We start from the raw sequence: 69,268 nt of genomic DNA on the forward strand, positions 1-69,268 counted from the left end.
GGTGCTGGAGGGGTGGTGTCCCATGTTGTCTGGAGATGTGGTTGTTCTGCACCAGGAGGAAATTATTTTCAAACATGATTTTATTTTTTTGTTTTTAATCACTCAGGGAATGTGAGCCAACATGTTCAAGGAAACTGCTTGCATGTGAAATATGCCTGATCAGCAGGAAATCCCAGCCAGGCATCAAAAACAACCCCGTGGAGACTCTCACGTTGTCTCTGCTCATCTGTGTCCATCCCGACCAGCACAACTTCTATCACTGCCCCTCCACAGGAAAATTACTGACTCCTCCTCAGCCACTCCCCTGTGGAAGAATCACTTCTGCTCTGCTGCTCCAAAACACTGACACCTTTTTTGCTTGTGTGTTTTTGTTAAAGTCATGCACTTTTTATTTAAAAAAAAAAAAGCAGGAGGTGAGACTCAGTTATGGAAAACTGTTTTACCTGGGACATCTAAACCACTGATGCTCAGACCTGTTACTGACCCCACCTGCTCTCCAAGGCTCTTTGCTACCACCATCCCAAACAGCCTGTGCTGGTCATAGAATCATAGAATGGATTGGGTTGGAAAAGCCCTCCAAGATCATCAAGTCCAACCCTTGGTCCAACTCCAGTCCCTTTACCAGATCATGGCACTCAGTGCCACGGCCAAGCTCAGCTGAAAAACCTCCAGGGATGGGGAATCCACCCCCTCTCTGGGCAGCCCATTCCAATGCCTGAGCACTCTCTCTGCAAAGAATTTCTTTCTGATCTCCAACTTCAATTTCCCCTGGCAGAGCTTGAGCCCATCGTGCCCCCTTGTCCTATTGCTGAGTGCCTGGGAGAAGAGACCAACCCCCACCTGGCCAGAACTTCCCTCCAGGGAGTTCCAGACAGTGCTGAGGTCACCTCTGAGCCTCCTCTTCTCCAGGCTGAACACCCCCAGCTCCCTCAGCCTCTCCCCACAGGGCTTGTGCTCCAGTCCCTTCTCCAGCCTCGTTGCTCTTCTCAGCTGGGTTGGAAAAGACCTCTGAGATCACCAAGTCCAACCCTTGGTCCAACTCCAGTCCCTTTTCCAGATCATGGCACTCAGTGCCACGGCCAAGCTCAGGTTAAAAATCTCCAGGGATGGGGAATCCACCCCCTCTCTGGGAGGGCACTGAGGAGGAGAAGAACTGGCCTTGGTGCCTCCAGCAAGAATAGAATCACAGAATCAGTTGGGTTGGGAGAGAGCTCTGAGATCGTCAAGTCCAACCCTTGATTCAACCCCACGGTGATCACCAGGGCACAGAGTGGGGCACAGAGTGCCCTGGGCTGGTGATCACAGTGGGGTTGGATCAAGACATGGTGGATTCTCACTCAGTGCCCTGGGCTGGTGATCACAGTGGGGTTGGATCAAGATGTGGTGGATTCTCACTCAGTGCCCTGGGCTGGTGATCACAGTGGGGTTGGATCAAGATGTGGTGGATTCTCACAGTGGGATTGGATCAAGATGTGGTGGACTCTCACTCAGTGCCACATCCAGTGTCACCTTAAACACCTCCAGGGATGGGGAATCCACCCCCTCTCTGGGCAGCCCATTCCAATGCCTGAGCACTCCCTTGTGTGTGCAGCCCTCAACTCATTTCCTCGGACTTGCCACCCCCATCAGCCCCAGGCTGGTCCCACAACAAGGACAAGACCCTCAGATTGTGTTTTTTGGGTGCTGGGATGGAGTCCATGGCTGTGTTGTCCACCCACTGCCAATCAGAACAGGAATCATTTGCTCTCTCTCAGACATTTTTAGGCAGGAGGAATGTGAAGCTTGTGCAAATGTTTAAACACTTGTCTCTGCTGAATTATTCAGTGTACTCTGCCTGCTTCTGGAGTTAATTAAAATGGAGGGCAGTCGATACTGAGCTCTGGCTGAGCAGGCAGCTCTGAGAACCACCTGCCAAGGAGCAACCCCAGCAGCCTCTCCTCTTTCTCCCCTGTTTTCTGCTGTGACTGAAAGAGATTTTCCCACTCCCTGTGCACCAAACCCCCCAGAATAAACACAGCTCTTGTCCTCTGGAAGTCAATGGGGAACATGACATTGGGATCTGAATGTCACCTTTGAGATGAAGTTCAAGTGTGAGCCAAGGCCCTTGGGAGTCAGGAGGGCTCCTTCCTCTGGCCCAGAAAGGTTGGAACGTTTGCCCAACAATAAATGATCTTCTATAAATGTTTGTTAATCCACACACAGATCCATGCTCTGCTCCTGCTCCTGTGAAAGGTTGGACCCTGAGGTCAGCTCAGTTGGTTCAAACTTGGCTGTAACAATGCCAAGGTCATGGGTTCAATCCCCTCTGTGGGCCTTTGACTTGAGAGTTGGACTCGATGATCCTTGTGGGTCCTTCCAGCTCAGAACAGTCTGTGAGTCTGTGAATGGGTTGGGAGGAACCTTAAAGCTCACCCAGTACCACCTCCTGCCATGGACAGGGACACCTCAGTTGGTTCAAACTTGGTTGTAACAATGCCAAGGTCATGGGTTCAATCCCCTGTGTGGGCCATTGACTTGAGAGTTGGACTCGATGATCCTTGTGGGTCCTTCCAGCTCAGAATAGTCTGTGAGTCTGTGAATGGGTTGGGAGGAACCTTAAAGCTCATCCAGTACCACCTCCTGCCATGGACAGGGACACCTCAGTTGGTTCAAACTTGGCTGTAACAATGCCAAGGTCATGGGTTCAATCCCCTGTGTGGGCCATTGACTTGAGAGTTGGACTCGATCCTTGTGGGTCCCTTCCAGCTCAGAACAGTCTGGGATTCTATGAAATGTTATGAAAAGCAGATTATGGACCAAGTTTGTGCAATCTTGACTTTCTCATCTGCCCATATGATTGCAGAAACTTTGATCCTGCAGCACAGTGAAACACTCAGCCCCTCGTGAGTCCCTCTGCCCCCAATCCCACCCCAAATGCAGTCACAGCTTCCCTTGGCTGAATCAAGCTCATGACAACAGCACAGGATTCATGTAAAATCCAGCAACTCAGCACGTCTGAGACAGGGGCAGAAGGGCTGAGTGCAGAAAGGGGAAGGGATTGTGCCATGCTCTGTTCCCACAGCACTCCTGGGCACTACTTTTGGGTATATTTGTAATAAATGACTAACACTGAATTCTCATTAAGCTCATGGAATTGTGCAAAGTGCCCCAACTGAGCAGGTTTAGGAGCTGGCACACCAAAAATACACCTGGAGGAAATAATGTCCAGTGGCTGAGCTGGGCACATTTCTGACTACACAGACTTCACCAGAGTCTTTATTTCACTTTGTCCAACATCTCCAGGCTCACCTTGAGAAACTGCTTAACCTGACCCAAACCTAAGTTACATTCTGGTACATCCAATATTTGCACAAGTGGGGCTGCTTGTTTTGTAAAGATGTTTAACCACGAAGGTCTGAGAGCAAGTTCAAGTGTCTGCACTAAGCTGGAGGCTCTTCAAATGAGCAGCAATTAAAGCACTGTGTGATTTATATGAGGCACTGCTGGACTTTGAAACGACGAGTGAGTGCTTGAAGCTCTGTTGGGAAGGATTCTTTTTATTTTAGTACATCTAAAATGAGGCACTTTTTTAAGAAAAAAAAAAGAAAAAAGCATTTTGGGGAAAGGCAACATCTTCACCTGCTTTCAAGGCTGAGTGCTGGCAGACAATGGATGCCTTTTATCCTGCTGTTGTCAGAAGCTGATAGTGGCTGGCCAGCTCTGCTCTGAGCACAAACTTCACCCCTTAAAAGGCAGATTCGTGGCTGGGAGCCAGGACTGAACAGCCATTCCTGTCTGCAGCCCCGAGGAGATGTCACAGGGGCACAACTGCTGCAGGACGTGGGTGGGAAGGCGATGCCTCCACATGGGAAAAGGGACTTTCCTGCTGAAACAGCCTGAGAACTGCTGGGTTAGAACAAACCCATGTGGAATGACAGCTGAGACGTTCCCCAAGAAACCTGCCTTGCCTTGGGATCAAGCCCATAAATTACAGAGTTTTATCAGCAAGGGGATGGTCCTCAGGGACCTTATTTCTGAGCCTGGCTGCAGGTTGTTTACATCCTGCTTGAACACGTTTGTGGGAGGAAGTGCTGCTGCCAGAGCACCCTGTGAGAGCTGCACTTGTTCCTGTGCAGCAATACTGACACCCAGCAAACCCACCAGTCTGGCCCATTCCCACATCAGAAGGAAGCTACAGGAAAAAGAGATGGAATCACAGAGTCCTAGAATGGATTGGGTTGGAAGAGAACTCCGAGATCATCAAGTCCAACCCTTGATCCAACCCTACTGTGATCACCAGCCCAGGGCACTCTGTGCCCTGGACTGGTGATCACAGTGGGGTTGGATCAAGACATGGTGGATTCTCACTCTGTGCCCTGGGCTGGTGATCACAGTGGGGTTGGATCAAGACATGGTGGATTCTCACTCAGTGCCCTGGGCTGGTGATCACAGTGGGGTTGGATCAAGACATGGTGGATTCTCACTCAGTGCCCTGGGCTGGTGATCACAGTGGGGCTGGATCAAGACATGGTGGATTCTCACTCAGTGCCCTGGGCTGGTGATCACAGTGGGGTTGGATCAAGACATGGTGGATTCTCACTCACTGCCATATCCATAGAATCACAGAATCATAGAATGGATTGGGTTGGAAAAGCCCTCCAAGATCATCAAGTCCAACCCTTGGGCCAACTCCAGTCCCTTTACCAGATCATGGCACTCAGTGCCACGGCCAAGCTCAGCTGAAAAACCTCCAGGGATGGGGAATCCACCCCCTCTCTGGGCAGCCCATTCCAAAACCTCATTACTCTCTCTGTAAAGAAATTCTTTTTTTTTTTGTCCACTGTGCTAGAGAGGGACATAATCCCCCAGTAAACCCGAGCAGGGAGTTGTTGTTTGCAGGCACAGACAAGGTTTCAGTTCCTGCCCCTTGCCAGAGCTCGAGGCTGTGCTTGTTGTGACAGGAAACGAGAACCACAGTCTGCAGCCAGGGGCATATGCCAGCCCAGCAGGCTCTGTGCCCTCCCTCAGCAGCACCAGGGTGTGCCCAGTGCACAGAGGGCAGCTGTGCCACACGTCCCTCCAACCCACACGGGTTGGTCATTAACCTCAAACCTGACCCACAGCCTGGCAGGTGAGGAACCCTATTCCTTGGACCTGGGCCAGAACAAACGTTCTCTCTGCCTCCAGGCAGTTATCTTGCTTGCCATGGCAAGGAACAGGACTCTTTGGTTTCTAGCACGAGTCAACATCCAGAGTATTTCATCAGTGAACACCTGGAGCTGTCCCTGGGGCAGCAGCACAAGCACCTGACTGGATGTCCCGCTGCTTCCAGCTCCAAACCCCAGGGCTCCTGCTGTTCTTCCAGAAAAGGGGATGCACATCCATAGAATCATCATAGATTTGATTGGGTTGGAAAAGACCTCCGAGATCATCAAGTCCAACCCTTGGGCCAACCCTAGTCCATTTACTCAGTGCTACGTCCAGTCTCAGTTGAAAAACCTCCAGGGATGGAGAATCCACCCCCTCTCTGGGCAGCCCATTCCAATCCCTGAGCACTCTCTCTGCAAAGAATTTCTTTCTGATCTCCAACTTCAATTTCCCCTGGCAGAGCTTGAGCCCATCGTGCCCCCTTGTCCTATTGCTGAGTGCCTGGGAGAAGAGACCAACCCCCACCTGGCCAGAACTTCCCTTCAGGGAGTTCCAGACAGTGCTGAGGTCACCTCTGAGCCTCCTCTTCTCCAGGCTGAACACCCCCAGCTCCCTCAGCCTCTCCCCACAGGGCTTGTGCTCCAGTCCCTTCTCCAGCCTCGTTGCTCTTCTCAGTTGGGTTGGAAGAGACCTCTGAGATCATCAAGTCCAACCTTTTGTCCAACCCTAGTCCATTTACTCAGTGCCACATCCAGTCTCAGTTGAAAAACCTCCAGGGATGGGGAATCCACCCCCTCTCTGGGCAGCCCATTCCAATCCCTGAGCACTCTCTCTGCAAACAAGTTTTTTCTGCTCTCCAATTTCCCCTGGCAGAGCTTGAGCCCATCGTGCCCCCTTGTCCTATTGCTGAGTGCCTGGGAGAAGAGACCAACCCCCACCTGGCCAGAACTATTCCCTGAGTGCCTGCTGGATCCAAAGCCAGCAGCAGAAACAGGTAAGAGATGAGATGAAACTCAGCCTGTGAGTTTACAAACACTCCCACCTCTGAGATCCCACAGCTCCTCATCCTTCCCATTTTCCCTGGAACTGGAATGGGAGCACAGCACGTGGAGGAAGAGCACAGGCGTGTTGCTGTTGTACAGCCAGACGTGGAGATGACCAGCTTTAATTTTTGGGCTAAGCACATTCCTGCCCTGGTCAAAGGGTGCCTGCAGCCTTCAGAAGAAGGAAGCTGAGGGTTGACTGTGCTCAGATTTTAATCTGGAACTTAAACTCTTAGTAGCAGGATGTGTCTTTTGTCATTTGCAGTTTCTAGTGTGACAGAGCCCTCCTCCAGAACCAGACTCGAGTCGTTGTTGTAACACGATGAGTATTTTCCCCCATCCAAGTGACGCACGTTGGCAAAATGTTCCACCACAGCCCCGACCCCACAGGCACAGCCCCAGCAGGGGCTGACCCAACACCTTCCAGGGAAGAGCAGAGACATGACAAAGCAGCTCACTCCATCCAGCTGGCGGCCAGTCACCAGTGGTGTTCCCCAGGGGTCTGTATTGGGGCCAGTCCTGTTTAATTAACATCTTTATTGATGATTTAGATGAGGGGATTGAGTCCATCAGCAGCAAATTTGCTGATGACACCAAGTTGGGAGGGAGTGTCGACCTGCTGGAGGGCAGGAGGGCTCTGCAGAGGGATCTGGACAGGCTGGAGGGATGGGCTGATTCCAATGGGATGAAGTTCAACAAGGCCAAGTGCAGGTCCTGCCCTTTGGCCACCCCAAGCCCTGCAGCGCTCCAGGCTGGGCAGAGAGTGGCTGGAGAGCAGCCAGGCAGAGGGACCTGGGGGGACTGAGGGACAGGAAGCTCAACAGGAGCCACCAGTGTGCCCAGGTGGCCAAGAAGGCCAAGTGGATCCTGGCCTGGATCCAAACTAGCGTGGCCAGCAGGGCCAGGGCAGTGACCCTTCCCCTGGACTCTGCCTTGGGGAGGCCACACCTTGAGTGTTGTGTTCAGTTCTGGGCCCCTCAGCTCAGGAAGGACATTGAGGGGCTGGAGCGGGGCCAGAGAAGAGCAACGAGGCTGGAGAAGGGACTGGAGCACAAGCCCTGTGGGGAGAGGCTGAGGGAGCTGGGGGTGTTCAGCCTGGAGAAGAGGAGGCTCAGAGGTGACCTCAGCACTGTCTGGAACTCCCTGAAGGTAAGTTCTGCCCAGGTGGGGGTTGGTCTCTTCTCCCAGGCACTCAGCAATAGGACAAGGGGGCACGATGGGCTCAAGCTCTGCAAGGGGAAATTTAACTTGGAGATCAGAAAAAACTCTTTTACAGAGAGAGTGCTCAGGGATTGGAATGGGCTGCCCAGAGAGGGGGTGGATTCCCCATCCCTGGAGGTTTTTAACCTGAGCTTGGCCGTGGCACTGAGTGCCATGATCTGGTAAAGGGACTGGAGTTGGACTCGATGATCTTGGAGGTCTTTTCCAACCCAATCGATTCTATGATTCTATGATTCTATCCTGGAGCAGCAGCTGGGGCTGCACAGGGCAAAGCCCTGGACGGTGGTGAATCATCCAGCCCACAAGGAAGAGTTTTCCAACCACCACTGGGTCAATGACCACACCAAAGGTCGGGATGGAGAATAAATTGTGACCTCTGGAAATTGCAGCACCAGCCTCGGCAGCGTGAGGGGCACCAGCTCCTCGGGGAGGGGTGGGAAGCTGAAAAACCGGCCCCACATTAACATTTCCGCAGGGCTCTTGATTATTTTATGCAAAAATCTTGGCATTTCACACTCCCAGCACAACCCAACCCAGCCCGCGGGGCCCCTCTGCTGTCGTGTCCCAGCACTGCAGAGTTCACTCCCAGCACAGGAACCAGTGGGCAGCACAGGCAGCCTGGAGAACCCCTCCTTTCCAGGGATTTGGATGACATCGCTCCAGAAATGACCTGGGAAATTCCCAGTTTCCCACCACAGAGGCTGAGAAGCCCCGAGGAAACCCTGCAAGGGACTGTCCCATCTCCAGCACAGAGTGTGAAACAACCCTTGTCCCACCAGGCAGAGACATGAGAGTCACAGTACCCAGCCAAGACCGTGGTATCTTTAACAAGAACCAGAACTACAGAATCACAGATTGTTCTGAGTTGGAAGGACCCACAAGGATCATCGTTCCCTTGGAAGGGACCCACCAAGATCATTGTTCCCTTGGAAGGGACCCACCAAGATCACTGTTCCCTTGGAAGGGACCCACCAGGATCATTGTTCCCTTGGAAGGGACCCACCAAGATCACTGTTCCCTTGGAAGGGACCCACCAGGATCATCGTTCCCTTGGAAGGGACCCCCAAGGATCATCGTTCCCTTGGAAGGGACCCCCAAGGATCATCGTTCCCTTGGAAGGGACCCCCAAGGACCATCGTTCCCTTGGAAGGGACCTACAAAGATCACCGAGTCCAACTCTTAAGTCAATGGCCCACACAGGGGATTGAACTCATGACCTTGCCATTATTCCAACCTTTAACCAACTGAGCTAATCAAAGTATTAATAAGTCCCTAAATGGATTCAATTTTCTGTATTGATACAGAGTGATTCTTTCTGCTACCAAGTGTCACCCACTGAGCCACCCTCTGTCTTCAATACCCCCCACAGCACAGGGCTCTACTTTGGGCACCATTTCTCCAGACTTCCAAAGCTCAGCATTTCTGGCAGACCTCCCAAGACAAAGCAGTCAATAAAGAGGCAAAGTGGGTAATGTTTTATTCAGACAAAGTGGGTTCCGTGCCCAGGGATGCAGCGAGAGGAGCCCAGTCCAGGCGGGCAGGACCCTGGTGGTGTCCCCAGAAGCTCAGATGGCTGCCATCCTTCAGTTATCACAGTATGGTGGTGTCCCCAGAAGCTCAGATGGCTGCCATCCTTGTTACCACAGGATGGTGGTGTCCCCAGAAGCTCAGATGGCTGCCATCCTTCAGTTACCACAGTATGGTGGTGTCCCCAGAAGCTCAGATGGCTGCCATCCTTGTTACCACAGTATGGTGGTGTCCCCAGAAGCTCAGATGGCTGCCATCCTTCAGTTACCACAGGATGGTGGTGTCCCCAGAAGCTCAGATGGCTGCCATCCTTCAGTTATCACAGTACTGTACCTTTACAAGAGACAGCATCAGCACTGTGATAACTGAGCCAGGGCAGCCTGGCAGTCACTGCAGCCCCTCCGTGGCACTGCCAAGCCCGGTGGGCACGTCCTCCATCTCCTCCTCCTCCTCCTTCCCGTGTCCCAACACCCCACAGCCCCCCACCGGTGACAGCAGCTGAGGTTTACCCTGGAAAATTACCCAGATAATTAGTGTTATCTTAATGACCATGGTGCACTCAGCAACGGAGCTCAAAGTGGTTTTTAGCAGCAGCTTCTTCTGGCCAAATCCACCCATGGTGGATTAATGGAGAAAGAGCAACCAACCCTTCCCCAAGACAAGGGGGGCACCTCTCTCTGCCACCTTAAATCCACAATTGAGAGAGAGGCTTTTGGCTCAGGCTGCTCAAGGATTGAATGTCATGGGCCTGCCAGGCTGTGGTGCCAGGGCTGCCAGCCAGGGGAGGTGGCACCTTCAGGTCATGGGATCCACATACAAAATTGGGAAATACACAATCCCACTGCAAACTAGTTAAATTATAAGCTTCCCTCAACCTGTTCTTCACCCCAGCCTGTCTCTGTTCTTCCCTAACAGGCATTGCTGAAAACATCATGGAACTATTTCTACAATTTTACCCCTTTCTTTCTTTTTTTCCCCTAAAATCAGGCATTGCTGAAAATATCATGGAACTATTTCTACAATTTTACCCCCTTGTTTCTTCTTTTCCCCTTTTTTCCCCTTAAATCAGGCATTGCTGAAAACATCACAGAATTATTTCTACAATTTTACCCCTTTTTTGTTTCTTTTTTCCCCTAAAATCAGGCATTGCTGAAAACATCACAGAATTATTTCTACAATTTTACCCCTTTTTTGTTTTTTTTTCTTTTCCTTAAAACAGGAATTGCTGAAAACATCATGGAATTATTTCTACAATTTTACCCTTTTTTTTGTTTTTTTTTCCCCCAAAAACAGACATTGCTGAAAACATCATGGAATTATTTCTACAATTTTACCCTTTTTTTTGTTTCTTTTTTTCCCCCTAAAAACAGACATTGCTGAAAACATCATGGAATTATTTCTACAATTTTACCCTTTTTTCTGTTTCTTTTTTTCCCCCTAACAACAGACATTGCTGAAAACATCATGGAATTATTTCTACAACTTTACCCCCTTCTTTGTTTCTTTTTTCCCCCCAAATCAGGCATTGCTGAAAACATCATGGAATTATTTCTACAATTTTACCCTTTTTTTTGTTTCTTTTTTTCCCCCTAACAACAGACATTGCTGAAAACATCATGGAATTATTTCTACAATTTTACCCTTTTTTTTGTTTCTTTTTTTCCCCCTAAAACCAGACATTGCTGAAAACATCATGGAATTATTTCTACAATTTTACCCCCTTCTTTGTTTCTTTTTTTCCTCTAAAAACAAACATTGCTGAAAACATCATGGAATTATTTCTACAATTTTACCCTTTTTTTTTTGGTTTTTTTTTCCCCAAAAACAGACATTGCTGAAAACATCATGGAATTATTTCTACAATTTTACCCTTTTTTTTTTTGTTTCTTTTTTTCCCCCCAACACAGACATTGCTGAAAACATCATGGAATTATTTCTACAATTTTACCCTTTTTTTTTGTTTTTTTTCCCCAAAAACAGACATTGCTGAAAACATCATGGAATTATTTCTACAATTTTCCCCTTGTTTCTTTTCTTCCCCTAAAAACAGGCATTGCTGGAACTCCCCCTACACCCCCCTCTGCCTCAGGGAATCAGACACATTAAGAACTGAAATGAATTTATAAAAAAAAAACCCCAACAGTTTTACACTGTAAAAGTTAATGTGTTACTAATTGTCTTACAAAAGTTCATTTCTGATGTGGAGGGACTTGACCAGCACTTTTGGGCTTCCACCAGGAGGGAGGAGAAACTCCAGAATGAGTTTCTTTAACCCCCTAAATAACTTACCTGCTAAAAGCACCTCCTGAGACCTCACAGGGCCTGTTTTGAAGAGAGAAACACTCAACACTTGGCTCCCTCCAGCCACCAACATTGTGCCTTACAAGTTTGGAACTCCAGAGGGCAATGGAGAGGCAAACATGGAATATCTGAGGAGCAGCAGGAAAAGGGGGAAAAAAATATTTGTACATTTTAAACCAAACTCCAAACATACATTACATAAAAAGGGGGACAGTCAACAGATTATGCAACCCTGACGTAAGATGACACAGATGACTCAAACGTGCCTCCCAAAACCTGCAGGTTTGCCACAGTTTGTGGATTAATCATTAAGGAATTGGCTGCTGGGAGGGGAAAAAAGCCAACCAAAAACTTGCTAAAAATGTTAATAAATTCTGGGCATACAACGGTGACTTCTGCAAGGGAAAGGAGCTGCATAACTAATGAACCATTTGCTCTCACTCTGGGGTGTTTGACACCCTCATTAGTATTCCAGGTGAAAAATTCTACTGATTTCAGGAGAATGGCACAAGTGGAGGATTGCAAAGCCTCCATTTCCCAGGCTGAAGTGATGAGAGAAGAATCCCTTTCCCACAATTTACCTGTATCCAGATTTTCCTCCCTGCTCCAGCAGTTCCCATCCCACTATTCCAAAGGAGGTGAACAATTCCCAGCCCCCTCTGGCACAACTGCTGGAGTTCCAAGGGCTGATGCCATTTTCTCTGGAGGGTCCAGCTCTCACTCCAACACAAACACAGTTTGTTGTCTTGCATTTAACACACACACACTGATTTTTGTTTTGCTTCAGCCAGACTAAACTACTCAGCCCTAATGCAAAAAGCTTATGGAAGTTCTCTATTATCTGGAAAAAAAATCACCTTTTCCAGCAAAACCCACATTAGTTTTGGAGTCCAGCACACATTTTTGTTCTTGTTTTTGCTAAGGCACTGCATATTTCCATATGCTTTTTAAAAACACCCTCTAGTTTCCAGTGTCTGCTGCCAGTTCTTGCCTTTGAAACCTTTCTAAGTTGTCCTGGCTGGTTTCTAAACTCCAGTTCCCCCTCCTGCCCCTTTGGGGGGGTGATTCTACCTGTTTCTCTCACTTGTTTCACAGGACCCCGAATTCCTTCAGCAGCTCATGGGACGTTCCCTGGCTGGCACAGCTCGGCCCTGTCCCTGCCCACCCCTCGTGGCTCCTCGACTGCTCCAACACCCGAGTCCACCGACCTGAGCGGGGCTGCGGAGGAGAGAAACAAACACCGCGTTACGAGGGCGCTGGCGGGGCCGGGACCGGGGCCGGGGCCGGGGCCGGGAGGGGATGGGAGTCGGGAGGGGATGGGAGTCGGGAGGGGATGGGAGTCGGGAGGGGATGGGAGTCGGGGCCGGGAAGGGATCGGACCCTGGGCTGGGAGCGAATGGGAGCCGGAGCCGGGAGGGGATGGGAGTCGGGAGGGGATGGGACACGGGGCGGGGAAGGGATCGGACCGTGGGCTGGGAGCGAATGGGAGCCGGAGCCGGGAGGGGATGGGAGTCGGGAGGGGATGGGAGTCGGGGCCGGGAAGGGATCGGACCCTGGGCTGGGAGCGAATGGGAGCCGGAGCCGGAGCCGGGAGGGGATGGGAGTCGGGAGGGGATGGGAGCGGGGCCGGGAGGGGATCGGACCCTGGGCTGGGAGCGAATGGGAGCCGGAGCCGGGAGGGGATGGGAGTCGGGAGGGGATGGGAGTCGGGAGGGGATGGGAGTCGGGAGGGGATGGGAGTCGGGAGGGGATGGGAGTCGGGAGGGGATGGGAGTCGGGAGGGGATGGGACACGGGGCGGGGAAGGGATCGGACCCTGGGCTGGGAGCGAATCGGAGCCGGAGTCGGGAGGGGATGGGAGTCGGGCCTGGAAGGGGATCGGAGCCGGAGCCGGGAGGGGATCTGAGCCAGGAGGGGATGGGAGTCGGGGCTGGAAGGGGATCGGAGCCGAGGCCGGGAGGGAATGGGACCCGGGAGGGGGTCGGACATGGGGCCAGGAAGGGATGGGAGTCGGGAGGGGATCGGACTCTGGTTTGGGAGGGGATGGAAGCCGGAGCCGGGAGGGGGTCGGACCCGGGGCCAGGAGGGGATGGGAGTCGGGAGGGGATCGAACCCCGGGCTGGGAGAGGATCGGACCTGGGAGGGGATCGAATCCCGGGCTGGGAGAGGATCGGACCTGGGAGGGGATCGAATCCCGGGCTGAGAGAGGATCGGACCTGGGAGGGGGTTAGACCCGGGGCCGGGAGGGGATGGGAGTCGGGAGGGGATCGAATCCCGGGCTGGGAGAGGATCGGACCTGGGAGGGGGTTAGACCCGGGGCCGGGAGGGGCTGGGACCCGGGGCTGGGACCCGGGGCCGGGAGAGGGTCGGACCCGGGGCCGGGAGGGGATGGGATCCGGGGCCGGGAGGGGATGGGACCCGGGGCCGGGACCCGGGGCCGGGAGAGGGTCGGACGCGGGGCCGGGAGGGGGTCGGACGCGGGGCCGGGAGTCGGGGCCGCCACCGCCGCTCCCACCCAACTTTCCCTCGATGGCGCTTCCCGGCGTTACCTGGAGCCTCGGAAAGGCCGCGGAACTAACCGAGGCAGGCTGGGCCACGGAGAGAGCCGGGCCAGGGAGCGGGACGGCCGCGGCTCCCTCGCCCCGCTCGCCCCTGGGCAGCGCCGGGACCCACCCGGGGCAGGGGGGGCGGCGGCCCCGCCCGCGCCCTCAGCGAGCGCGCGGGGCAGCGGCGCGGCCCGGCCCCGGTGTCCCCGCAGCCCCGCGCAGCCCCCCGGCCCCGCACCGCGCTCGGGTGCGCCGGGCCCGACCCACCTGCGGGCGCGGCGGGGCCGCGGCGGGACATGACGCAGCACGGGCGGCGGGCGGCGTGAGCGCCGCCATCTTGCCGTGTTTATGGCAGCGCCGCGCGCGCACGTGACCCGCGCCCGCTTCCGGGGGCGGCGCGGGGGCGCGCGCGGGCAGCGCGGGAACGGGGGCGCGCGGGAACGGGGGCGCGCGGGAACGGGGGCGCGCGGGAACGGGGGCGCGCGGGCACAGCGCGGGAGCGCGGACGGAGACGGGAGCGGGAGCAGGGACGGGAATGGGGACGGGAGCCGGGACAGGGACAGGGAGAAGGCGGGAGCGCGGGAGCGGGGACACCTGGGGGCGCGGGGACACCGCGGGCACGGGGACACTGCCGTATCACCGGCACAGCCCCGGTACAGCGCCGGTCCAACCCCGACACGGCCCCCGCCATGTCACCAGCACGGCCCCGGTACATCCCCAGCGGTGTCACCGGCACGGCCCCGGTACAGCCCCAGCGGTGTCACCGGCACGGCCCCGGTACAGCTCCGGTCCAACCTCGACACGGTCCCCGCCATGTCACCAGCACGGCCCCGGTACAGCCCCAGCGATGTCACCGGAACAGCCCCGGTACAGCCCCAGCGGTGTCACCGGAACAGCCCCGGTACAGCCCCAGCGATGTCACCGGCACGGCCCCGGTACAGCCCCAGCGGTGTCACCGGAACAGCCCCGGTACAGCCCCAGCGATGTCACCGGAACAGCCCCGGTACAGCGCCGGTCCAACCCCGACACGGCCACCGCCATGTCAATAGCACGGCCCCGGTACAGCCCCAGCGGTGTCACCGGAACAGACCCGGTACAGCCCCAGCGGTGTCACCGGCACGGCCCCGGTACAGCTCCGGTCCAACCCCGACACGGCCACCGCCATGTCAGTAGCACGGCCCCGGTACAGCCCCAGCGGTGTCACCGGAACAGACCCGGTACAGCCCCAGCGGTGTCACCGGCACGGCCGTGCACACACACAGGGGAGCGCCCGCCGGGAGTGACACACTCTGGGAGTGACACACAACACAGAGTGACACGCGCACACACTCAGAGGTGGTGACACACACACGCAGGGCTGGGGCTCTCCGGGGGCATCCACAGGTTGTGCCAGAGCAGGGGCTGTTTGCAGGCTGTGCATCCACAGGGTGTACCCGTGCAGGGGCTGTGTTTGCAGGCTGTGCATCCACAGGGTGTGCCCGTGCAGGGGCTGTGCTTGCAGGCTGTGCATCCACAGGTTGTGTCTGAGCAGGGGCTGTGCTTGCAGGCTGTGCATCCACAGGGTGTACCCGTGCAGGGGCTGTTTGCAGGCTGTGCATCCACAGGTTGTGCCTGTGCGGACTCTGTGTTTGCAGGCTGTGCATCCTCAGGTTGTGCCTGAGCAGGGGCTGTTTGCAGGCTGTGCATCCACAGGGTGTGCCTGTGCGGGCTCTGTGTTTGCAGGCTGTGCATCCACAGGGTGTGCCTGTGCGGGCTCTGTGTTTGCAGGCTGTGCATCCACAGGTTGTACCCATGCAGGGGGCTGTGCTTGCAGGCTGTGCATCCACAGGTTGTGCCTGTGCGGGCTCTGTGTTTGCAGGCTGTGCATCCACAGGTTGTACCTGTGCAGGGGCTGTGCTTGCAGGCTGTGCATCCACAGGTTGTACCCGTGCAGGGGCTGTGCTTGCAGGCTGTGCATCCACAGGTTTTGCCCGTGCAGGGACTGTGTTTGCAGGCTGTGCATCCACAGGTTGTACCCGTGCAGGGGCTGTTTGCAGGCTGTGCATCCACAGGCTGTACCCGTGCAGGGGCTGTTTGCAGGCTGTGCATCCACAGGTTGTGCCTGTGCGGGCTCTGTGTTTGCAGGTTGTGCCACCACCGGCTGCACTCCCCGTCCCGCTGTGTCCGCCCCGGTGCTTGCGGTCTCCGGGGCGCCGCCGGTTCGCTGCGGGCACGGCCGTGACGGGCGTGCGGAACGTGCCCCGGGATCCCGCGGATCCGCTTCCATGGGCGGTGCGGCCCCGGCACCTCCCGCCGCCGTGCCCGCCCCGCGCCGAGCCGGGACGTGCCGAGCAAAGCCGAGCCAAGCCGGGCAGAGCCGAGCCGAGCCGAGCCAAGCGGAGCCGGGCAGAGCCGCGGGGGCCCCGTCGGGCCGCGGGGCTGCGGGGCGGCCGCAGGACTACAAGTCCCAGGGTGCCGCGGCCCGAGGGGGCGGGCGGCGCGGAGCGGAGCGGCCGCGGGGCTCCCCCCGCCCTGCTGATGTGTACGGGCGGTGCGGGGGGAGCGGCGGGCGCGGGGGCCGGGGCGGCTGACGCGTGTCCTGCCCCGCAGGGCTCCGGTGCCCGCAGCCGGCCATGGCCTCCAAGCTGCTGCGCGCTGTGGTGCTGGGACCGCCCGGCTCGGGCAAGGGGACGGTGTGCGAGAGGATCGCCCGCAGCTTCGGGCTCCAGCACCTCTCCAGCGGGCAATTCCTGCGGGAGAGCCTCGGCGGCGCCGACGGTGAGTGCCCGTCGGGGGGCACGGAGAGACTGGGGGGGGTCCCTGCCCCGCGCATCTTCGGCGAGACAGCCATGGGATGGGGATGAGGACAGGGTAGGGATGGGAATAGAGATGAGGGTGGGATGGAGATGGGGATGGAGATGGGATGGGATCCACACCCCCCCCCACCCGGGATGCACCACAGGTTGTTTTCTTTCCGTGGATTTGGCACAGCTCATTCATCGCCTCCTCCGTCCAGTCTGAGCTGACAGAGCTGCGCGATAAAAGCGGGGTCTGATGCCGCGGGTGTGCGGTAGTTTATCCCCGGGCCAGGTGATTACGGCTCTGGAGAGGCCGATAGGAAGAACCCACCTGGCCGGGCACCGATGGTGAACGGCGGCGCCGGTGTGTTAGTTATTAATAACTTCATCCTGCCTCAGGTGGCTGTTCAGGGATGGGGGGCAAACCTAAAGCGGGGGATGGCAGATGGCTGGAATGCTGGTGCACGCTGTGCCCGCACAACACCCACGGTGGGAGGCGTGGATCGGGAACACGCGTCCGTCCGTCCGCAGGGGAAACCCTGCTGGCGATATTGCTGCGTGGCACGGGCTGCTGGGGCAGGGGGCTGGCTTGGAGCTGGAGGAGGTGGGTGGCAGCACCCACCCTGCACGGGTCACCCACCCCCTGGAGACGCGGCTGGCAGCAGCGCTGCCCAGCCCGTGCCTGGCATCCAGGCGCGATCCCCGCGGGAGATGGGAAAATGGGATGCCCTGTGCCCGCATCCCGGGCAGTGCCAGCTGCCCCCGGTCCCAGCGAGGCTCCGGAGCGGCCGTGCTGCCCCAGCTCCTGCTCGGCTTCCTCTGCAGCTGCCATTAGGCAATCCCAGCGTATTTCTTTTTCCAACAGTTCCTTCTCTCCCTTGCTAATGTGTGAAAGCCCGAGCCGGGGGGGGGTGAGCTGACTCACCGGCCAGAGGGACGGGGAAACGGCAAAACAAGCCGCGAGAACGTAGAAGTGATTTCCCTTTTTAGAAGGGTGATGAAAACAGGGAGAAAAATTAGGGAGGGTGAAGTTCTGGAGAGGTGTGTGGTCCAGCAAGGGCGTTGCACACAGCCCTGTGCTGGTCACTCCTGTAAAAATATCCAGATTTCCTTTGGTAAATAAAAAGGACAATAATATTTCCTTTGGAGAGAGGCTGAAACGTTGGAAAATCTGATGAGGGCTCTGGCTGAAGGACAGAAAGCTGAGGTGAAAGGCAGCAGAGGTGCAGCGTGTGGAGAGGGGCAGCGCAGTGAGACTGTGCCCACCTGGGAACTTTCCCAAAGTTCTGAGCGAGGCACTGTCTTGTATTTTATATTTCAGTTCATGCTCTTGCTGTAGAGCTTCTCTGGGGACACTGGGGAAGGAAGAAGGGGCTGGGAACGGAGTTAGCTGAAGGTGTTTCCCAAAACGTCTCAGGTACATTCGGTTTCCCAAAGGAAACGTGGAGAAGTACAGGGAAAATTACTCAGAGGGAAACCAGGCGTAGTTTGGTACAGCTGCTGTGATGTTTGGGTCCCACCTTTGACTCAGCCTCTTCTTACAGCTCTCAGTAAGCTCCAGCTATTTGCTATTTTTTTCTTTGCTATTTGTTTTGGACAAGCTGTTACATGACTGTGCTGCTGTGCCAGCTCCGGGGGAAACCAGGTGGAAGGAGATTTTCTTCCCAAGTTTATCAGCTGCGCCACTGCCTCTGCATTTTTGGGGGAGCTGGGGCTCTGCAAGACCAACAAGAATCATTACAGGCTCATCATCCCCAAGGGAACCATCAATCCAGTGTTTATAGACTGCCAATGGACCAGGGATGTTCCTGCTTACCAGTGCCAGATGTAAAGTGGCTGTGGCTGGAGGGGCACAGAGTCCACATGGAGAGCATTCCAGACCCACTGCCAGTGTCTGTGCTGGCATTCTCAGGGCACAAGGACTTCCCTTTGCAGCCAGGGAAAGCCACTGAACGCGTGGCTGCTCCTGGAGGGCTCCAAGTTGTGCCACAGCAACACTGAAGTGCATCCGCTCCCGCCCGCTTGGCTCTTAATTAGTGTCGCTCAGTGAGTGGCTGCTCTGCTGGGGGAAAAGGCCTTTTAACATCTTGGAAGACTTAGAGGCTGTGCTTTTGGTGCTAGGCAGGGGTGCTGGAGGGTGGTGAGCCATTTCCTTGGCCAGGACTTGCCCCGGAGCCCAGGTGGTCCTCTTGGTGCTGGCAGCATCCCAAGGTCCAGGACTCTGCAGTTCATTTGCAAAACAACTTAATTGGCTTTGGCTGAGGGTCTGTGGGTCTTGTGTCTGCCCCACTGCTCCTTTTCAGGTGCTTTGTTGGAAACAGAAGTGGTTCCTGTCCCTTCCTCGTGATGGATTTCATTTGTTAGACTCCACCAAAATACACACAAAACAGAATTCCCAGGAGGAATTTCCCAGGTCAAGCGTGGCCAAACCCCATGTCCTTCTCCCCACCTTTCCCACAGGTGACAGTCTTTGCTGGCAGGGCCACACTGGCCTGGTTGGTGGTCACAGCTGAGCCCAGGGGATGCAGCCTGTCAGCCTTCTGCTTTTCCTGCATGCAACATCCATGCCAGGAAAAAGGTCTTGGAGTCCCAAAACTGGGGTGACACCTGCTGTGGCTCAACTGTGGTGGGGCACAGACAGATGTGTTGGTGCCCTGTTCACACCCAGGGTTTCTTCTCTCTTTTAGACCAGATCATATTGCTGTAGCCTAAATATTAGGAAAAATAACATGTAAAAGGTTTTGCCATGGGGCAGAAAGTCTGGAGTTATGCCAGGTCTGGAGGCTGCCAAGTGCTGTGTTTGGGAACAGCCCCTCCTCCTGTCCTGCCTGGCCCTGGGAGGCTGCTGTGGATCGTGGCCTTGGGACAGGGACACGTCCCTCGGGGCTGTGGCTGTGCTGCTTTGATAAAGAGGGACACATCAGGGTCGTGTGGGGGAAACCACTGAGAGCTGCAAGTCCTGTGTGTTAAAGGGCAAAGTAAACCACGGTCATTGGATTAATGGGATTAAACCCACGGGTCAAAAGGCTGGGGTTGAGCTCAGCACAAGCAGCACCTCAGGAGTCCTTTTGCCTGGAGTCATTGCAGAGTATAGAATCATAGAATCAACTGGGTTGGAGTAATGCCTGCACCTCCTCTCTGCACCTATAGCAGTGGGGATTTGATGCTTGCACAGGGGCCATGGGGCTGAGTCCCAGCTCCTCATGTGGGGGCACTGGGATCTTCCACCCTGCCCGGGAGGGACTGCCCAGACCCTGCTCCCCTTTGGCTTGCGGTCTGGGAGGGCTGCACTGGGTTGGGGGTGACAGCTGGTGGGCTGGGAAGGGGATGGCAAAGTTAACTTTGGAGTTAAAGGCTGCCTGGAAGAGCCCCCAAGGGCTGTGGCTGTTGGGATAATGCACTCCAGAACATCCTGGGGGTCAGGGTGCCAGGCAGCTCTGTGCTGTGAAATCCATGCCCGTTCCTCCTCGGGCAGGGAAGGGGTGGCAGTGCTGCCTGTGCTTTGGAGCAGGGAGGAGCTGCAGGAGCTTTCTGGAGGCAGCCGGCACTCTCTGCTGGTGTGTGGCCCCCGGGGCAGTGCATTCCGTGTCCCCCGCCGTGGTGTGTCCTTCGTGGTGGTGTGTCCCCCGTGGCAGTGCATTCCGTGTCCCCTGTGGCGCTGTGTCCCCCGTGGCAGAGCATTCCGTGTCCCCCGCCTTGGTGTGTCCCCCGTGGCAGCGCATTCTGTGTCCCCCGTGGTGGTGTGTCCCCCGTGGCAGCACATTCTGTGTCCCCCGTGGTGGTGTGTCCCCCGTGGCAGCGCATTCCGTGTCCCCCGCCGTGGTGTGTCCCCCGTGGCAGCGCATCCGTGTCTCCCGCCGTGGTGTGTCCCCTGTGGCAGCGCATTCCGTGTCCCCCGCCTTGGTGTGTCCCCCGTGGCAGCGCATTCCGTGTCCCCCGCCTTGGTGTGTCCCCCGTGACAGCACATTCCGTGTCCTCTGTGGTGGTCTGTCCCCCGTGGCAGAGCATTCCGTGTCCCCTGCCTTGGTGTGTCCCCCGTGGCAGAGCATTCTGTGTCCCCGCCGTGGTGTGTCCCCCGTGGCAGCGCATTCCGTGTGCCCCGCCGTGGTGTGTCCCCTGTGGCAGCGCATTCCATGTCCCCTGCCTTGGTGCGTCCCCCGTGGCAGCACATTCCGTGTCCCCCGCCTTGGTGTGTCCCCCGTGGCAGCACATTCCGTGTCCCCCGCCTTGGTGTGTCCCCCGTGGCAGCACATTCCGTGTCCCCCGCCGTGGTGTGTTCCCCGTGGCAGCACATTCCGTGTCCCCCGCCGTGGTGTGTCCCGCCGGCACGCACAGCGGGCGCAGAGGAGCAGCATTCCCAGCAGCAGGAATTGTCCCTGTCGGAGTGCTGGAGAGCTGTCCACCCGCGTGGGGGCCGTGGGAAAGCTGCAGCCTCTGGGATGCAGGGCTGTGGGCCTGTATTCCCAGACTGTATTCCCAGCCCCGACTGGGGCTCGGTGTATTTTTGGTTTGCAGCTCCAGGCCTGGCTCGAGCAGCCCCGCGAGGTCACAGCCGGTCCCTCGGATGGCCAGCCCTCCTCGGGGGGACAGCCGGACCTTCGGTGGCAGCTCCAGCCTCCGTGGCCACCGGCTGTGCCCCGGGGGCATCCGTGTCCAGGGAATATCCATGCCCCGGGAACGTTCGTGCCCCGGGAACAGCCCTGCCCTGGGAACAGCCCTGCCCGGGGAACAGCCCTGCCCGGGAAACATCCCTGCCCCGGGATCATTCCTGCCCCGGGAGCAGCCCTGCCCCGTGAATATCCCTGCTCAGGGAAGATCCCTGCCCGGGGAACAGCCCTGCCCTGGGAACATCCCTGCCCGGAGAACAGCCCTGCCCCAGGAGCAGCCCTGCCCCGGGAACAGCCCTGCCCCGGGAACATCCCTGCCCTGGGAACAGCCCTGCCCGGGGAACAGCCCTGCCCCGGGATCATTCCTGCCCCGGAAACATCCCTGCCCCGGGATCATTCCTGCCCTGGGAATGTCCCTGCCCGGAGAACAGCCCTGCCCCGGGAATAGCCCTGCCCAGGGAACAGCCCTGCCCGGGAAACATCCCCTGCCCCGGGATCATTCCTGCCCCGGAAACATCTCTGACCCGGGATTCATTCCTGCCCTGGGAATGTCCCTGCCCGGGGAACAGCCCTGCCCTGGGAATGTCCCTGCCCCGAAAACATCCCTGACCCGGGATCATTCCTGCCCTGGGAACAGCCCTGCCCTGGGATCATTCCTGTCCCGGGAACAGCCTTGCCCCGGGATCATTCCTGTCCCGGGAACATCCCTGCCCGGGGAGCAGCCCTGCCCCGGGAGCAGCCTTTTCCCCGGGATCGGCGCTGCCCTGCGCCGGATCGCACGCCCTGTGAGCCTGTGGCCCTTGCAGGGCGTGTGAATAACCATGAGACACGGAGGCAGATGCAACACCAGCTGTGCCCTCGCTCTCCCTCCCTGTGTCCTGCGCTCTCCCGAGCAGGATTTGCCGCCAGCAGCGCCGGCGACGTCTGGGCAGAGACAGGGAACTGGTCATTGGCAAAAGGAGCTTTCTGCTCTGGTTCCTGGCAGTCACTGCGGCCCTGAGCAAAGAGCAGAGCTGGAATAGCTTGGGTTCAGAGCTGGAATGGCTTGGGGGATCAGAGCTGGAATGGCTTGAGAGAGCAGAGCTGGAATGGCTTGGGGAGCAGAGCTGGAATGTCTTTGGGGATCAGAGCTGGAATGGCTTGGGGGAGCAGAGCTGGAAACCTTTGGGGAGCAGAGCTGGAATGTCTTTGGGGATCAGAGCTGGAATGGCTTGGGGATCAGAGCTGGAATGGCTTGGGGGATCAGAGCTGGAATGGCTTGGGGAGCAGAGCTGGAATGGCTTGGGGGAGCAGAACTGGAATGTCTTTGGGGATCAGAGCTGGAATGGCTCGGGGAGCAGAGCTGGAATGGTTTGGGGAGCAGAGCTGGAATGGCTTGGGGAGCAGAGCTGGAATGGCTTGGGGATCAGAGCTGGAATGGCTTGGGGGATCAGAGCTGGAATGGCTTGGGAGAGCAGAGCTGGAATGGCTTGGGGAGCAGAGCTGGAATGTCTTTGGGGATCAGAGCTGGAATGGCTTGGGGAGCAGAGCTGGAAACCTTTGGGGAGCAGAGCTGGAATGGCTTGGGGGAGCAGAGCTGGAAACCTTTGGGGAGCAGAGCTGGAATGTCTTTGGGGAGCAGAGCTGGAATGGCTTGGGGAGCAGAGCTGGAATGGCTTTGGGGAGCAGAACTGGAGGAAAGAGTCTGGATTCCTTCTGGTGTCACACACAGAATATTTGCATTTTCCCAGCAGTTCCTTTGGGTTCTGGATTCCATCCAGAAGCCCCACCTGCCCTGTTTGCAGCCAGGCAGCCACTGCAGATCATTGTGGGAGCTCCCAAGGTTTCCTGTGCACATCCAACCCCACGCTCCCAGGGGGATCTGGTCAGGCTGGTTTCTCCCTTAGATCAGATGAATTCTCTCCAAGAACTGTATCTTGCAACCCTCCCTCCTCCTGCAGCTCAGGAATTCATCCCACAGCCAGGTGCTCGTGCTGCCCGCTTTGACATCTTGCTGCAGGCTGGAAAACCAGAGTGTGCCTCAAATGCAGGATCCTGGGGCTTATTTTTAGAGAGGACTCATGCTTGGAGAGGCCTAAAATGTGCTGTCCTCACCAGAAATCCTGCAAAAAATAGCTTGCAAAATTGCTCATTTCTGGTGACAAATGCTCTGTCAGCTGCTGTGGGAAGAGAGCACGAGAGGTGTCCATTGGGTCCTGGTCCAAGAGGAAAGATGCTGGAACTCTCCTGGTGGCAGAGGAAGGACCTGCTACACATGGGGGCAAAGAATATTCACATTTTCCAAACAGTTTCCCTTTGTCTCTGAGTGGCTTAAAGTAAATCACAGGCAAACTGTAATTATGGAATGGTTTGGATTGAGAAATAAAATAACAGAAACCCACATAAAATGGGATGCAGAGAAGAGGAGGCTCAGAGGTGACCTCATCATTGTCTATATCTCCCTGAAGGGAAGTTCTGGCCAGGTGGGGGTTGGTCTCTTCTCCCAGGCACTCAGCAATAGGACAAGGGGGCATGATGGGCTCAAGCTCTGCCAGGGGAAATTGGAGATCAGGAAGAAATTCTTTGCAGAGAGAGTGCTCAGGGATTGGAATGGGCTGCCCAGAGAGGGGGTGCATTCCCCATCCCTGGAGGTTTTTAACCTGGTCGTGGCACTGAGTGCCATGATCTGGTAAAGGGACTGGAGTTGGACCAAGGGTTGGACTTGATGATCTTGGAGGGCTTTTCCAACCCAATCCATTCTGTGATTCTATGGATGTGGCACTGAATGAGAATCCACCATATCTTGATCCAACCCTGTTGTGATCACCAGCCCAGGGCACTGAATGAGAATCCACCATGTCTTGATCCAACCCTACTGTGATCACCAGCCCAGGGCACTGAGTGAGAATCCACCATGTCTTGATCCAACCCTGCTGTGATCACCAGCCCAGGGCACTGAGTGAGAATCCACCACGTCTTGATCCAACCCCACTGTGATCACCAGCCCAGGGCACTCTGTGCCCTGGGCTGGTGATCACAGTGGGGTTGGATCAAGGGTTGGACTTGATGATCTCAGAGGGCTTTTCCAACCCAATCACAGTGGGGTTGGACCAAGGGTTGGACTTGATGATCTCAGAGGGCTTTTCCAACCCAATCACAGTGGGGTTGGACCAAGGGTTGGACTTGATGATCTCAGAGGGCTTTTCTAACCCAATCCATTCTATGATTCTGTGATTTATTTAACAGTAGGAGTTGAAGCCCCTGAAAAGCCCCTAAAAGGCTCGATTGAAAACTGTGTCTTTGGAGATCAGACATCGGGACAGAGAGGGAGTGATGCTTTTTAAGCAGAAATGTCGTGGGGGTTTTTTTATTGCTCTTGGTTTTTTTTCCTCTTCTCTTGAGCAGAAGTTGGTGTGTTGGCAAAGCAGTACCTGGAGCGAGGCCTCCTGGTGCCCGACCACGTCATCACCCGCGTGATGCTGACGGAGCTGGAGAAGCGGCGGGAGCAGCACTGGCTGCTGGATGGTGAGTCCCCTCTGGGTGGGAACATCCCAAGCCTCATCCTGGGACAGTTGAGGGACACCAGATCCTGGGAATTAGCCCGTTCTCTGCCAGGAATGTGCTCCCCTTTTGTCCCCTGCCAGGAGAGACACACAGAGACCACCAGTGAGGAACCAGAGAGAGTTTTATTACCGTGGGTAAAGGTATTTGAAGGTTTTGGTGGGATTCAAGTTACAACCAATAAGAAAACAGGGATTACCACCAATGGGAGAGGGTGAAACAGGAAGGAATAAGGAAAACTTATACAAACTTTTCAAGGCCAGCTCAGGCTGTCCTGGGTGGTGAGATAAGGGTCTCTAAGAGGATTTTGGGAAGGAGACACTGACTCAGGGAAAAAAGAGCAAAGATCCCATTTTGTAAGATATATTTACACAACTGTAAAACCTTCTGGGTTTAGGGCATTTGGGGTTGCTGCTTCATCATCTTCATGAGCCCATTTCTTACAATATTCTTCCATTTTTGATACTGCATGTCCTCTGCCACAACTTCCCAACATCATCTTGCTGCTCATGCTTTGGCAGCTCCAGGAGGAGGAAAAGGCAGCAGGTGCCCTTGCTGGTGGTGGGAGGGGAGGCAGGAGCTGAGTTGCTGGCAGGGACACCTCCCTCTGGGTGTTTCTGCCCTGGGCAGTGCCCAGCCGAGCCCTTGGCATGTGGACAGGAAGAGAAGGGCAAGGAAAGGAGCTGGGGTGGTTCATGAGGCACAGCCAGAGAGCAGAACATGGCTGGAGGAAGCCAAGAGAAACCTCTGACTGCCCCCACATGTGGGTGAGGAGGCTCCTCAAAGCCAAAGCTGCCCAAGGTGGAGGGGGAGGAGATGCTGTGGGCAAACAGGCATGGCCAGGTGGCCCTGTCCATGGCAGGGATTGGAACTGGGATCCAGCAATCACAGATCCCAGACTGGTTTGGGTTGGAAGGGACCTTAAAGCTCAGTCAGTGCCACCCCTGCCATGGGCAGGGACACCTTCCATTAGACCAAGACCAGGTTGCTCCAAGCCCCATCCAACCTGGCCCTGGACACTCCCAGGGATGGGCCAGCCACAGCTCCTCTGCCCAACCTGTGCCAGGGCCTGCCCATCCTCCCAGCCAGGAATTCCTTCCCCATATCCCACCTAACCCTTCCCTCTGGCAGTGGGAAGCCATTCCCTGTGTCCTGTCCCTCCATGCCCTTGTGAAAGGTCTCTCTTCGTTTTTCTTGTCAGCTCCTTCGTGTCTTTAATGTCTGTTCCAACCCAAACCATCCTGGCACTCTGGGATTCTCTGCTCCCAGCTCTTTGCTGGCCTTTCCAAACCAAAGGTACCACCCACCAGAGGACCATTTCCTCACAGTATCCTTGATGCTCTCCATGTAAATCAGCAGCATGTCCCTCATCTGTGCACTTTGTTTCCTTCAGGTTTTTCCCTGCAATCCCAGCATTTATCCCTGTTCTTCTGTTGCCTGCACCTTCCTGCTTGTCCCCAGCCCCCGTGCAGGGACACCAGACACGTCTTTGCAGGCAAACCTGAGCCCACAGCGACCCATGTGTCATATTTCAGGGGCTGGTGCTGTTGGAGCTATTTTTTATTGCAGCCATATGGTGGGTGTCTGCCTTTCACACCACTTGTGCTACAGCACAGGGAGGAGCTGGGCTGGCTTTGCAGCTCTGGAGCTGCCTGAGGGATGGGCCTGACTCCATCCTTGCTGCTCTCCTGCCTCCAATTCCAGCTCCTTTCCCTTGTGGTGCCTGCACAGGTTTCCCTCGGACACTGGGCCAAGCCCAGGCCCTGGACAGGATCTGTGAGCTGGACCTGGTGATCAGCTTGAACATCCCCTTTGAGACGCTGAAGGATCGGCTGAGCGCCCGCTGGGTCCACCCTGGCAGTGGAAGGGTCTACAACATGGACTTCAACCCCCCCCAAGTCCAGGTGAGAGCCTGTGGCACCTCCCTGGAGCCACCTGGGAACCATCATAGAATCATAGAAACACAGAATCATAGAATTAGGTGGGCTGGAAGAGACCTCTGAGATCATCAAGTCCAACCCTTGATCCAACCCCACTGGGATCACCAGCCCAGGGCACTCAGTGCCCTGGGCTGGTGATCCCAGTGGGGCTGGATCAAGACATGGTGGATTCTCACTCAGTGCCCTGGGCTGATGATCCCAGTGGGGTTGAATCAAGACATGGTGGATTCTCACTCAGTGCCACATCCAGTCTCACCTTAAACACCTCCAGGGATGGGGAATCCACCCCCTGTCTGGGCAGCCCATTCCAATCCCTGAGCACTCTCTCTGCAAAGAATTTCTTTCTCATCTCCAACTTCAATTTCCCCTGGCAGAGCTTGAGCCCATCGTGCCCCCTTGTCCTATTGCTGAGTGCCTGGGAGAAGAGACCAACCCCCACCTGGCCAGAACTTCCCTTCAGGGAGTTCCAGACAGTGCTGAGGTCACCTCTGAGCCTCCTCTTCTCCAGGCTGAACACCCCCAGCTCCCTCAGCCTCTCCCCACAGGGCTTGTGCTCCAGTCCCTTCTCCAGCCTTGTTGCTCTTCTCTGGCTCCGCTCCAGCCCCTCAATGTCCTTCCTGAGCTGAGGGGCCCAGAACTGAACTCAACACTCGAGGTGTGGCCTCACCAGTGCAAGAGGAAAAGATCAGAGAAGCTTTTCTTTGCCTGAATAGGAATCCTAAAAGTGCACTGGGGAGGCAATCTCAGGAGTAGGTGCCGAGCACTGGCTTTGCCTGGAGATGTTGTGCTCAGTGGGGTTTTCTCCTAAAGGCTGCCCAGGATGCTGGATGGGTGCAGAGCAGGGTGAGGAGTTGCAGGTGGGTGATGGAGCCACCCCTGATGGTGTTTGTGCTGCTCAGGATGCTGGATGAGTGCAGAGCAGGGTGAGGGAGCTGCAGGTGGGTGATGGGGCTGTCCCTGATGGTGTTTGCCCTGCCCAGGATGCTGGATGGGTGCAGAGCAGGATGGGGGAGCTACAGGTGGGTGATGGAGCCACCCCTGATGGTGTTTGTGCTGCTCAGGATGCTGGATGGGTGCAGAGCAGGGTGAGGAGCTACAGGTGGGTGATGGGGCTGTCCCTGATGGTATTTGTGCTGCCCAGGATGCTGAATGGGTGCAGAGCAGGGTGAGGAGCTACAGGTGGGTGATGGAGCCACCCCTGATGGTGTTTGCCCTGCCCAGGATGCTGGATGGGTGCAGAGCAGGGTGAGGGAGCTGCAGGTGGGTGATGGAGCCACCCCTGATGGTGTTGCCTCCTCAGGGCATCGATGACCTGACGGGAGAGCCGCTGGTGCAGCGCGAGGACGACCGGCCCGAGGCCGTGGCTGCCCGGCTCAGGAAGTACAAAGATGCTGCCAAGCCTGTGATAGAACTGTACAAGTGAGTTGGACCACGGGGGTAAATCACAACGTGCCTGTGAGAACAGGCCTGGGTGCTGTTTCACCAGCCCAGCCCTGTGCCCACATCCTGCCAGCCCAAGGAGCCCCCGACGTGGCCCCAGCAGAGTTTTGGGTGCAGATCTCTGTGCTCAGCAGCACAAAGCCCAGCCCTGCGTTGCAGCCAAGCCCTGGCCCTGGAGGGGCCTCCCTTGGGGGTCTTCCTGATCCAAAGGCATTCCCAGCTCCTGTTTGCCTTGCTGGGCTCCCCAAAGGGCTCTGCAGGGCTGGGCTGTGGCAGAAGGGGCAGATCCAGGGTGGCAATGCCATGCAAAATCACTGCAGGGTCCTGGGGGGTTTGGGTGGGGCATGGGGTGGTGGCCAAGAGGGCAGGACAAGGGTGAGACCCCCATACTGGGAGAACAGGAATGTTTCAGGGCTTGTCCCCTGGTGGTTTGGGGCAGTGGTTCCTTGGCCAACTTGGGAATGGATGGATTGATATAGGCTTGTCCCCTGGTGGTTTGGGGCAGTGGTTCCTTGGCCAACTTGGGAATGGATGGATTGATATAGGCTTGTCCCCTGGTGGTTTGGGGCAGTGGTTCCTTGGCCAACTTGGGAATGGATGGATTGATATAGGCTTGTCCTCTGGTGGTTTGGGGCAGTGGTTCCTTGGCCAACTTGGGAATGGATGGATTGATATAGGCTTGTCCCCTGGTGGTTTGGGGCAGTGGTTCCTTGGCCAACTTGGGAATGGATGGATTGATATAGGCTTGTCCCCTGGTGGTTTAGGGCAGTGGTTTCCTGGCCAACTTGGGAATAGATGGGTTGATACAGAATGAAAATCCACCGCTGAAAGGGAGCCAGAGCCTGGGAGCATTAAGGGCCTAAGTCCTCCATGGGGGGCAGAACTGGGGAGAATCACAGAATCCTGGAGTGGTTTGGGTTGGAGGGGACCTTAAAGACCATCTCATCCCATCCCCTGCCATGGGCAGGGACACCTTCCACACCCCTGCCCATGGATAACCTCAGGAGGGGCTGGTGCTGACCTCTCCCCTCTCTTCCAGGAGCAGGGGGATCCTTCACTCCTTCTCTGGCACTGAGACCAACAAGATCTGGCCCTACGTGTACACCCTCCTGTCCAGCAGGATCCCACCCATCCTCTCAGCTGAGGACAACTAAGCACCTGTGCCAAGGGGCAGGAGTTCATCCACATGGGTTTGGTTCCTCTGGGCAGGACCAGGGCTGTGCCCAATGAGGTGATCCCGTACTGGGTGCCATCGGTGGGCACCAGTGTGGGCAGTGTCAGGGTGAAAAGATCTTTGTTTATAAGGTCAGGTTTGCTAGATAAGGGGTTTTTTTCCTCTTTGGAGGCTATAAATTATTCCTGCCTGTGGTCCCTCACGGATCAGTGATGCAGACCCAGGTGATGACCATTCCAGGTTTACACAGCTTGCCATGGTGTCCTTGCCACCCTCTTCCAAGCCTCAATCCCTGTCTGAGCCTACAATGTGCTATCCTGTTGCTCCACAGGACCATTTACTGCTGAGTACTCTCTAGGTTGAGTTTTCCTTCCTATAAATTATTTTATATTAAATTTATTTCTCAGAGAAATAAAGCTCTAGAAAGCAACACTTACTTAGCCCAGTGGGAATTGGGGAGCAACGTGGAAAATGAGTATGAGGAGCTCAGAGATGTGAAGATCACATTTCCAGCATTAATACACATAAAAGAGGGAAAACAGGGGAGGAAAAACACACACTTGTATTTCTTCCATAGAGAGAGATGAACTCCCTGTTCCAAAAGCTGCTGCACAGTCTGGATTTTATGGAATGCTGTGACTCTGAGCAGGATCTGGGCTGGGGAGGAGTTGCACTCCTTTGTGCTTACCTTGTTTATAGCTTTCAATACTGCAAGATAATCATCTTATATCAGTTTCTCCCAAAGATTTACCTTAATATGTGCTTCAGTTTTGGTGAGAAATCAACTCATTCCACCTTCTGTGCTGCCTTTGTCCCTGAGGGCCCCTGGCCATGGGGGTTCCCTGAGCTGTTCCTGCTGTGGCTGCAGCATCCCTGACAAAGTGACTCCTCTCCATGAAATCCCAGAGGTCCTTCCTTCCTTCCTTGGGACACATCCAGGGGCTGCTGAGCTCCATGCCCAGGTGTTTCCCCATGATCCCAGCGTGTTGGGGCTGGGCAGAGCCACTTTTCTCAACTGGAATTCCCTCTCTGGTGAGGGGATGCAGTACCTGAACAGTGGGGACACTCCCCTTGTCTCCTCGAGTTGCCTTATTTTATAGACTATATATTTAAAAAAAAACAGAAAGCAAGATGTGTATTTTTAAATGTTCAAACAAACAAACAAACAGAGTGCTGAGTTTTAGCCTTGCCTTTTGGGATCTCTGCAGGATGTGCAGGGCATGCCCTGTGCCAGGGGTGCCCACAAATGACCAACCTGTCATTCTCTGACACCTCTTTGATTATTTCAGAGCAGCCTGGGCACGTTTCTGCTGCTGGACTGGCACAGGGTTTTGTGTGGGCCAGGAGAGGGGCAGTGGCTGTTGGAGGGATGCACAGGCTCTGTGTGTGAAACTCCAGCACATTCCAGGGTTTATTTATCCCAGCTGAGCCACCTCCATCCTGCCTGGAGAGCTCCTGATGTTTCCCCTCTGTCCAGACAGCTTTGTCCTGGTGCCCTCCCAATAATGGAACTGCCAAACACCATCACTGCCCTCGTGCCACCTGCTCCTCACCTGCCAGGGGGTGAGGGCAGTGCCAGGGGAGTGCCCCCACCCTGCTCTGGCTGGGAATTTTCCAGGTGGGAGCAAAAGGATTGTCAGGTTTCCCTGCAGACCCCAGGGACCTTTTTTTTCCCCCTGGAGCTCCCGTGCTGGGAGGCCACAAATCTTCCACCCTGCAATGAAATCCTGTTTAAGAAAGATTTTAGATTTTCCCACGACCCTCAGCCAAAGGTCTGGGCTGGTTTTAAAACCCAAATCTTCAAACAGCCAAAACGTGTGTGCTGTTTTCTTTCTAACAGCGTTGGGCACGAGGGGAGGAGATGATGTGGGAGGGTTTTTTGGGCTGTAAAAGCATCCTGGCCATGGTGGGCAGCTCTGCCAGGGCTGTGCCAGGCAGAGGGGCTGCTCCTTGCTTTGCCTTGCCCAGCTCTCGTGTCTCATCCTTCCCTCCTCCAAAACTGCTCCTGAGGAGACACTTCTCCCTTGCAGTGCCCAGCGGCAGGACAGGCTTTGAGCTGCCTTTGGCCCAGGAGAGCCCCCTGGGTGCTTCTTTTCCAGGCTTTGTGCCCCGTGGTAGGTGTAGAAATCCCCTGGTCATGCATGTCCAGCCCTCGGGATGGATTTTTCTACCAGACTTGTCGTATGGTGCATTTTCATAGACCAAATTCCAGCAGGGATGGGGTCCCATCCCTCCCATCTTCCCCCCAACCTCTCCTTTGGTACTTTACTGTGAATCTCAGACCTTTTGTAAAGCCACAGCAATTTTGTACCGACCTGAGATACTGTGTGCTGGGAGGAGGGGCTGCCCCTGGCATGGCATTCCCAGTTGGCTTCCTGGAGTTTCTTCCTGGGGAATTGCTGCAGCTGTGCTACTGCTCAAAAAAATGTCAATAAAGATTTTCTCCTGCTGCTCCCTGGGCTGGCAGTGTCTGTGTGGGAGTTACACCTTGCCAAGGCTGCCAAGGTGCCAGGTCAGGCTGGACCTGGAGCTTCTTTGTAGGAGCTGCTGAATAGGAGGAGGTGATGGGGAGAAGAGAAGGCAGAACATCCCCACCTGAACGTGGAAAATCCCTCAGGTATCCCTCAGGATTTGGGCTTGGGAACAATGCTGCTGTTTGGGTCCTGTCATAGAGGCAGGACACATTATTTGATAGAATTTGGTGCACATTATTTGATATAATTTGATATACATTATTCCATATAATTGATACACATTATTTGATAGAATTTGAGATACATTATTCAATAGAATTTGGTACACATTATTTGATAGAATTTGGTGCACATTATTTGATATAATTTGATATACATTATTCGATATAATTTGATACACATTATTTGATAGAATTTGGTACACATTATTTGATAGAATTTGGTGCACATTATTTGATAGAATTTGGTGCACATTATTTGATATAATTTGGTACACATTATTTGATATAATTTGATATACATTATTCGATATAATTTGATACACATTATTTGATAGAATTTGGTACACATTATTTGATATAATTTGGTACACATTATTTAATAGAATTTGATATACATTATTCGATATAATTGATACACATTATTTGATATAATTTGATATACATTATTTGATATAATTTGATATACATTATTCGATATAATTTGATATACATTATTCAATAGAATTTGGTACACATTCTTTGATATAATTTGGCACACATTATTTGATAGAATTTGATATACATTATTCGATATAATTGATACACATTATTTGATATAATCCAAAGTGTTGGTTGAAAATCCAACTCTGACAGGGCAGATTCCACTTCCTCCTGCCCTCCCATCCTTATCCCAGAATCGTGGAATCCCCGAATGGCTTGGCCTGGGAGGGACCTCAAAGCCCATCTCCTTCCACCTCCTGCTGTTGGCAGGGACACTTCGTTGCACACAAAGGTTTTATTTCTCACCTAATTCCCCGGATAAAAGTCCTGGAGAGCAGCAGGGGAGGCTGTGGCTGTTGCCTGTGTCCCGTGTGATCCATCACGTGTGGCTGGTGCCGGGAATTAGACACCCAAAGCTGCGGTGCCACCAGTTTGCAGATCCCAGCGCTTCGGGCTCTTTTGTTTCATTCCCAAAAAGCAGCTCAGGGCTCTCAGTGCCTTGTTTGGAGCAAACAGAGACTCAGGAATGGTTAGGAGAGTGAAAAACAAGGTGATAAGCAGCAAAGCCGCTGCCTGGGGGATGAGAGGGCAGAGGCACAGCCGAGGAGCAGCCTTGGTGTCCCTGGGGGGAGGAGGCAGAGCTGCCAGGAGGGATGTGGGTGATGCCAGGGTTAAGGATCGTGGCAATCCGGAGGCAGAGGAGGGATGTGTTGCCTCAGTGCAGGCAGATAAATACAAGGAGAGAAAAGCTACATAAGCTGGAAAATGAACTCAGCCTCAACCCAGAAGTTTGGAGGTCAAAAAAGCAGAGGAATACGTGCAGAGTGCCAAAATCCAAAGCCTTGCTGTCAGAGGAGCTGGGAGGGCACAAGGACCGTGTCCCCAGCCCTGCCTGGCCTGCACAGTCATCACCACCAATTGCTGCAGGGCAGCTTGAAGTTGGATATTAGGGAAAATTTATTCATGGAAAGGGTTATCCTGCCCAGGGCAGTGATGGAGTCGCCAGCCCTGGAGGGATTTAAAAGCCACGTGGATGTGCCACTTGGGAGGGTCAGTGGTGGCCTTGGCAGTGCTGGGGGAACGGTTGGACTGGTGTGATCTTAAAGAGCCTTTCCAACCTAAATAATTCCATGATTCTATTCCCAGTCCTATGTTTGCAGCATCGTTTGGTGCCCTCCTGCCTGGCACCCAGGGAAGTGCCTCGGGTGTGCCTGGATCAGCACCCTGCCCTTTGCCCAGCTCTGCAAAGCTCTGACACGCCACATCCCTGCCGAATCCATCCAGCGTTTGACCTTCTCCAAAACCCGAAAATAAAAAAAAAAAAAAAAAAAAAAGCTCCCCGAGGTTTGCAGACTCCAGATCCGACTCCAGGCCACATTTTCGACGATGTGATATGTCTGCCTCCATCCTCATCCTTTCCTGAGTCCCTGTAATCCCCAAAATAACCCGGCAGGGCCCCGTAGCGTCGCGCAGTTCCCAGGCAGCGGCAGGAGCAGCGACCCGGGCTCGCCGCTGGGTGACGAGCGGCGTGCGGGGCACGGCGGGGCTGCCCAGCGGCGTGCGGGGCACCGTCACACTGCCCAGCGGCGTGCGGGGCACGGTCAGACTGCCCAGCGGCGTGCGGGGCACGGCGGGGCTGCCCAGCGGCGTGCGGGGCACCGTCAGACTGCCCAGCGGCGTGCGGGGCACCGTCAGACTGCCCAGCGGCGTGCGGGGCACCGTCAGACTGCCCAGCGGCGTGCGGGGCACGGCCGGACTGCCCAGTGGCGTGCGGGGCACGGTCAGACTGCCCAGCGGCGTGCGGGGCACGGCTGGACTGCCCAGCGGCGTGCGGGGCACCGTCACACTGCCCAGCGGCGTGCGGGGCACGGCCGGGGCTCCGGAACGGGAGGATGCTCCGAGCGGAGGAGCGAGGTAAGGAAACCTTGCATGGGCTTCCCGGCAAATTTGGGGATGTTTATGGCGCGTTTGTGCTGAGTAATCGCCGGGAAAGAGGCGCTCGGATCCCGCAGCTCGGGATAAAGCAAAAAAAATAAACCCAACCCTGCTTTAAAGCCGGGTTATGTAATAGCCGAGGGAAGGTATTGCACCGCAAAGTGCTGCTCCCGGCGGGGCAGCACCTCAGGGCAAGGTGCCGGCACTGGGCAGCGGGTGTCTGGGCATGGAGGGGTTGGTAACCCCGAGCCAGAGGCCCCGCGGAGCTCCAGCAGAACAGGAGCATCAATTCTTGCACCCCGAAACGGGGGTTGTGCATTTGGGGCTGTGAGAGCTATTCGGGAGTAGTGAATTAAAAGAAGGTGGTTTTTCAGGCTTAAAAACAATCAGCGCGGCTTCTTGGCGGGCAGAGCTGTCCGTGCTGCGGGAGGGGGTGGCAGAGGTGTTGGCACAGCCATCCTTTTCCCCCGGGGAGCTGACCTTCAACTCCCCCGTTTCGTTCTGCTCAGGCAAACGCAGAGCCGCATCGCCTCCAAAAACCAGATTTCATGCCAAAAAAGAAGACATCAAATCTGTAGCCAAACGCAGCCGTCCTTGCCTTTGCTGCGGTGCCAGCCCGGGGCTCCGGGAGGGCACGGCAGGGTCGGGGGGCTGGCAGGGCTCCGGGAGGGTTTATCCCTGTGCCCCTTGGCATCCCCACGCGAGCGCTGCCACTTTAAACCAGCACACATTTCGTGTCTCGCTGCTGCATTTGTGGCTGTTGTTACTATAGCCTTGTTTTAGATACTGCCAAGGAGAGGAGGAGGAGGAGGAGAGGGAGGAGGAGGAAGGTGAGGAAGGTGAGACCCGCAGGTGTGCAGCCTCCGGGCTTTATTCTCCTGCCTTTGGACCAGGGGCCTCCATCTTCTGCTCTCCCTCCAGCCGTGGATTTCTCTTAGTCATAGCCTTCCCTGAGAGAAAAAAAATTAAAAAAAAATATCAAGTCATCGTGCCCGGCGCTGCCGCCGGCACAGGCAGCACGACGGGCACCCGGCTGGCACTATATTTAGCCAGCCGTGCCACAGCCGCCTTGTTTATGAGCCCAGCAATGCTCCCAGCTGGTAGATGCAGCATTTCGGAGCGGCTGCAGCTGTTAAGGAGGCGCTGGGGTTGTCCTTGAGCGCGGGTTTTGCTGCCAGAGGGAGCGCCCGTGTTTGTTGCTGACCCAACTAATCCGCCGTGCCCGCGGCTCTGCCCGCCGCAGCCTAATCCCGGCTCCGCCCGCAGCACCCTGCCAGCCCTGCCAGCCCTGCCAGCCCTGCCAGCCGCAATTTGGGGGGCAGGATCGGCTAAAATCCAGCCTGCTTTGCAGGTAGCCCTGGGGGATGCGCGGGAAAGGGACTCGCTGGGTGATGGAGATGTTGGTACCCAGAGGTGCCCCCCGGGGTTTGGGGCTCAGCATTTTGGTGGGGTTGTGTTTCACCAGTGCCCCAGGCGTGCCCAGGTGGCTGAATTCACCCTGGGAAGGGAATCAGCACCAGCAGCATGAGAGGGATGTAGGGAAGGACATCACCCATCCACAGTGAACAGCAGGATGCAAAGGGGTGGCTGCTCCTCTCCCGGGATCAGTGTCATTCCGGGTGGATAAGTCCTCTAGGATGGTTGAGTTCTACCATTAAGCCAGGCCTGCCAAAGCTCCAGAGATGATCACAGAACCACAGAATCAGCTGGGTTGGAAGAGACCTCTGAGATCATCAAGTCCAACCCTTGGTCCAAACCCACTGTGATCACCAGCCCAGCATGGAGTGCCCTGGGATGGTGATCCCAGTGGGGTTGGATCAAGATGTGGTGGATTCTCACTCAGTGCCACATCCAGTGTCATCTTAAACACCTCCAGGGATGGAGAATCCATCCCCTCTCTGGGCAGCCATTCCAATGCCTGAGCACTCTCTCTGTGAAGAATTTCCTTCTGATATCCAACCCAAACCTCCCCTGGCAGAGCTTGAGCTGTGCCCTCTTGTCCTACTGTTGGTTGTGTGGGAGAAGAGACCAACCTCCCCTGGGTCCAACATCCCTTCAGGGAGTTCCAGACAGTGCTGAGGTCCCCCCTGAGCCTCCTCTTCTCCAGGCTGAACACCCCCAGCTCCCTCAGCCTCTCCCCACAGGGCTTGTGCTCCAGTCCCTTCTCCAGCCTCGTTGCTCTTCTCAGTTGGGTTGGAAGAGACCTCTGAGATCATCAAGCCCAACCCTTGATCCAACCCCACTGTGATCACTCTGTGCCCTGAGCTGGTGATCACAGTGGGGTTGGATCAAGACATGGTGGATTCTCTGTCCCTGGAGGTGTTTCAGAGGACACTCAGTGCCACCTCCAGTCCCTTCTCCAGCCTCGTTGCTCTTCTCTGGCCCCGCTCCAGCCCCTCAATGTCCTTCCTGAGCTGAGGGGCCCAGAACTGAACACAACACTCAAGGTGTGGCCTCCCCAAGGCAGAGTCCAGGGGAAGGGTCACTGCCCTGGGCCTGCTGGCCACGCTGGTTTGGATCCAGGCCAGGATCCCATTGGCCTTCTTGGCCACCTGGACACACCTGGCTCATGTTCATGATGGGATGCTCCAGAGATCAGGAGATGGCAGAAGTTGCCCCAGAGCTGCCCATGGGGGGCTGCTCATTGCTGGGTGTGTCACATCCCACAGGGCTCATTTTTGGGGGAACATGGGCTGGAAATTCCAGCTATGCCTGTACCAGACAGACATCCTGCCATTCCCATCTGCCAGAAAAATTGGATTATTGAAGCTTCTTCAGGGGTGGAGAAAGCAGCAGTGGGAAGCTCTCCACATTAAAATGCTATAAATAGTACTTTATTACTGATATAAAATTATAAATAATTAAGGCTTTATGCTAATATTTCTCTTAAGTTAATATTTTAGAATATTTTAGTACTTTATTACCATTTTAAATATTATTATACTGAACTATAAACAATATTTTATGAACTCTTCCCATAGTTTATATCCCAGTAATGTCTGAGGCTCTGTGTGAGAGGATTTGGATTTCCTTCTCCTGAATAAATCCCTGTCTTAATTAGTCAGAAATAATGAGGATGGGAAATTATAGCATTTCCATCCCTGAATTATGGCTGGGAAGGAGAGAGATGGAGAAAACAGGGAGAGCAAAATGAGGCAGAGAGACTGAGGTGAGGACCAGGATTTGCTCCCAACTCTCTGAAACTGCATTTTTGATGTGCAGGAAACTTGTGAATTTATTCCCTTTCCCAGAGCAGGTTTTGAACAAAAAAAAGTGACCCAAACCTGCTTGAATTCCAAATAATAGTTTTCATGGAAAACTTGGCAGAAAGAGCAGTTTTCCCCCAGCTGGCAGAGGTTTCCCTGCAGTTTGGTGCTTGTGTGTGGGTCCCTCAGCCAGGATTTTGGGGTGGGATGTCCCAGGCTCTCCCACTCAGCACAAATTTCCTCCTGGGATTTCTTTTCCAGCCTGAGAGGTTTTGGGAGGTATTTAAAGTGAAGCAAATCCACACAGAGCTCCCAGCCTGGGAGCCACAAGGCATAATTATGGCAAAGCCACGTGGTGGGCACCAGTCCCTGCACTGCTGCTTTCTGCTGAGTCAGCACAACCCACCTGGGTGTCCACGGAGCTTTTGGGTCCTGGAGGTATCCCAGGAGTGATTCCCAGATGGGACACCAAGCTGTGGGATCCAGAAGAGGCTGAGTCAGTCAGTGCTGTGGGAAACAGCCAAGTGGGGTTTGTTACCCGTCCTGGGGTCACCAGGAGAAGGATGAGGGTGTCCATCCCCAGCCTGATCCCTGCCTGGAAGGGGCCATGATGTCCCTGAGGATCAGGGAGCAGATCCCTTGTTGCTCTACCATGAAATTTTCATCCTTTATCCAAAGTCATAGAATCCTGGAATGGTTTGGGTTGGAAGGGACCTTAAATCTCATCTTGTTCCACCCCCTGCTATGGCAGGGACACCTTCCACTGTCCCAGGTTGCTCCAAGCCCTGTCCAACCTGGCCTTGGACACTTCCAGGGATGGGCAGTTGCAAGATATTCCCAGCCCAATGCAACTGTGTGTCTGTCCCCTTGAAGCACATCCCAAAGTGGGATTGAATCCACGTGGATTGCCCCATCCCTGTGGGGGAGAGCACAGACTTCCTGTGGGATCTGCCTGAGGGTCACTCTGGAAATGATGAGTGCTGTAAATCTGAGCCCCAAGTGCCTCAGGATGATGCAGATTCCATGAGCTGAGACAAACACAATTCTTTAATGCTGAACAACAAACCTCCAATAATACCATTTTTCTTATTAGTATTAGATAGAAACTGTGCTCCCAAATTCTGTCAGAAGGTTGAAGCACCTTCATGGGGACCTTTTGGGGTTTTGGCCACTCTTGCTGTGCCATCAGACTCACCTGTATCTCCCCACCCTGCTCCTTGTGACCTCTCTTCCACATCCATCCAAGGAAAGCTTGGAGTGAGGATGAGTGTCCTTTGGATCACATTCCCCTGGGAAACCCTCACCCCCCACACCCCAAAGTGAAATACCCATAGCAGGGGGCGAGGTGGGCGACAGCCTTGGGCAGCGCTGGCAGTGCCAGCTGTGACTTCCCTCCGTTTCCATGGCAAAGCTGCTTTCCTTGAGGGATCCTTTTGGGAGCCACCTGAGCTCCTGGAGCTGCCCATGGCCCTGGGGCTGATGCTGCTGGAGCCTGGCCCTGGGCACAGCAGCCTGAGCTGATGCAACCCCAGGGTGACACTGGTTGTGTAATTCTCCTCCACCCAGTGCCCAGATTTTCCTTGGGATTAACCTCTTCCCTCACCCAGTGAATGGGAAACGATGAATCAATGGTTGTCAGGCCACAAAAGATCTGATTTTTACTGAAATACCTGATTTTTGAATGGCTGTACAACCTCCAGTTTTCCAAGAGGGACTCCCTGAGCCAACAGCTCCTAGAATCACAGAATGATAGAATGGATTGGGTTGGAAAAGACCTCCTAGATCATCAAGTCCAACCCTTGGTCCAACTCCAGTCCCTTTACCAGATCATGGCACTCAGTGCCACGGCCAAGCTCAGCTGAAAAACCTCCAGGGATGGGGAATCCACCCCCTCTCTGGGCAGCCCATTCCAATCCCTGAGCACTCTCTCTGCAAAGAATTTCTTTCTGATCTCCAACTTCAATATCCCCTGGCAGAGCTTGAGCCCATCGTGCCCCCTTGTCCTATTGCTGAGTGCCTGGGAGAAGAGACCAACCCCCACCTGGCCAGAACTTCCCTTCAGGCAGTTCCAGACAGTGCTGAGGTCCCCCCTGAGCCTCCTCTTCTCCAGGCTGAACACCCCCAGCTCCCTCAGCCTCTCCCCACAGGGCTTGTGCTCCAGTCCCTTCTCCAGCCTCGTTGCTCTTCTCAGCTGGGTTGGAAGAGACCTCTGAGATCATCAAGTCCAACCCTTGATCCAACCCCACTGTGATCACCAGCCCAGGGCACTGAGTGCCCTGGGCTGGTGATCACAGTAGGGTTGGATCAAGACATGGTGGATTCTCACTCAGTGCCCTGGGCTGGTGATCACAGTGGGGTTGGATCAAGACATGGTGGATTCTCTGTCCCTGGAGGTGTTTCAGAGGACACTCAGTGCCACATCCAGTCCCTTCTCCAGCCTCGTTGCTCTTCTCTGGCCCCGCTCCAGCCCCTCAATGTCCTTCCTGAGCTGAGAGGCCCAGAACTGAACACAACACTCAAGGTGTGGCCTCCCCAAGGCAGAGTCCAGGGGAAGGGTCACTGCCCTGGCCCTGCTGGCCACGCTAGTTTGGATCCAGGCCAGGATCCCATTGGCCTTCTTGGCCACCTGGGCACACTGGTGGCTCCTGTTGAGCTTCCTGTCCCTCAGTCCCCCCAGGTCCCTCTGCCTGGCTGCTCTCCAGCCACTCTGTGCCCAGCCTGTAGCCTATTTAATGGCCTCTTATAGATCCATCTCCCATACATTTCTCCTCTTCCTTTGTGAACCATGGACATTTTTAGCATCTCCAACAGCCCTTGGCAAGCAGCTCTGCAGCTCAGCACTGCTGAGGAGCCAGGAAAATCCTTGGATACTCCGAAACAAAGGCCTGGGCTGGGCTGAGTAACTTGTGCATCATCCCTGACAGCCCTTTAAGGAGACTGAAAGGCAAGAGATAAAAAATATGCTGAGACAGCTCTACCCTTAATGGTGGGAGCTCTCTGGGAGAGGAGAGGATGGGAGAGAAGATGGTGAGGGAGTGGAATGTTGTCACGTCCTAAGTCCTCCTCAGTGGGAAGCCTCCAGCAGCTGAAGCTCCAGCTGCCAGCCTGGCACTGGCACTGGCACTGGCACTGGCACTAGGCTGGGTTTCACTGCAGCAAAGCTTCCTCTGAGGAAGGGAAGCAAAGCTTAAACTGAGCTTTAGAGCTTAAAACCAACCCAGATCATCTCAGAGCCCTGTTTGCTTTTTGTTAGAGATGAACAAGAGAGGAAGAGCCAGTTTGGATGCTCCTGACTCTCCTGGGTTAATAATGGAGTAGATCATTCAACCCCCCCTCTCTCCAAATGCCCCCCCACACCAGCCCTGCTGGCCCCTGGCACACCCTGTCCCACACTGGGAACTGGGCAGGCTGTGACAGCTCCTTGTTCCTCCAGCAAAGCCAGGCATGGACACACTATTCCTGCATCCAGAGGATGGAACCACATGGCCATCCTTGATTCCAGTCCAAACACCACTTATTTACCCCCAGACATTGCTTTGAAATGGTATTTCTGGCTCAGCACTGAGAGCCTGGACCAGTTTTGGTGCCAGGTGCCCATTCCCAGAGCAGTGCAGGGGGTGGGTGCTCCTGGGCAGCCCCTGGCACTGCCCAGGTCATGACTGGAGCCTCCAGAGGAGAGGGCAGGAAATATAATCCTTGCTGTACAGGCCCCAAAACGTGTGGAAGGTGTCCCTGCCCATGGCAGGGGGTGGAACAAGAGCTTTGAGGTCCCACCCAGCCCAGCCCAGTCTGGGATTCTCTGATTCTACAACTCTGAGCAATCTGGGCTGGTGGAAGATGTCCCTGCCCAGGGTAGGGATTTGGAACCAGATGGTCTTCAAGGTCTCCTTCCAACCCCAACCATTCCATGATCCTGTGATTTATGACTCTCTGCACATACACCTGGACTTCTTCCAGCAATCCCTCGTGCAGGGAGAGTTCAGTGTTCACAGCAGAGTGACTTTGGAACAAATATGTTCAGTATGTTGAGTTTTAAAGGCATTGCTCCAGATATGAAATTAATTTTCAAGCTGTATTTTGAATCCTAGCACACCACCCCCCCCTCCCAGCTTAATTGTGGTCATGAAGAATTAAGAGTGTAATATTTCACCTGAACTGTTCAGCTAATTGCAGACAATGAACTGGCACCTCAGTACAGTTGGGGCTTGATTACAGCTGCAAAGAGAGACTGTCCCCAGGAGAGGCTGAGCCCAGACAGAGCCAAACAGCCAGGCAGAGGTTGGCAAATCAATTTTTCCCAAGGTCAGTAACAGGAGGAGTTTGTACCTCACAACACACAACCCTCCTCCAGCATGTCCCTGATGTCCCCCCAGCCCTCGTGGCCCCTGCCAGCCCTGCCACTCATTGTGCTCTGTGGTGGCACCAGCACCAAGCAGTCAATCTGCAAGGAGGGCAAGGAATAGTTCTGAGGAGCTGATTCCCTTCCTCTTCCTTCCTCACTTTGCAAAGCCACTTGGAATTCAACATGTAGTTTGATTTTGGTTGGGGTTTTTTGGTAGAGAATATTTTATACTGGAGATCTTCAAAAGAAAGAACCCAACTTAAAGAACAAGTGAGGGAGAGGAGGGTATTACTTGGTATGTTGTCTCCAGCTAAACTTCCCCAAGGGCTGGAAAATGCACAGATAAATGAGCTTCCACTCAATCCCACCCAACTGGCTTCCCCAAGCCCATCTCCTGTGGTTGTAGCAATGGGAATTACAAGCAAGGGTGGGACTTTGGGCTCTGTTTTCTCCTCCTGCCTCTGCTCCAAGACTCCCTGGAGAGGCTGCTCTGCCTCTTTGTGCTCTCAGAGCCATCATTGGTTCACCAGCAACGAGGCTGGAGAAGGGACTGGAGCAGAAGCCCTGTGGGGAGAGGCTGAGGGAGCTGGGGGTGTTCAGCCTGGAGAAGAGGAGGCTCAGGGGTGACCTCAGCACTGTCTGGAACTGCCTGAAGGGAAGTTCTGGCCAGGTGGGGGTTGGTCTCTTCTCCCAGGCACTCAGCAATAGGACAAGGGGGCACGATGGGCTCAAGCTCTGCCAGGGGAAATTGAAGTTGGAGATCAGAAAAAAATTCTTTGCAGAGAGAGAGTGCTCAGGGATTGGAATGGGCTGCCCAGAGAGGGGGTGGATTCCCCATCCCTGGAGGGTTTAAAACTGAGCTTGGCCGTGGCACTGAGTGCCATGATCTGGTAAAGGGACTGGAGTTGGCCCAAGGGTTGGACTTGATGATCTCGGAGGTCTTTTCCAACCCAATCCATTCTATGATTCTATGGATGTGACACCGAGTGAGAATCCACCATGTCTTGATCCAACCCTACTGTGATCACCAGCCTGAGTGAGAATCCACATCTTGATCCAACCCCACTGTGATCACCAGCCCAGGGCACTCTGTGCCCCACTCTGTGCCCTGGGCTGGTGATCACAGTGGGGTTGGATCAAGGGTTGAACTTGATGATCTCAGAGGGCTTTTCCAACCCAATCCATTCTATGATTCTGTGATTGCCCAAGCTGGAGCTTCAGGCTATTGGGTGATCCCTCCCCCTTGGAAGGAAAGACAACCATGACCCCCAAAATCTGGAACAAATGTGGGAAGAGCTGAAATAACAATGGGTTCAGCCAGGAGAAGCAGTTTTTCTGTGCTCTGCCTCTCAGACATGACCAGGCATCAACACTGGGTCAGGAAAGCTGAACCAAAGATGCTGTGAGGCTCCAGTGGGCACTGACACCAACACTGGGGCTGGAGAGGTAAAAATTCCAGACCTCCTGCAGTGCTCAGAGAAGGGTGAGCTGTAATTCCTGCTGGAATGAATCTCTCCTCTTCCCTGCACCCTTTTCCCATGAGAACATTTTCAGTAGGACTTTGCTTTTTGGGCTGTTACCTGAGCAAGCAAAATAAATGAAAATTCACCCCAAACCCCCAAATTTCCCAATTTTAGCCCAGAGCACAGGAATTGTCATATTCCAGGTTGAATAGGAGAGATTAATAGATATGTTTTCTAGTAAAAATCACAGAATTCTGCCATGGTTTGGGTTGGAAGGGACATTGAAGACCTTGTTCCTGCCATGGGCAGGGACACCTTCCACTAAACCAGGTTGCTCAGAATACAGAAAATAATTCAGAAAATAGCTGTGTTTTTATTTTTCCTTTATTAACTTGCTGTTTATCAGTGCCAAGAGGGAGGGACACCCATTCCCACTATTTAGTGTTGCAATCCATGTATTGCTCTGTACACACCAATGTTTTGAGGGGCAGAAACCCCAGAATCCCAACCTTGAGTCCAAGCTGAGTGCAAACCTTTACATCAGGTTAGTTCATTTTAGTTTGGCTGTTTGTAAATCTGCTCAGGCTTTTCTGGGCAAATTCTGGGGCACAGATGTACCTTGTCTGCTCTGCAACATAAAATCACAGGAGTTACATAAACAATAGCACATGACAAGGTATGGCTGGACCAGATGTCCCCTGCCCTGCAGGGCTAAGCAGGAAAGTTCAAGCCAAGTGCCAGTGATATTTCAAGTCATGGAAATTCCAATTGCTTGGAATCACAGAATCCTGGAAGGGTTTGGGTTGGAAGGAACCTTATTTAGTTGGTCTCATTCCAATCCCCTGCCATGGGCAGGATCACCTTCCATAGGCCAGATTGCTCCAAGCCCCATCCAACCTGGCTTTGCTTATTCATATTTTGCTTTAGAAGCAAGTCCACAATATTTTTCTGAGCAAAGGACTTTCCCTTCTGCAAGAGATTGATGGCATGCCCATGTCTGGATGCCAGGACTTCCTTTTGCCTTTTCCTCCCCCTTAAATTAAAAAGAAATCCATTTAGAGGAGTTTAATAGTGGCCATTTCCTTTGGAGCATCCCTCAGTCCCTTGGAAAATGCAATTATGATCTACAGGCCCTGGCTGCAAAATGCAAACATACAACTCATCAGTTGTCCAAGGCCACACTCTGTGTTGGTCCACAGTCTGTTTGCATGTGAACAGCTAAAAATAGGTTGGTGACAACAACAGAAATGGCTCAGCAGAAGGTGGCAGCTTCTCCAGCTGGGTGGCACCAGCTTTTAGCCAGCAGTGGTACAGCCTGGGCTGGGGATGCTGCTGCCCCATCCCCTGCAGCCCATCAGGATCCGGTGCCATGGTCCAGAACCTCTCTGGTTCCTCACCCTCATCCAGCCATGGTTAAGCTGGACCAGAGATGCTCTGCAGGATGCTGGAGGTTCAGTGTAACCCCTCCTGCCTCAGCCTGCAGGGCTGTGCCAGCCCGCACCTTGGTGCCCCTGGCACCTTTCCCTGGTGGGACAGAGAGATCCTAATGCCAATCCCTGTTGGGAACCCCCCGGGCCCGCCGCTCCGGGGAGCGGGATGTGTGTGCCCGAGGGCAGGGAGAGCATCCCGGAGGGGGAGATGCTGAGCCTGGCACTCCTGCTCCTGCTGCCGGCGCTGGGCAGCACGGGCTGCTCCATCCATCCATCCATCCATCCATCCATCCATCCATCCATCCATGCCAGGATGGTTCCCTGGCCTGGAGCAGCTGGTGCTGGACAGCATGGGCCACTCCATCCATCCATCCATCCATCCATCCATCCATCCATCCATCCATCCATCCAGGCATCCATCCATCCATCCATCCATCCATCCATCCATCCATCCATCCATCCATCCATCCAGGCATCCATCCATCCATCCATCCATCCATCCATCCATCCATCCATCCATCCATCCATCCATCCATCCATGCCAGGATGTGTTCCCAGCCCACAGTAGCCAGCACTGGGCAGCACGGGCTGCTCCATCCCTCCCTCCACCCTTCCTCCCTCCACCCTTCCTCCCTTCATCCCTCCCTCCATCCCTTCCTCCCTCCCTCCCTCCCTCCCTCCTTCCATCCATCCCAGGATGCCTCCCTGGCCCGCAGCACTGGCACTGGGCAGCATGGGCCGCTCCCCTCCCTCCCTCCCTCCCTCCATCCCAGGATGCCTCCCTGGCCTGCAGCACTGGCACTGGGTAGCATGGGCCGCTCCCCTCCCTCCCTCCCTCCCTCCCTCCCTCCCTCCCTCCCTCCCTCCCTCCCTCCCTCCCTCCCTCTCTCCTTCCATCCATCCATCCATCCATCCATCCATCCATCCATCCATCCATCCATCCATCCATCCATCCATCCATCCCAGGATGCCTCCCTGGCCCGCAGCACTGGCACTGGGCAGCATGGGCCGCTCCCCTCCCTCCCTCCCTCCCTCCCTCCCTCCCTCCCTCCCTCCCTCCCTCCCTCCCTCCCTCCCTCCCTCCCTCCCGGGATGCCTCCCCAGCCCGCAGCACCGGCGCTGGGCAGCACGGGCCGCTCCATCCCCCGCAAGAAGCTGCTCCGGGCGCCGCGTCCTCCCCGGCGCTTCCGGCTGGCGGCGGGTGCGGGGGGGGGGTGAAGCGGCCGGTCCCGCCCTTCCCCTCCCCTCGGGGCGGCCGGAGCTCGCTCCGTCCCCTCCCTCCCTCCCTCCCTCCTCCATCCCTCCCTCCTCCCTCCATCCCTGGCTCCCTCCTCCCCGCTGCCTGCCCGCGGCTCCGGAGCGGCCGGGGCCGGCGCGGCTGCCCATGAGCCTGCTGGGGAGCTACCGGAGGAAGCCGGGCGCTGACGGCTATGAATCCCTGCAGCTCGTGGGCGGCGGCGCTGAGCGCGGCGGGGGCGCGGCGGGCGCGGGGCCGGCGGGCCGGAGCCCCGCTCGGCAGCACCAGCAGCACCAGCAGCACCAGCAGCAGCCGCCGCAGCCCCGCGCCGAGGGCGGCAGCACCATGGACAGCTCAGGTACGGGCGGGGCGGGCTCTGTCGCGATAGTGGGGGGGCCCCGTTGGCCCGGGGGTGGCGGCCGGGGACAATAGAGGGCCCTTTGTCCAGGCGCGGGCGGTGGGATGGAGGGATGCGGCGCCTCACCCCCCAGCGAGGGATAACGCTTGCTCCGGAGCTAAAATGGATGGAGTGCTTTGGGAGCTTTCCCCAACTGACTTATTGCCTAAAATTATCCTTACTTTTCTCTTGTTCTTTTTCTTTTTCCACCCCCTCCTCTAAAAAGCTCTCGCCAAACTGAGTTGGATTAATTCTGATGGACGATGCACTGCATGCACCATTTTTTTTTTTTTAATCAGGGAGTAAAGGGCCAGATGGTCTTTATGGCTGGTAATGGGATAGAGAGCTCTTCACCTCTAAATCACAGGTTCAAATTTGCCTGGGTAGCCAGGAATTGAGAGTACCCATGTGATGGCTTTCCAGTGGTCCCTCAGAAAGAGCTGCTCTGGTTGTGGTTTGTTGGCTGTGCCCATCCCCAGGAACATTCCCCAGCCTTTGCAGAGAACTTCTGAGGCTCAAACTTGTGCAGGGAAACACCCTGTTTGGTTGTGGGGAACCACACTGGATGTCCACTCTCTATAGCAGGGTGATCTTGCAGTGTGGAGTCACAGAATCCTGGAATGGTTTGGGTTGGGAGGGACCTTAAAGCCCATCCAGTCCCACTGGGACACCTTCCACTAGCCCAGGTTGCTCCAAGCCTCATCCATCCTGTCCCTGGATGAAGATTCATGTTTTCCTCTTCCCCCTTACCATTTGGATTTGTTTTCAACATTCTTTCAGGGCTTCTCTTTGGTTGTTAAGGCTGTTTTTTTACTCCTGGACTTCAGGAATGGGTTTGAATTTGCTGCCACAATATCTCTGCTGCAAATTGCTGGTAATCACAGGATGTGCCAGCAGCTCCTTCCTCACAGTGGGCTGCTGGGCTCCAGTGGTTTGGCCTCTTCCATCTGCTGGGATGTTGGATCCCGTGGCCAGGTTAATGCCTGTCATTAGAGCCATTATCTGGAGGAGTCCCTGGAAGTGCAGGGACTGGGGCAGGGCTGCTGTGGGAGGGGGTGGCACAGCCAGGCAGGGTGGCACAGCCAGGCAGGGTGCCAAGCCATGCCTTTGTCTCACAGCATCTCAGTGTGGCATCTGAGTGGAGCTGTTTGCTTTCCTCAGGCCAGTCCTCTCCCTGCTGAGCAAAAATAAGTGGTCATGGATAGCAGGAAAAGGCCTTTATTTACAGGGTTTGTGCAATATTGAGGATCTCCCACAATCCACCTACTACCATTCTGTCCCAGAGCATTAATTGCATTAATGGCCTCTATCAGTTTCTAGGATGTTCTTCCCTTAAACCCATGGGAGTGATCAAAGTCTGTCTGGGCTTTGGAAGGTGATGCTTTAGAGATCTGTGTTAACCAGGGTTTGGTTCCTTCACTTCACTCTCACTGGCTACATTTTACAGGTGCAGAAAACCAACACACCTGACACTGAAGCAGCAACAAACCTCAGGCCTTAATGTGGCCCTTGAACTGTGTTTTCAGGATACAATTTTTAATACTTGTTTGTTTAATAAGGACTTTTTGGTGGATGTTCCCAAATCTTCACATGAAATTAAGAAAGCCTGTGTTGAGTGTGATGCTCTGAACTCCATCCTCATGTCTACCTGGTCCACCTGAACACCTGAGGCTGATAAATGTCTCATTTCCATCAGCTGACTGCAAAGCCATTTTCCTTTGCCAAGTATGAAATCACAAAGGCTTGAAGAGCCACATCCACCCCTCAGGTGTGCTTGTGATTTCCAGTGATTTGGTCATTGGAGTTGTTCATGCATGGGGGGACAGGATTTATCTTTCTTGGAGTCTGAAGATGGATGGTTGGGGTGGGAGGGGGATTAGGGAGCAGCCTGAAGATGGATGGTCGGGGGGGATTAGGGAGCAGTGGGAGAGAAAGACAGGAAAATAAGATGGCTGGGATTTTGGCTTAGGAGGAGAAAGGGAAAACCACCACCCAGCCCTTGTGTTCTGTTGCTTTTTCTTTTAAGTAGAGAAGATATTCATATTATAGATCCTTGAGACTCTTTCCTTTAGTGCTGCCAAAGTTGAAACTCCCAAGATGGGCAGTGGTGGGAAAGGAGACCCAAATTCCTTGGAAAGGAGAAGGGTGAGATAAATTGGTGACCCATCCCAGTTGAAGGGAAAAGAGACCCAAATTCCTTGGAAAGGAGAAGGGTGAGATAAACTGGTGACCCATCCCAGTGGAAGGGAGGAGAAGAGACCCAAATTCCTTGGGAAGAAGGGTGAGATAAATTGGTGACCCATCCCAGTGGAAGGGAGGAGAAGAGACCCAAATTCCTTGGGAAGGAGAAGGGTGAGATAAATTGGTGACCCATCCCAGTTGAAGGGAGAAGAAGAGACCCAAATTCCTTGGGAAGAAGGGTGAGATAAATTGGTGACCCATCCCAGTGGAAGGGAGGAGAAGAGACCCAAATTCCTTGGGAAGGAGAAGGGTGAGATAAACTGGTGACCCATCCCAGTGGAAGGGAGGAGAAGAGACCCAAATTCCTTGGGAAGGAGAAGGGTGAGATAAATTGGTGACCCATCCCAGTGGAAGGGAAGAGAAGAGACCCAAATTCTTTGGGAAGGAGAAGGGTGAGATAAATTGGTGACCCATCCCAGTGGAAGGGAGAAGAGACCCAAATTCCTTGGGAAGGAGAAGGGTGAGATAAATTGGTGACCCATCCCAGTGGAAGGGAAGAGAAGAGACCCAAATTCCTTGGGAAGGAGAAGGGTGAGATAAATTGGTGACCCATCCCAGTGGAAGGGAGAAGAGACCCAAATTCCTTGGGAAGGAGAAGGGTGAGATAAATTGGTGACCCATCCCAGTGGAAGGGAAGAGAAGAGACCCAAATTCCTTGGGAAGGAGAAGGGTGAGATAAATTGGTGACCCATCCCAGTGGAAGGGAAGAGAAGAGACCCAAATTCCTTGGGAAGGAGAAGGGTGAGATAAATTGGTGACCCATCCCAGTGGAAGGGAAGAGAAGAGACCCAAATTCCTTGGGAAGGAGAAGGGTGAGATAAATTGGTGACCCATCCCAGTGGAAGGGAAGAGAAGAGACTCAAATTTCTTTGGAAAGAGAAGGGTGAGATAAATTGGTGACCCATCCCAGTGGAAGGGAGATGTGTTGCTGGGTTGTGGTGGGGCAGGGGAGCCTCTTCTCTGTCTGATTTGGGGTCAGACCCTGCAGGTGAAATCCTTGAGGTGCCTTGGCCAAATCTCTCTGTCCTTCCCAGATTTCTGACTGCCCTAAAGTTTGGGTTGGTTTCTTTTTTCCCTCTGATTTTAAAGAATGGTTTCCTGTGGGGTGGAACAGCTGCTGCTGAGCTGCCAAAGTGGCTTTTGGCACTTGGGGAGTGGAACAGTCTGGAGATACAACCCAGTGGCAGCAGGAGATGGGGGCACTGATGCCACTGAGTCCAACCATCCCCCAGCAATGCCAAGGCCACCACTGGCTATGTGACCATGTCCCCAGGTGCCACATCCACAGGGCTTTGAAATCCCTTCAGGGATGGGGAACCACCCCTGCTCTGGGCAGCTGTGCCAGGGCTGGGCAGCCCTTTCCAGGAAGAAATTCCTCCTGATGTCCAAACTGACCTTCCCCTGTTCCCTCTGCTCCTGTCCCTGTGCCCTGGAGCAGAGCCCGACCCCCTGTCCTGGCTCCCCCCTCCTGGCATGGATTGCAGAGCCAGAAGGTGCCCCCTGAGCCTCCTTTTCTCCAGGCTGAGCCCCCCAAGCTCCCTCAGCCCCTCCTGCTGCTCCAGCCCCTTCCCAGCTCCCTCAGCCCCTCCTGCTGCTCCAGCCCCTTCCCAGCTCCCTCTTCCCAGCTCCCTCAGCCCTTCCTGCTGCTCCAGCCCCTTCCCAGCTCCCTCAGCCCCTCCTGCTGCTCCAGCCCCTTCCCAGCTCCCTCAGCCCCTCCTGCTGCTCCAGCCCCTTCCCAGCTCCCTCAGCCCCTCCTGCTGCTCCAGCCCCTTCCCAGCTCCCTCTTCCCAGCTCCCTCAGCCCTTCCTGCTGCTCCAGCCCCTTCCCAGCTCCCTCAGCCCCTCCTGCTGCTCCAGCCCCTTCCCAGCTCCCTCAGCCCCTCCTGCTGCTCCAGCCCCTTCCCAGCTCCCTCAGCCCCTCCTGCTGCTCCAGCCCCTTCCCAGCTCCCTCTTCCCAGCTCCCTCAGCCCCTCCTGCTGCTCCAGCCCCTTCCCAGCTCCCTCTTCCCAGCTCCCCCAGCCCCTCCTGCTGCTCCAGCCCCTTCCCAGCTCCTTCCCAGTCCCTCCTGCTGCTCCAGCCCCTTCCCAGCTCCTTCCCAGTCCCTCCTGCTGCTCCAGCCCCTTCCCAGCTCCCTCAGCCCCTCCTGCTGCTCCAGCCCCTTCCCAGCTCCCTCAGCCCCTCCTGCTGCTCCAGCCCCTTCCCAGCTCCCTCAGCCCCTCCTGCTGCTCCAGCCCCTTCCCAGCTCCCTCAGCCCCTCCTGCTGCTCCAGCCCCTTCCCAGCTCCTTCCCAGTCCCTCCTGCTGCTCCAGCCCCTTCCCAGCTCCTTCCCAGTCCCTCCTGCTGCTCCAGCCCCTTCCCAGCTCCCTCAGCCCCTCCTGCTGCTCCAGCCCCTTCCCAGCTCCCTCAGCCCCTCCTGCTGCTCCAGCCCCTTCCCAGCTCCCTCAGCCCCTCCTGCTGCTCCAGCCCCTTCCCCTGCCCTGCACAAGCTCCAGCCCCTCAGTGTCTTCTCATGGTGGAGGTCCCAGAACTGTCCCCAGACTTCAATGTGGCCTCCCCTGAGCTGAGTCACTGCCCTGGTCCTGGTGGCCACATCTCTTCAGTTAAAGACCATCCTGAAGGAAGTTAAAGAGTTGGACAATCAAACCTTCCTCCTCTCTCCCCAGGCATTAAATGCCCTCTGCCCCAGGGCAGTGCTCTCTGGGCACAGAGAAATGCCCTCTGCCATGTGGGAGGTGTGTCTGTAGGTTAATAGTGAGCAACTAGAGGTGTTGGGTGGCTGAGGATTTGTGCTGGAGACAAAGTGCTGGCAGCTCTGGGGCAAATTTCTGCTGGTTTGGCACACAGGGCTGTGTTTGCTGGCTCTGTAATCACAGGAGCTGAGCAAGAGGGCTCATGTGGGGTCTGCTATTAATTTCTTTCAGCTAATGCAAAGCCTGAGGTCCTGAAGCATCCTCTCAATGCAGGCTCATAGTCCCACAAACAGCTTCTTGCAAGGGAAATGATCAGTGGTAACAGCTCTGCTGTAACTTCCCAGTGCTCGTGATTGTTGGTGTAATGTCTTGAATTGGTGTTGCTTGGAGTGGGGAGGGAGAAGAAACAAAAGGCAGGGACCAAGAGCAGGGGGAGTGTGGGAGGGTTTGCTGCTGGAAGGCAGGAGCTCCTCCTGGCACAGGAGTTGGCACAGAGGGGCTCCTCAGGGCTCTCTGGCCCTGCCATGGAATCCTGGAATGGCCTGGGTTGGAAGAGACCTTAAACCCACCTCATCCCACCCCCTGGCATGGACAGGGACACCTCCCACCAGCCCAGGGTGCTCCAAGCCCTGTCCAGCCTTGGGAATTCCCAGGAATGGGCAGGGACACCTCCCACCAGCCCAGGGTGCTCCAGGCCCTGTCCAGCCTTGGGAATTCCCAGGAATGGGCAGGGACACCTCCCACCAGCCCAGGGTGCTCCAAGCCCTGTCCAACCTTGGGAATTCCCAGGAATGGGCAGGGACACCTCCCACCAGCCCAGGGTGCTCCAAGCCCTGTCCAACCTTGGGCACTTCCAGGAATGGGCAGGGACACCTCCCACCAGCCCAGGGTGCTCCAAGCCCTGTCCAGCCTTGGGAATTCCCAGGAATGGGCAGGGACACCTCCCACCAGCCCAGGGTGCTCCAAGCCCTGTCCAGCCTTGGGCACTTCCAGGAGTGGGGCAGCCACAGCTTCTCTGGGCACCTGTGCCAGGGCCTGCCCACCCTCCCAGCCAGGAATTCCTTCCTAATATCCCACCTATCCCTGGCAGTGGGAAGCCATTCCCTGGGTCCTGTCCCTCCATCCCTTGTCCCAAGCTCTCCTGGAGCCCCTTTAGGCACTGAGAGAGACTCTGAGGTCTCCCCCAGTCTCTCTGAGGTCTCTCCCCAGTGGCTGTGCCTGGGAAATTCCATGGAATACACTGTTTGTAGTGTAGGAACAGGATCACAGCACGTTACTCTGTGTCACTGGCAACTGGTTGTTCCTGGTGCTGGGCTTGGGTTGGAGGGCTGAGGATGGAGGTCAGGGAGGTTCAAAGGGAGACTTAAACTGGAGCTCACAGGGCATCAAAAGCAGGTCCCAAGAAAAGCCTCAGTGTGGCTTTTGTCTCTTTAATTTTCAGTTGCTGGAAGTGCTCACAAGATGAGAAACAGGCAGTGAAGAAGCAATTTATTTGGGTTTTTCTGTGCCATTCAATAGTGCTTTCTTAGCAGCTGGCTGAGCACTGAAAGAAGAAGAGGTTCTAGGAAATAAGATATAAAAGTAACAGCAAGAATAGATGATATGAAAGGGAAAAAAAAACCCTTCTGTGCTGTTCTGTGGTGTTTATAATCCAGATAATATAGAAAATAGCTTTGAAGCACTCGGGGGATAGACTTGCTTGTGCTTCCTCAGGCACAGCAACCACAGAAGGAAAGTGTTTGAAATAAATGACGAGCCTGCAAAGCTGAGATTTCTCCAAGTGTTTCACCCTTGCAAACATAATCCCTTGTGCTGTGGTGATTCCTTTTCTCTGAGTCAGGAGAGAGACATCTCCGTGTCACTGGCACGGGGACAAAGAGCGGCGCTGACAATGTTGGCCTGTGTTCTGCCCTCGCTGTTTTCCAGTGTTGGAGGGGCAGTTTAACGACTCTTTTGTTTTGCTGGGTGTGTTTTGGACACTTGACTGATTCGGTGTTGGCAGGAGGCTTGTCTTTTTTCAGTTGTTTTGACAGGGAGGAGAAGCAGAGAGGACGTCAGTCAACCTCAAAGGCCGATTTCATGCTCTGTGCTGGTGGCCCTGCCTGCACTTTGTTCCCTGGGGTATGATCTTCACAGGGGGAAATCTATAACAAATAACTCACATTTAGCTGATGCTGGGGGGTAATTTCCCCCTCTCAATATCACTGCTCTCCTTAAAAAGGGAGCAAACACCCTCCTCTTTGTGGGAATCCTCCACCTTGGTTGGGTGGTGGTTCAAGCAGCATTCCTTGGTTACTATTTCCCAGAAATACCTTAATTCTTCCAATTTCCATGAGGTTTACACTTAAACAGCCTCAAGTTCAACCTTTGGATAAAAGGCCTCGGGTTCATACAATGTTAGTTCTGCAATTTTAGCATAGCAAAGGACAAGAAGAGGTTGTTGAGCTCCTCTGCCTTCCCATGTGCTGTCAGTGCCCCAGGTCAGGACCCACCAACAGCAGAAACACAGAGAACCATGGAAGTGCTCAGGGTGGAAAAATGCCCTGAGGCCACTGAGGCCACCCCAACACTACCAAGGCCACCACTGGCCATGTCCCCAAGTGCCACATTCACATGGCCTTTAAATCCCTCCAGGGATGGGGTTCCACCCCTGCCCAGGGCAGGTGGGCCAGGGCTGGACAGCCCTTTCCAGGAAGGAATTTACCCCAATATCCAACCTAAACCTGGCCAGTTTTGAGGCAGTTTCCCTGTTTTCCAGGCAAAAGGCCTGGATGGAGCAGTACCAGCTAAATTGTTGGAAAGCTGCAGTAAAAAAAGCCCCAAACAACATCTTAAAAAGCCCCAACTCTTTGCTCAGTTGAATAAATTATTGAAGATGTCTTGATGCTGGTGATGTATCTCGTGCTGGTTGTCAGCTTAGGAGAGAAAGATTCTGGCTGTACCCTTTGGACAAGGGCCTGGAGTGGCAGCACAAGAGGGAATGGCTTCCCACTGCCAGAGGGCAGGGATAGGTGGGATATTGGGAAGGAATTCCTGGCTGGGAGGGTGGGCAGGCCCTGGCACAGGTGCCCAGAGCTGCTGTGGCTGCCCCATCTCTGGAAGTGTCCAAGGACAGGCTGGACAGGGCTTGGAGCACCCTGGGCTGGTGGGAGGTGTCCCTGCCCATGGCAGGGGCTTTAAATTCCCTTCCATCCCAACCCAGTCTGGGATTCTGGGATTCTGGGATTCTGGGATTCTGGGGTTCTGGGATTCAGTTCCATGCCCTCAGGCTGGAGCTGGCAGCGTTCTGGGGCACTCAGCCCTGGTGAATCCAGCTTTTCTCTCCCTCAGGAACTGTTGGCTCATGTCCTGAGCAGTCTCAGTGTTAATACATTTATTGCTAAACACCCAAACCACACAGGTTTTGGGAATGAGAGACAACATTGGGTTATAATCCCGTGTTTTTTGGGATCTGATGAGCCCTTATCTTGCATTGGGCTCCTGATGCATCTTCTGCTTCCCTGTGCCCTTAGAGAGTCCAAACATCATCACAGCCTGATCTGAAGCTCCTCTTTGTCCCTGCTGAAACCAACCCCAGGAGCTTTAACCTCTTTTCTTGGGGATTGCACTCCCTAGAGCAGCTCTCATGCCCCCTTCAAGTGCCAGGGTGAGTGAAACCTGGGCTTTGGGCTCTCAGGGCTGGCATTACCCAGTGGTTGGAGGCTGTTCTGTGCTCTGGTTCTGCAGTTCTGCTCTGCACATGGTTGCTTGTTTGTTTATATGGAATAACACCTTAAGATATCTGTGCTCAGCATTGTAGGGAATCCAACTCTACCAGGAATCTGGGACAGTGGTGGAGGAGGGGACAGATGAGACTGGGAGCAAAAAAATAGGAAAAAAACCCCCAGTCTTGAGGGGGTGTGTGAGTCTGAGGAACTTCCCAAGTCCTTTCTGCAGGTGGAAGCTGTTTCTTTTCCTGGGAATGCCCCTTTGTGTCTGTCTCTGGTGCTGCTGATTCCTCCCCATCATCCCATTTGCCAAACACCCTCAGCAACTGCTGAAAAGTTGATGGAATTACTACACTTGGGCTACATCTGATCTAAGAGGGGATCTGAACATCAGCACAGGTTTGGTTTGGAGAATTTGGTTAAATGTGTCACAGCTCAGCTGTCCAATGAGAGGTGTGTGATGGAGGGAAGGTTTGGGCTTCAGGACACTGAGGTTGTGCTCCTCAAGCACAGTCAGAACCCTGGAATCCCAGACTGGTTTGGGTTGGGAGGGACCTCAAAGCCCACCCAGTGCCACCCCTGCCATGGGCAGGGACACCTCCCACTGTCCCAGGGAGCTCCAACCTGGCCTTGGACACTCCCAGGGATGAGGCAGCCACAGCTTCTCTGCCCAACCTGTGCCAGGGCCTGCCCACCCTCCCAGCCAGGAATTCCTTCCCAATATCCCATCTCTCCCTGTCCTTTTCCAGTTTAAAGCCACTGCCCCTGTCCTGTCACTCTCTGCCCACATAAAATGCTCTCCAACTCCACCAGTGATTTGTCACTGGAGCTGCTGCATCCACTGCACATCCTTCCAGTGCTTCCCATGGCTGGGATATGGGAAGGGAACAGGAATGGAGGGAAGGGAGAGGCTGGAGAGGATCAGGGAATCCCAGACTGGTTTGGGTTAGATGGACCTCAGAGTCCACCCAGTGCCACCCCTGCCATGGGCAGGGTCACCTCCCACTGTCCCAGGGTGCTCCAAGCCCAGTTGGCAAATGAAGCCCTTGGATGTCACTGGCCCCAAGGAGTCACCTGCCCAGAGAGTTGGATTTAGGAACTCCTGGCACCCTCCCCCTGGACACAGGAGTTGAAACTCCTCTGGAGATGTCTGGATTGCTTTGCCATCCCCTGAAAGGTGGAGTGTGGGAATGGCAGGAGCTGGGAATGCTGAGGAGGAGCCCAGGGGTGTCTGACTCTGCTCTGCCTGCCTTTTTTTGGCTGTTTCTCCATTTTTTTGCACATAATCCCCACTCCCCATGATGTTCCTACACCAGGATGCTCCAATAATGTTGCTGCAGGAATTCCTGCCCCAGGGCTGCTCCTCCTCCCCTCCAGGGGAAGAACATAAATACGGTGCTGGGGTTGTAGCAGCTTCACCTCCCTCGATGCTGGTGGGAAAGCACGTCCCACATTCCCAGCTCTGTGTGTGGGAGGAACCTGAGCTGTTGGGGGGAGGCACAGGCACAAATAGTATCTTTTTTTTTTTTTCCTGAATGTTCCTTAAAAACAATTCAGGCTTTGTTGTTAAGGCCACAACAACAGAGGCTCGACTTCTTTCAGCTCAGGGGACTTCAAAAGGGCCATTTCTGCCAGGGCACAGGGTGATCCTCACTGGGCTCCCCTCTCTCACCCTGCCTTGGGAAGAGTCTCCAGGGATAAAACAAGCAAACAACCCTTCCTTCCTACCAGAAATACTCTGTAGGGAGGGAGCTCACAGCAGAGAGCAGCTACAACTTCCAGAAATGTGGAATTTGGGACATACACAGGAGGAAACAAGTTTATTCTCATTGTAGTGGTACCACTGGAAGAGGATACAGAGGGGTATTCAACACTCCCAGACCTTTTTGGGAGGGTGGGTGGTGAAGGCTTTAATTATTTTCAACATGGCAGTGGGGGCTGGACTGAGATGGGCTTTAATGTTCCTCCCAACCCAACCCAACCCAATCTGGGATTCTAAGATAAAGACCAGGGAATATTTCTCTCTTTCCTCCCTCCATCCCTAAAGAGAGCACAGGCAGCAGCTCTGCTGAGCAAAACTCCATCATTTGCCACTGAAGATGCTGTTCCACACAGCCTGGGCAGGCTGAGACAAACCTGCTGCCTTTCCTGTGGCCTCATGGCTGCTTTTTGTCTGCCCTTTACAGCCCCAAAGGGTCTGTTTACTCGTGCTAAGTAAGCTCTGAAACCCCTTCTCTGCTGATCTTCCCTTTCCAGACGTCTTGCTTTCACCTCCCTGCTCTGGAGCTCACAATTGCTTCATCAGCATAAATTCTCAGCCTGACAGAGTCTTAAATGCCTTTTAAATGTCGGCTCATTTCCCCCCTGGCTCCCTGGAGGGCTGGAATTCGTGCCCTGTGGTTGGCGGGGTTTGTGGGTTGCCTGGGGGGGGTTGATGCTCGGGGACCTCCCCAGGCAGACAGGACCACAACGTGCACACTTGGCAGGGAAAGCTTCCAGCTCTGGAATTTCTTGCTTCTTCCAACCTGTGAGCACCTCCATCAGCTGGTGGCAGTGGGTGACCCTTTGTGGTCCCCTGCAAACCCTCTGGCTGCAGGTCAGGGTGTCTGGGGATGAATTAACCCCCACTGTGCAGACTCACACCTGTTCCATTCACCCATTTTTGGCCCCAAACCCCAGTAAACAGAGCTGGACTGGCCTCAAACCCCAGTAATCAGAGCTAGACTGACCCCAAACCTCAGTAATCAGAGCTGGACTGACCCTAAAGCCCAGTAATCAGAGCTAGACTGACCCCAAACCCCAGTAATCAGAGCTGGACTGGCCTCAAACCCCAGTAATCAGAGCTGGACTGACCCCAAACCCCAGTAATCAGAGCTGGACTGACCCTAAAGCCCAGTATTGAGAGCTGGACTGGCCCCAAACCCCAGTAATCAGAGCTGGACTGACCCCAAACCCCAGTAATCAGAGCTGGACTGACCCTAAAGCCCAGTATTGAGAGCTGGACTGGCCCCAAACCCCAGTAATCAGAGCTGGACTGACCCCAAACCCCAGTAATCAGAGCTGGACTGGCCCCAAACCCCAGTAATCAGAGCTGGACTGGCCCCAAACCCCAGTAATCAGAGCTGGACTGACCCCAAACCCCAGTAATCAGAACTGGACTGACCCTAAAGCCCAGTATTGAGAGCTGGACTGGCCCCAAACCCCAGTAATCAGAGCTAGACTGACCCCAAACCCCAGTAATCAGAGCTGGACTGGCCCCAAACCCCAGTAATCAGAACTGGACTGGCCTCAAACCCCAGTAATCAGAACTGGACTGGCCTCAAAGCTCAGTATTGAGAGCTGGACTGGTTGAAGTGTCTGTGCACAGAACCCACTCGTGGGGCTGCAGCAGGAGGAGCTGAGGTGTTGCCCCATGGGGCAGGGATGGAGGGGACATTTCCCTGCTGGACATGGCACAGTTGCTCCCCCTCTCCCTGTGCAGAGGGTCAGTGTCCTGGTCTGGCTAATCCATGCCCTGCTCAGGGAAGGCAGAGACACTGGGTCTCCTTTAGCTGTCTGTGTAACCCCAACACCTCAGGGCTGTCCTGGAGAGGCACTGCAGGAACCTTTGGTGAGCAGGTCCTGGTGGGACAGCAGGCAGGGAACCATCCTCAGCTCCTCCTCTATGGAAGCACATCCCTCTGAACAGCCTTCTCCTCCCAGGCTCTCTCTGCCCTGAGAGGAGAACTTCTCCTCCTGCACTCCTGATACTCTGTAAAATCATCACTTTAGTGCTTTAATTAAGGTTTCTACACCCTCCATTCTGAGCACCACAAGGCTGGGGCTGCCAGCTGGAATTCCACCCCTTGGCTGCTGCTGAGACAGGGCCATGACAGGAATGCCTCTGATGAGCAGTCCTGGTGGGACTGCAGGCAGGGAACCATCCTCAGCTCCTCCTCTATGGAAGCACATCCCTCTGAACAGCCTTCTCCTCCCAGGCTCTCTCTGCCCTGAGAGGAGAAGTTCTCCTCCTGCACTCCTGATACTCTGTAAAATCATCACTTTAGTGCTTTAATTAAGGTTTCTACACCCTCCATTCTGAGCATCACAAGGCTGGGGCTGCCAGCAGGGGCTCCTTCAGCTGGAATCCCACCCCTTTGCTGCTGCTGAGACAGGACCATGACAGGAACCCTGCTACAGGACAGGGTTTAGGTTGGAAGGAAATGCAGCAGGTTCTTGCTGTGTTTGGTGGCTGCTGGAGGTTCATTCTGAACACAGAACAGTCTCTTCTCAGGGCAGGCATTGGCTCAGAGCAAGTACCTTCAGCCAGAATGAAACCAAACTTCACCTCAGGAACTGAATGGATGAAGGTGCCTCTTGCCAGAGACCTGAAGCACTTCAATGACAGTATCATTGCCATGACTGGACAAAACTGGTCAAGAAGAGCCCTCTCTGCAGGAGGTTGAAAGCTCCTGGGTTAGAAAGGAAAGGGCTGCCACCAGCACAGGGTCCTGCTGAAACCTGTGCTGCAAACACAGGGCAGGAGAAGCACAGCCCTCTCTGAGCCTTTGGGGGAGTATCCAGTAACTGGGGGGATAAAGAGTTTTCTTGTCCTGCAAGGAACAAGGAGCATCTCATTTACATGGAAGCTGATTCTCCAAGGTGAGTCTTCCAGGCAGCAGCTCCAGCTCACGTGGCAGCTCCTGTGTGGGCAACTTGCAGCAAACTTGGCACACAGGAAACCTTGTGAGCTCCTGTTGCTGACCTGCCAGAGTCACAGAATCCTGGAGTGGGTTGAGTTGGAAATCTCATCCAGTCCCACCCCCTGCCATGGGCTGGGACATCTTCCACTGTTCCAGGTGGCTCCAAGCCCTGTCCAGCCTGGCCTTGAATCCCACCCCCTGCCATGGGCAGGGACATCTTCCACTGTTCCAGGTGGCTCCAAGCCCTGTCCAGCCTGGCCTTGAATCCCACCCCCTGCCATGGGCAGGGACATCTTCCACTGTTCCAGGTTGCTCCAAGCCCTGTCCAACCTGGCCTTGAACACTCCCAGGGATGGGGCAGCCACAGCTGCTCTGGGCACCCTGTGCCAGGGCCTGCCCACCTTCATAGCCAGGAATTCCTTCCCAATATCCCATCTCTCCCTGCCCTCTGGCAGTGGGAAGCCATTCCCCTTGTCCTGTCCCTCCATGCCTTGTCCCAAGTCCCTCTCTAGGTCTCTTGGAGCCCCTTGAGATGCTGGAAGGTGCTCTAAGTTCTCCTTGGGAGATGCTTCTGGGCCTTGAGTGGGGTCTGTGAGTTTAATTTTGGCTTTGGTTGCAGCACAAACAAATAAGCACCTGGGATGCAGCTCCTGGTGGGATGGAGGAGAAGGAGGGGGTGTTGTGTGCCTTGGCCACTTAATTCCAATAAAAATGTGCCCTTTGCCTTTGTGCAAGGAGAGAACTGTTTCCCTGCTCTGGGTTCACCATCTGGCTCTGGCAGCAAGATCTTTCTGAGCAGGGAAATGCTGTTGAGCCACTCACTGAGACATCCTGACCAAGATCCTGGAGATCCCTGATCTGCAGAGGGAAACCTGAACCTCCTTCCTGCTCCTCCAGAGAGGGAACAGCAACTGCCTCATCCCTTCTGATCCAAGGAGTGTCCTTGGTCCTTCCTGTGCCACAGAGCAGGTCACAGTCCCTGCAGCTTGGGCAGGGGCTGGAGGGACAACTCAGCTGCTCTTCCCTCAGGACTTCAGTGCTCCAGGAGAGCAAAGGTGTCCCTGAGTGTGGCTCAGGGATGTGCTGGGGGTGCCTGGAAGGTGGCTGAGGTCCCAGGAGGATGTGTGGGATGTGGGGCTGGACCTTCCCTATTCTGGTGTTCCTTCATCAGCCTCCTTTCTGCTTCTCCACTTTGGCATGCACAGGAAATTTGGGATTCATCGATTCTTTCAGGAATGCAGTGACATTTTCATTCTCTCTGTTTCTCCTCTCCCTTTCTTTTAAATCTTCAGATGGGTTTCTAAAGATTCCAGGTTTTCTGTGCTCTTGGAGCCTTTCTGTGCTCTCCTACAGCACTTCCAGCTCTAAGAAGTGCTGCTCAGTGCCACCAGTTTGCTGCTCAGTGCCACCACCCTCTGATCCCTTTGTCCCCCATTCCTGTCCCAAGCCACCACCTTTCTGCCTTCCTTTCTGTTCAAAGCTGTCCTGCAGAACTGAAAGTCCCTTTTGAGCATCTCCTCCTTCTTCCACCCTGGAGTAACAGCAAACCAAGGAGAGGTCTAACACTGATTCCATACTTGGAAGCCAACAAGCTGCTTTGATTTTTTTTTCCTTTCTCTTTTTAAAAAAATCATATTTCAAGTAAATAGTTGCAGACAGTCTGGCAAAAGAAATATTTCTGTGCCTTGAGAAGGCCTCCTCTGTTCTGAAGCTGGCAGGGTGCAGAGGAGAAGAGGTGGCCTCTAAAGTTACCCATGGATGAGGTGCATGTGGGTCATGACCACATCAGAGTTCATGAAGCACCAGGGAATAAATAACATCACCCGGCCCAAGGAACCTCCAGTTTAAGGATTTAGGGATATCCCCCTCTGGGTTTGAAAGGGTGAATGCCATTTAAATGGGTTTGGGGATCCACAAGGGAAATCAGGAGGAGAATTTGAAGAATTTTTTTTTTTCATGTTTCTTATTATTCTGAATATTTCTTCTGGTCCTGATGGTTGTATGTGAACAATCCCACACCACTGCTGGACATGCTGGAGAAGCAGAGAGCTGGCAGCTGTAAAACCTCATTATAAACCACTCAGTGAGCACTGGCAATACCTGAACCAGGATTAATCACCCCCATTTTTGGGTGCTGGAGTAATGAGTGACAACCAGCAAGGTTCATTTTCCAAAGCAGCTCTGGAAAATTTTCCCTCTGCAGCACCACAAACATTCCCAGATTTCCCAGGGCCTCTGGAAAGGCATCTCTTGGTGGGTGCCATCTCAGGTGTGAGGCTACCTGAGAGCATGGAGTGCATTTCCACAGGTTTCCTTGTTTAATTGGCTGTGCAGGAGGATCATCTGACTAACCTGACATAACGAGGTAACAAATGTATGTAATTAAAGGAATGCAGTTAAAGTTTGCCAAGATCAAAGTAGTTGAGGCCTGGTGAGCAGAAGGCAATTTTTTAAAGGGGTCAAGAGCTAATAAGCAATTAAAATATCATTTAATCATAGAAGACAGAGTTGGGTTGGACATCCCTCAGTGGTCCAGCTGCAGTCAAATGGCAGCTGTGAGGGCTGGGCTGGAGCTGTGTATGAACTAGTGAGGGCCTTCTCCTTACCCCTGTGGAGGTGCTTTGCTCTTGGTTGTCACCAAAAACTCAGCTCCGTGCTGAGGAGCTGGGCTGGCTTTGGGTTGGGTTGAGAGAGGTTAGAAACACAGAATGGCTTGGGTTGGAAGGGACCTTAAAGATCACAGAGTGACAGAACCAGTGAGGTTGGGAAAGACCTCCGAGATCATCAAGTCCGACCTCTGAGATCATCAAGTCCAACCTCTGACCCAACACAACTTTGTCAACCAGCCCAGGGCACTCAGAGCCACGTCCAGTCTTTCATTAAACACCTCCCAGGGTGGTGACTCCCCCACCTCCCTGGGCAGCCCCTTCCAAGGTCTAATCACCCTTTCTGTGAAGAATTTCCTCCTGATGTCCAACCTAAACCACTCCTGGTGCACCTTTAGGCTGGTTGCTGAGCCCAGCTGGTGAGAAGGTGCCATCCTCCATCTCTGGGAGGTCGTGCCTTGGGTAAGAAACACCATTTTGCCCCCATGGTGGACACATCAGGTGTGACTGAGCAGAGCAGAGGGGTTGTTGTCTCTGTGGGTTTGATCCAAACAAGGGGTGTTGACTTTGCTTTTGTTGTACTTGAAGGTGCCTCATCACCAGACATGGAGTCCAGCTATGGGGGAGGTTTGCTGGACATGGTGAAAGGAGGAGCAGGGAGGCTCTTCAGCAATTTGAAGGATAACCTGAAGGACACCCTGAAGGACACATCTTCCAAGGTCATGCAGTCTGTTGCCAGGTATGGTCCAGCTGCCCAGGTAAAAGCCCTGGCTGCAAAGTGCCAGTCCCAGCACAAGGCCCAGTGAACACAAGGAAGGAGGGAGGTGAAAATCACAAGTGGCTTCTTTGGTTCTGTCTCATCATTGGTATTTGACCTCCAGGAAGCAGGAAATCCAAAGTAAAACAATCTGAGCTCCACAATAAGTGAGCACTTGGGTCACTTGGTCTCCAGGTCCTGGAGGATTCCTTCTGTTCAACCACCACTTGCATATTTTGTCACTCATATTGATGCCCTCTCTTGAGGCTCTACTTGCTGGTGTTCCCATCACTAAATCCACTTTTTGAATAGCAGAAAGAGCTGAGGTGACTTTGCTTTGGTGACTCTGTGGGCACTGTCCCCTGTGCTTGGCACTCTGCCCACCTCCAAGGCCTGTGGGGCCACAAGAAATTAAAGAAATTTAATGCATGCAAGACCTCAGAAGCTCTGAGGGATCTGCAAAGGGGCAAAATTTCTCCTGAAAACTGGCACTGAAAATTAATGACTAAAGGGAAGAGGGACCTTTTTTGCAAGTCCTGCAGCCCCTTCATTGTAGGTGGAGAAAAGGAAGGTTGGGACACTCTGCAGGAAGCCACTTCTTAGGAGTTATTTTTAAGATCATTTTTCCTTGTATGATAAGAAAATCTTTCTGGGAAAATACTTCTTCTGATCCCTCCAAGGTGCTGCTTTGGTGTCATCTGTCTCCTGCTTTGTCTCCTTTCAGTTACACCAAGGGGGAGCTGGACATTTCCTACATTACCTCAAGAATCATAGGTAAGTGCAGCTGAGGGAATAAACCCAACCTGGAGCATCCCAGGGTTCCCAGTTCCATCAGGACTCAGCCTGGCCTCTCTTTGCTTCCCCAGTGATGTCCTTTCCTGCTGAAGGTGTCGAGTTGGGCTTCAGGAACCACATTGAGGATGTGAGGACGTTCCTGGACTCCAGACACCCCGACCACTACACCGTGTTCAACCTGTCCCCCAAATACTATCGCAGTGCCAAGTTCCACAACAGGGTGAGTGTCTGCCAGGGCTGGGGCAGCAGCAAGGGCTGGGGCAGCAGCAAGGGCTGGGGCAGCAGCAGCAAGGGCTGGGGCAGCAGCAAGGGCTGGGACAGCAACAAGGGCTGGGGCACCAGCAAGGGCTGGGAGAGCAGCAAGGGCTGGGGCAGCAGCAGCAAGGGCTGGGGCAGCAGCAGCAAGGGCTGGGACAGCAGCAAGGGCTGGCACTGCTTTGGGAAAGGGCTGGCACTGGATGCTGTGTCTGGGCATGGCAGGATGGAAGGAGGGGATTAAGGAGTTGGAGGTGTTTTTAAGCTGCTGTGGTGGGGTTTGGGGTTTAGGATGGCAGGGATTAAAGAGCTGGAAAGTTCAGGGTGGAATTCTGTTGTGCCTTGGAGAGAAACAGGCACTGAGTGGAGCCTGTGCTGCTCTGAGCTCCTACAGAGCTGTTGGAAGCTGCTGAAGAGAAATAAAGACTCAAATGAAAGGGCTTGGAAAGAAATGACCAGTGTAAGAAGGTAGATTATTTCCATGTGGAACAATCCTGTGCTTTAATCAAGCAGGAGCAAAGCACAGGACTGGAAATTGGTTCTAAGGGGCCTTTTGGCTCTTGTGACTTTAAAAACCCACCTCCACTCTGTGGCCCAGTTTCCCTCTGTAAAACCAGAGCAGCATTACGGGAGCATTGCAAGGCTCTGCTTCATTAATGGCTTTTGGAGGAAATCCCTATGAAATGCTGCTGCTGAAATGCAAGATCAGATTTAATCTTTGCAAAAACTTCCTGTGCTTTCCTTCCCCCACAAGGGAATGATGTGGTTTGGTTTTTTTCTTCATTTCCAACTTTTTGTTGCCTTCAACAGAAAAGGCAAGAGCAGTTGCCAGGCTTAACCCTCAGTCAGGGTAAATGAATCTAATCTATAAGCCTAATTCAATTTTAATTTGAGGTGTAGCTGAATTTCCCTTCAGCAATTGCTCTGAGCCTCAGAAATCACTCACACTTCAAGCAAATTTCTCAGTGACCATCAGCAACCAGCCATGACTTCAAAGATGAGGAAATGAGCAGGAAAGACTAATTAAAAGGTATCAAGGGCTCTAAATCTTCAGTTGTGATTGATTCTGGGGCATCACTTGCTGTTGGGGGGTGGAGGAAGATACATCTGCTCCTGAAGGTCCATCTTTACACACCTCCTGTTACCTGAGCTGGCCACAACTCCTCCAGCCCTGTGGTGGATCTCCCACCCTGCCCAACACCTTCACAGGTGACTTTGTGCATCACCTGGTGCTTTGTAGCCATTGCCTTGACTCACACAGGAGAATAATGAGGCATCTTTTAATAAAATACTGTATTTTTAGGCATGGGCTGGGAAGGGCTGATTCCAAGTATTTTTCAGGAACATGGAGTGTGCACAGCACAGCAGATAAAATAGTTGAAAGGTTGAACTTTATATATGTTGGATTAATTACTACCAGGCTATCAAGGAGCTGAAATCACCTTCAGAGCATTTTCTGCTGTGGATGAGCATGGCAGGAGGAAAAGCTTTTGAATTCCTACTTTCTTCCAAATATTTTTATTCCTAAGATCAAAGTAGGTCACTTTGCTGCACAGAGGCACAGGAGGGAGGTGAGTTAATGTCCTGCTGGGCTGGTTTCCTGCCTGGCTGTGGCTGAGTGGGTCACAAAGCCCCAAGTGCCCAGCCTGTCGAGGAGGACAGAGGACTGTGAGTGGGTGGGTAGGCCCTGGCACAGGTGCCCAGAGAAGCTGTGGCTGCCCCATCCCTGGGAGTGTCCAAGGTCAGGTTGGAGCACCCTGGGCTGGTGGGAGGTGTCCCTGCCCATGGCAGGGGGTGGAGCAAGATGAGCTTTAAGGTCCCTCCCAACCCAGCCCATTCTGTGACTCAACACTGAGACCTTGCTGTGCTCTGTTCTCCTGTGTGTGCCCCGGAGAGGAGAGGGAGAGGAGAGGAGAGGAGAGGAGAGGAGAGGAGAGGAGAGGAGAGGAGAGGAGAGGAGAGGAGAGGAGAGGAGAGGAGAGGTTCAGAGAGTAGAGGAGAGGTTCAGAGAGGAGAGGTTCAGAGAGGAGAGGTTCGGAGAGGAGAGGAGAGGTTCGGAGAGGAGAGGAGAGGTTCGGAGAGGAGAGGAGAGGAGAGGTTCAGAGAGGAGAGGAGAGGTTCAGAGAGGAGAGGTTCAGAGAGGAGAGGTTCAGAGAGGAGAGGAGAGGTTCAGAGAGGAGAGGTTCAGAGAGGAGAGGTTCAGAGAGGTTCAGAGAGGAGAGGTTCAGAGAGGTTCAGAGAGGAGAGGTTCAGAGAGGAGAGGTTCAGAGAGGTTCAGAGAGGTTCAGAGAGGAGAGGTTCAGAGAGGAGAGGAGAGGTTCAGAGAGGAGAGGAGAGGTTCAGAGAGGAGAGGTTCAGAGAGGAGAGGTTCAGAGAGGAGAGGTTAGGAGAGGAGAGGAGAGGAGAGGAGAGGAGAGGAGAGGAGAGGAGAGGAGAGGAGAGGAGAGGAGAGGAGAGGAGAGGAGAGGAGAGGAGAGGAGAGGAGAGGAGAGGAGAGGAGAGGAGAGGAGAGGAGAGGAGAGGAGAGGAGAGGAGAGGAGAGGAGAGCTCCCATCTGCTTGAGGAAGCGTGAGCCATTTCAAAACACAGAACTCAAATATGACATTAAACAAAACTAAACTTCAAAGTCCCTGATGGGTCACATTCTTGGCAGTTGCTGCCCTACTGCTGAAGTAAAACAAGCCCTGGCTGCTCATTCCCAGAGCTCTGGAGGAATTCCTGTTGCTCTTCCCCAAGGTTGTGTGTCATGAGTGGTGGGCAGGTTATGTTTGATGTAAACAAAATGCTACATAAACTGTATTTAATTTCCTGATTGCAAACCACCAGGCAGATGTGTAATTATAGGCAATGTAAATACATAATTATATGTATATAATGTATATTAATTACTAGACAAGTGATAAAGGCTTTTCCAGATGCTTGGCAGTGTGTTGGCCTGAGGTTTGTTCAGATCATCAGTGAAAGGGTCTTACTAATTTGAAAGGGAAAATCAAGGGTGTAGAACAGCAGCAGTGAGACAAACCACAGCTCTGGAGAAGGAGGAGGTGGAGGATGAGTGTCCTGTGCAGAGAGGATAACAGGGAATGGCCATCCCTGCCTGCCAAATCCTGAGCATGCTTTGATTTGTTGGGTGGCCTCTACAACACAAACCCACACTGGTTCACCAAGGGCACGGCTGAACCCAAAGCTAAAAAGTGATTAGATAAATATCTAATTAGATATTAGATTAGACAGAAATCTGCCAGCAGGATGGATGCCTGGGCAGGGCAGTGCTGCCAGCTTGCCCTGTCCCTGCATCCCCTGGGAGTCCTTGGAGCTGTCTCTGACACAAAGAGCTTGGTGGTTCTCTGGTTGGACTCAGGGCCTGGTGCTGCCCCAGGATGTTGTGCAGGTGGAAGGCAGAAACTCCAGTGCAAGTTTTATGAAACCTGAAGCACTTCCTTGCTCTGAGAGATGAAGCAGGTATGGGAATCCTGTGGCTATTCAGGAACATCTGGGCAGAGCATCTCCTTCCTTCCCTGTTCTCATTAAGCAGGATCCAAATGTCAGCCAAGAGAGAGAACCAATTCTCTGTCTGAGGACAAGCTCATGACATTTCTCCTTTAAATTTCTTTTAGCCAGAAATGCCTTTTTTAAAAAAAATATTTCAATTAAAGCCAGATGAAAGGGAGATGTCTGTCTAAGGCTATTTGATGTGCTGCTTGGGACTGCAAAGACTGTTCTGGAGACAAATGCTGTGACTCAGAACTAGTACATTGATGAACAATAACTAGACTTACTTTAGAGCTTGTGGTTTTCCAGCTCTAAGGACTCATTCATTTTTCTGGCTCATCTATTAACTACACTTACTCAGATAGGATTTTTTTTTTTTAACAGAAGTTTCACTTTCATCAGTTAAATGTCTGCCACACAAGGCTTGGAAATCTGACACAAAATGACTGAGAAAAAACAGATGCTCAGCACCCTTTGCAAAGCAGAGCTGTATTTTTCAGGGCCACGTTGTACAAAGGCTTTGGACGTGGCAGAAATCAATGTGAGACTGGAGAGTTCTGGAAGTGCCACTGGAGATAATCTGAGGTGGAATGTAAATTTTTAAAAAGGGACACTCAGGTGCACTCAGGGCTACACATCAGGAGGGTGTTCCTTGGCTGTGAATGCCTTTTCTTTGCCTCCCCATCGCTCAGGGCAGTCACGGCGCAGAGTTAAGCACGAGGAGAGGCAGAGCAGGTTCCAAGCACTTAGCTGGAGGTTGTAAAAGAGCAGCAGGCTCCTGGGCAGAAAGAATTTGTGAAGCAGGCCTGCTCAGTGCCCCTGCAGAGCTGGGTCTGTCCCCTCTGCAGAGCTGGGTCTGTCCCCCTGCAGGTGTCGGAGTGCAGCTGGCCCGTGCGACAGGCGCCCAGCCTGCACAACCTCTACGCCGTCTGCAAGAACATGCACAACTGGCTGCAGCAGAACCCCAAAAACGTCTGTGTCATCCACTGCATGGTATGTAAACAGTCACCAGGAGGTGTCCACATGCTGGGGCATCAGTGTGATTGCATGTCTGGAGTCTAAAAGAGAAAGGGATGTAATGAAACCCACAGAGAGGGACATCATTGTCCATGGGCAGCTGCAAAGCGAAGCTGGGAGGGCAGAGCTCAAGCTCTGCCAGGGGAAATTTAAGTTGGATATAAAAAAAAATTCATTCCAGAGAGAGTGCTCAGGCTTTGGAATGGGCTGCCCAGAGAGGGGGTGGATTCCTCATCCCTGGAGGTTTTTAAACTGAGATTGGCCGTGGCACTGAGTAAATGGATTAGGGTTGGACCAAGGGTTGGACTTGATGATCTCGGAGGTCTTTTCTAACCCAATCCATTCTGTGATTCTGTGATTCTAACACTGGACAAAATCATTCAGGTCACACTCATTCTAGCAGTGACCTGTGAAAGCTGATGAGGAGAAAAAAGATTTGAATTTCACCCAGAGTGGTTGGCCTGCTGGGACTTGCCCAGTTGAACAGGTTGTCTGGATAAGCTGTGGCTTCCCCATCCCTGGGCTGTTAAAGTCCAGGTTGGAGCAACCTATGGGAGATGTCCCTGCCTGTGACAGGGGGTGGGACAAGATGAGCTTTAA

The 69,268-nt window shown here is 54.2% G+C and overlaps 2 protein-coding genes and 1 long non-coding RNA gene across 5 annotated transcripts in view; 2 read left to right on the forward strand and 1 right to left on the reverse strand.

Annotated features, from left to right (window-relative positions):
- Positions 1 to 10,311: 10,311 nt before the first annotated feature.
- LOC139676103 (uncharacterized) lies at positions 10,312 to 14,694 on the reverse strand. 3 transcript variants are annotated; one of them, XR_011698590.1, is made up of 2 exons: positions 14,560 to 14,694; positions 10,312 to 12,437 (listed from the first exon to the last, which is right to left on the reverse strand). It is a non-coding gene; the product is annotated as an uncharacterized lncRNA (long non-coding RNA). The 3 variants fall into 3 exon arrangements; XR_011698588.1 differs by lacking the exon at positions 14,560 to 14,694 and adding an exon at positions 14,032 to 14,153; XR_011698589.1 differs by lacking the exon at positions 14,560 to 14,694 and adding an exon at positions 13,768 to 14,153.
- A 1,654-nt stretch (positions 14,695 to 16,348) lies between these two features.
- Positions 16,349 to 31,694, forward strand: AK4 (adenylate kinase 4). The gene is made up of 5 exons (XM_071564655.1): positions 16,349 to 16,521; positions 24,533 to 24,652; positions 26,420 to 26,592; positions 27,929 to 28,047; positions 29,108 to 31,694. Exons 1-5 carry the CDS (start codon positions 16,377 to 16,379, stop codon positions 29,220 to 29,222), a joined length of 672 nt encoding a protein of 223 aa, XP_071420756.1. The 5' UTR covers positions 16,349 to 16,376; the 3' UTR covers positions 29,223 to 31,694.
- A 14,433-nt stretch (positions 31,695 to 46,127) lies between these two features.
- DNAJC6 (DnaJ heat shock protein family (Hsp40) member C6) overlaps positions 46,128 to 69,268 on the forward strand; it is a 44,944-nt gene continuing 21,803 nt past the window's right edge. The window contains exons 1-5 of the mRNA XM_071565503.1: positions 46,128 to 46,388; positions 62,941 to 63,091; positions 63,834 to 63,883; positions 63,976 to 64,124; positions 68,522 to 68,644. Coding sequence (XP_071421604.1) covers positions 46,178 to 46,388; positions 62,941 to 63,091; positions 63,834 to 63,883; positions 63,976 to 64,124; positions 68,522 to 68,644 — 684 coding nt within the window. The 5' untranslated portion in view covers positions 46,128 to 46,177. The remainder of the gene's footprint in view (positions 46,389 to 62,940; positions 63,092 to 63,833; positions 63,884 to 63,975; positions 64,125 to 68,521; positions 68,645 to 69,268) is intronic.

This window comes from Pithys albifrons, chromosome 10 (genome assembly GCF_047495875.1).
Source record: "Pithys albifrons albifrons isolate INPA30051 chromosome 10, PitAlb_v1, whole genome shotgun sequence".
NCBI classification, from domain to species: domain Eukaryota; kingdom Metazoa; phylum Chordata; class Aves; order Passeriformes; family Thamnophilidae; genus Pithys; species Pithys albifrons.

Bases quoted from the DNA above. Each gene is read 5' to 3' on its own strand.
- AK4 (XM_071564655.1), top strand. From the start codon at position 16,377: ATGGCCTCCAAGCTGCTGCGCGCTGTGGTGCTGGGACCGCCCGGCTCG. The intron at 24,653-26,419 runs GTGAGTCCCCTC...GTGCCTGCACAG, and splicing joins GCAGCACTGGCTGCTGGATG to GTTTCCCTCGGACACTGGGC. The intron at 28,048-29,107 runs GTGAGTTGGACC...CCTCTCTTCCAG, and splicing joins CCTGTGATAGAACTGTACAA to GAGCAGGGGGATCCTTCACT.